At 41.4% G+C, this 70,160-nt stretch overlaps 10 protein-coding genes and 1 long non-coding RNA gene across 14 annotated transcripts; 6 read left to right on the top strand and 5 right to left on the bottom strand.

Annotated features, from left to right (window-relative positions):
* Positions 1 to 13,253: 13,253 nt before the first annotated feature.
* On the top strand, positions 13,254 to 16,012 carry LOC141805807 (uncharacterized). Of its 4 annotated transcripts, none has more exons than XM_074691009.1 (5): positions 13,254 to 13,544; positions 13,617 to 13,794; positions 14,322 to 14,377; positions 14,538 to 14,891; positions 15,130 to 16,012. In XM_074691009.1, the coding sequence occupies exons 1-5, from the start codon at positions 13,532 to 13,534 to the stop codon at positions 15,606 to 15,608; spliced, it is 1,080 nt and encodes a 359-aa protein (XP_074547110.1). In that variant the 5' UTR covers positions 13,254 to 13,531; the 3' UTR covers positions 15,609 to 16,012. The 4 variants fall into 4 exon arrangements, with proteins under 4 accessions (XP_074547110.1, XP_074547103.1, XP_074547117.1 ...); XM_074691002.1 differs by having other exon boundaries at positions 15,127 to 16,012; XM_074691016.1 differs by lacking the exon at positions 13,617 to 13,794 and having other exon boundaries at positions 15,127 to 16,012.
* A 4,927-nt stretch (positions 16,013 to 20,939) lies between these two features.
* On the top strand, positions 20,940 to 21,306 carry LOC141806563 (histone H2B type 1-O-like). The gene is given in 2 exon segments (XM_074692154.1): positions 20,940 to 21,097; positions 21,099 to 21,306. Coding segments are annotated over 2 exon segments (366 nt in total).
* Positions 21,307 to 27,802: 6,496 nt separating this feature from the next.
* On the top strand, positions 27,803 to 28,274 carry LOC141806301 (histone H3-like). Its single transcript, XM_074691745.1, has one exon. The coding sequence runs from the start codon at positions 27,803 to 27,805 to the stop codon at positions 28,211 to 28,213; it is 411 nt and encodes a 136-aa protein (XP_074547846.1). The 3' UTR covers positions 28,214 to 28,274.
* A 2,434-nt stretch (positions 28,275 to 30,708) lies between these two features.
* Positions 30,709 to 35,232, bottom strand: LOC141810553 (NLR family CARD domain-containing protein 3-like). The gene is given in 8 exon segments (XM_074698229.1): positions 30,709 to 31,256; positions 31,381 to 31,427; positions 31,773 to 31,946; positions 32,025 to 32,198; positions 32,306 to 34,215; positions 34,283 to 34,378; positions 34,771 to 34,843; positions 35,195 to 35,232. Coding segments are annotated over 8 exon segments (3,060 nt in total).
* A 10,728-nt stretch (positions 35,233 to 45,960) lies between these two features.
* LOC141806209 (histone H3) lies at positions 45,961 to 46,371 on the bottom strand. Its single transcript, XM_074691545.1, has one exon. The coding sequence runs from the start codon at positions 46,369 to 46,371 to the stop codon at positions 45,961 to 45,963; it is 411 nt and encodes a 136-aa protein (XP_074547646.1).
* Positions 46,372 to 46,670: 299 nt separating this feature from the next.
* Positions 46,671 to 47,082, top strand: LOC141806481 (histone H2A). The gene has a single exon (XM_074692047.1). It carries the CDS (start codon positions 46,677 to 46,679, stop codon positions 47,058 to 47,060), a length of 384 nt encoding a protein of 127 aa, XP_074548148.1. The 5' UTR covers positions 46,671 to 46,676; the 3' UTR covers positions 47,061 to 47,082.
* Positions 47,083 to 50,767: 3,685 nt separating this feature from the next.
* On the top strand, positions 50,768 to 51,605 carry LOC141806570 (histone H2B 1/2-like). The gene has a single exon (XM_074692165.1). The coding sequence runs from the start codon at positions 50,774 to 50,776 to the stop codon at positions 51,140 to 51,142; it is 369 nt and encodes a 122-aa protein (XP_074548266.1). The 5' UTR covers positions 50,768 to 50,773; the 3' UTR covers positions 51,143 to 51,605.
* A 710-nt stretch (positions 51,606 to 52,315) lies between these two features.
* LOC141806116 (histone H1-like) lies at positions 52,316 to 53,098 on the bottom strand. Its single transcript, XM_074691383.1, has one exon. It carries the CDS (start codon positions 53,060 to 53,062, stop codon positions 52,448 to 52,450), a length of 615 nt encoding a protein of 204 aa, XP_074547484.1. The 5' UTR covers positions 53,063 to 53,098; the 3' UTR covers positions 52,316 to 52,447.
* A 1,961-nt stretch (positions 53,099 to 55,059) lies between these two features.
* Positions 55,060 to 56,126, bottom strand: LOC141806889 (histone H4). The gene has a single exon (XM_074692593.1). The coding sequence runs from the start codon at positions 56,049 to 56,051 to the stop codon at positions 55,740 to 55,742; it is 312 nt and encodes a 103-aa protein (XP_074548694.1). The 5' UTR covers positions 56,052 to 56,126; the 3' UTR covers positions 55,060 to 55,739.
* A 3,243-nt stretch (positions 56,127 to 59,369) lies between these two features.
* LOC141810530 (histone H3-like) lies at positions 59,370 to 66,085 on the bottom strand. Its single transcript, XM_074698164.1, has 2 exons — positions 65,968 to 66,085; positions 59,370 to 59,638 (listed from the first exon to the last, which is right to left on the bottom strand). Exons 1-2 carry the CDS (start codon positions 66,083 to 66,085, stop codon positions 59,370 to 59,372), a joined length of 387 nt encoding a protein of 128 aa, XP_074554265.1.
* A 1,047-nt stretch (positions 66,086 to 67,132) lies between these two features.
* On the top strand, positions 67,133 to 69,035 carry LOC141807012 (uncharacterized). The gene is made up of 3 exons (XR_012599804.1): positions 67,133 to 67,247; positions 67,363 to 67,458; positions 68,900 to 69,035. It is a non-coding gene; the product is annotated as an uncharacterized LOC141807012 (long non-coding RNA).
* Positions 69,036 to 70,160: the final 1,125 nt, after the last annotated feature.

Below are 70,160 nucleotides of genomic sequence, written 5' to 3'. Positions count from 1 at the left end.
TGTAAGAGTTTGATAGTAAATGTGTAAGAGTTTGAAAGTAAATGTGTAAGAGTTTGATAGTTTATTTAAGAGTTTGAAAGTAAATGTGTAAGAGTTTGATAGTTTATTTAAGAGTTTGAAAGTAAATGTGTAAAAGTTTGATAGTTTATTTAAGAGTTTGAAAGTAAATGTGTAAGAGTTTGATAGTAAATGTGTAAGAGTTTGATAGTAAATGTGTAAGAGTTTGAAAGTAAATGTGTAAAAGTTTGATAGTTTATTTAAGAGTTTGAAAGTAAATGTGTAAGAGTTTGATAGTAAATGTGTAAGAGTTTGAAAGTAAATGTGTAAAAGTTTGATAGTTTATTTAAGAGTTTGATAGTAAATGTAAGAGAGTTTGAAAGTAAATGTGTAAGAGTTTGATAGTTTATTTTAGAGTTTGAAAGTAATTGTAAGATAGTTTGATGTAAGTGTAAGAGTTTGATAGTAAATGTAAGAGAGTTTGATAGTTAATGTGTAAGAGTTTGATAGTTTATTTTAGAGTTTGAAAGTAATTGTAAGATAGTTTGATGTAAGTGTAAGAGAGTTTGATAGTAAATGTAAGAGAGTTTGATAGTTAATGTGTAAGAGTTTGATAGTAAACGAAAGAGAGTTTGGAGTTTGATAGTTTGATAGTCAGTGTGTGAGAATTTGATAGTAAATGTAAAAGAAAGTATGATTTTTTTCACTTGGGACCTCCCATAATAATTTACTGAAGTGGAATATTACTTCACATGCAGAATTTATAGAATGTGTGAGATAGAGAAAAAAAAAAGGAAAAAAACCTGCTTGCTACTGTACTTATACCCTGCCCCTTTCTTCTCACAGAGGCACAGGGCACAAGGTGTAAAGGTCACCTGCTGATTTAATTTCCCTGAAATGTAATGTTCCTGTGTAGAATAGAAGCTGCAATTTGTGAAAAATATAATGCCTCTTTAAAGTAATCAATAGCAGGGGGCTGTAAGTGGAGCCACTTAATGGTTTTAGAGTCATATCTATAGACATGTGTTTTTCAGTAACGAGCGGTGAGGTCCATGACGAGGGAGGCAGGCACTCAGCTAAAGTTGAAACTTCTATATGTGTGTGTTATATATATGGTGCACTGCTCACATTTGCTAACACAAACTGTTACTGGCCAGCCCTGTCCCTTTAAAGCTGTGACAGTCTGTGCTGTGTGTGCGCGCGTGCGACATAGCAGAAGGAGAGACGGTCTGAGTGCACGCCGGTGTGTGTGGTGCGGGAGAACATTATTTTGGTCTTTGTTTCCTCAGTAAATGTGCGGTTGTTCACAAGGTGCACCTTTTTTTCCCTACTCTTTAGTCTTTTCCCTCTCTTTGGCCCCTGACTCCAAGACACCGGTTACCAGCAACGAGCCAAGTAAATAAACGTTAATCAGCTTTCCCACAGACAGACTGAAGTCCCGGAGTTAACAAGACGAAATGCCAATCAAAACCCGAAACATACGTTCACCTGCATTTCTACAGGATTAACATCACAGGAGAAAGAGCAAAATACGAACAAAAATGACCCGTAGCTCAACAGCACAAGAACACAGGCCAGGCATCTCCAGGATACTCTATTAAAAATCTGCACTAACAAACTATCGCGAGACCTCAAAGCGGGAGCGGTATTACAACCTGCGGAGGCAGAGAAGCGCTGTGGGCTGTGCCTCATCGATGCCCACGTTAATCAGCGTGAGACCTTAGTACGCATGCGCGAACCTGCAAAACGTTGTGATTTCAAGTAAACGGTCCCTCTCTCTCTTTCGGAGTCTCTACCTCCGACGCACATTACAAGCATGAAGCCAGCGTGAAACGCTGTCCGTCTCCTCTGTTAGCCTCTCTCTTACTGACAAATCAGCAATTTACTTTTTTACTTTTTAATTATGACAAATTGTATACGAAAAACTGAAAAAAAAATATTTTTATGAAAAAAATAAAATCTTGTTAGCCTCAGAGGTTGTTAGACCGCACACCATTGGTGCTTTTGAATTTCTTATCACTAGTTATACATTCAGAAACACCTAAAGTCTGAATCAGTGAATTGTACAGGCATTTATCTTTTTCAATGACTTTTTATCTTCTTCTTTTTTTTTTTTCTGTTGAGTTATTGATAGAGTAGCTGGTTTTGGCCACAATAACAATAAGCTGAGCCCAGATGTTGAGGTGTTTTTTTTTGTGTTTTTTTTTTTGGTAAATTTAGATTTAATTAAATTGAAAAGATGGATTTAAAAAAAAAAGAAGAAGAAGAAGAAGAAGAAAATAAAAAAAGCCTGATAGAATTGTTTTCTCTTTGATTTCTATTTGTTTTAGTTCATCAGTTATGGCTTAAGTTACGTTTTTAATGTCTGTTTTCCTGTTTGACTTAAGCCGCGTTTCCACCAAGCAGTCCGGTTCAGTTCAGCACGGTTTGTCACGGTATGGTACCGTTAAGCCTGATTTGTTTGCATTACCACAGCAAACTGTGCCATAGCAGTGCAAAGAGACACAGTGTGCCCTGCTAAGAAATCCATCAAAGAAGAAAAACGCTACACAGTAAACAAAGAGCAACAATGGATATCGTCCAGCAATTTGTCTTCTTTGTGATTTCCTTGTGTCTCTTTGTAACAAAGAACAATCAAGCTTTGTTTCAGAGAAGACTGTGCCACCAGGAGAAATGCAGCCACTGTTGCACCATAAGTGACGATTTTGACCGATCATTGGTTTGCAGTGGTGTAGCTCCACCTTCCAAATTAGGATCAGTTTAGTCTGGTGCCCACACAAGAGGGCACCAAAAAGTGGCTCATCTTGGTTACTTGGGAATCTGTCCCGGGATCAGTCAGTGGAAACGCTGTAAAACACATGCTGTGCTGAGACGAACTGAACTGAAGCACTTGGTGGAAACGGGGCCTTAGTTTCTTGAGATTTGTGTGTTGTGTGTTTGGGTTCTTTATTTTCAGTTTACTATGGAGTCATTTGGTTCTTGAATGTTGTGATATCACCAAAAGATGACATGGGCAGTGTCCCTAAATGTGGCTGACAGGTCAAAGTTTAAAAAATGAAGTGTCATGGGTTTGAGAGGCAGAAATGTGCTGTCCACATACGTTGACGCTGGGTCCTCAGAGGTTCAGCACAAACTAGAAAATCACTCAGAGAGAGCGCAAACCTCAGCCAAGCATTTTGAGACCAGGGCCCTGTTCTACAAAGCAGGATTACTGCCTAGCGAGGTAGCTTTGAGGATACGTTCCGGATACCCTGTTCTACGACACGGGATCACTCCTCAGCGAGGCGAGTCTCCATGGCAACATACGCTGAACGGCTAACCTGCTCCGGGGCAGGTTAGGTTCCAGATTGAACTCACGGACTATAAAAACCCCGCCCACTGACCAATGAGCCCTCACGATGAAATGGGTAGTCCGTTCTTAGAGGATCCCATGGACATCGGAGACCGCCCCACTCTCTTTTTCGGATGACCACCTTTATGAAAGTTACCGGTTTTCCAGGGAGGGGTTGGTAGTGCATGACACTTTCTACAGGTAGTTAAAGGGAATGAAGAACTCTCATTGCCGTAATAAGATCTTCAATGCCAAGACTTCTGTTCCATGACAATACGTCTTAAAATTGTGACAGGAATTCATGTAGGGCTCATGTGGGCTACATATCACACGAAAAATGTAATATCACACGATAGGAATGAACAAATGAATAAATTAATCTAAGAAATTATTTAGGTATGATGCATGTTACAGTAAAAGTGCATGGTGAATAGAGCTATTTCAGGATGATAATGGCACAACAGATTTTTTTTGCACTACACTTTCGCATTTAGACTGTCAGCAATTTTCTGCCAGCACTCCTTTCGTGCTTCAGCAGCGGCAACCGTGCTGCTTTTAACGTTAATTACATGTTTCTGTGTGAAGTATGCGGTCCTTCTCTCTCTGGCCTGCTCTGACGCTCCAGACTGCTCCATGTTGGCGATTGGTCAGATGCACTGGGCTCCGCCTTATATGTGTGCACGCGCTCATTGCCTAGCTGGATCCACTTATGAGGTTGATAACCAGCGTCGTAAAACCGTGTAGGGAGATCGCCAGCTACCGCGCTCAGTTCAGGGAGGTAGCTCCAAGGCTATCTCGCTAGGCTGAACTTGCTTCGTAGAACAGGGCCCAGAGATTTCAGGGGATCAATCAGTTCACCTTTTAACTATTATTATTATTATTATTATTATTATTATTATTTACATATCTCCCTGCTTCCTTGTGGATCAGGTCTACTGAAACCAAGGGCATATGAGTGGGTTGGACATTGGGGGGAGGGGGCATATATTAGAAACCTTGATAGTGTGAGCAGGATTGTGTCATAAAAAAACTTCACCACAAAACATTCACTAAATGAAATATAATGCAGTATGAAGCGAGGTCAGCTCACCCCAAGTAACTGACGTCCATCCATGGTTGACTAACCCCAACAAAGACAAACAGATAATCAACAGCACGACAGGGTCATTACAGTTTTTTACAGTTCTTAACACACGTGTCTCAAAACACCAATGGATTCCTTCAAACTATGTGACAGGGTCACCTTGCTGAAAAAAAAAATGAGTGGAAATTATAAGGAAAAAAAAAAGAACTGAGTAACGAAAAATAAGGCTTGGCTTGGTTCACTTTGGTATTGATGTAAGTCCCTGTACTTAAGTTATGTGTACGGAAGCGCATTGCATTCACTGGATAAAAAAAAAAAATAGACACCTTATCTCGTAATTACGAGATCCTGATCTCGTAATTATGAGAAAAGATCTCGTAATTACGAGAAAAGCAAAATGGAAGTTTCTTCTTCGTGGAATATAGTACAGAAGTACAGAAGCGTAAATCCTACTGCAGTGATAGAGCTGTCCCAGTGCTATGTTCTAACCACCTTCTTGGTTTGAGACAATGTGAAATATTTCTGAAAAACGAAAACCCAAAACAGAAAATCCATGATTTTCTGTCCAGGTTTTAAAAATGGAAAAATGAAAAATGATAAAAAATTGTGTCAAAATTGTTTGTGTGATATTTTGATATCAAATGTGAACTTCTCTATATAAAAATTAGACAAATAACTCACATTGAAGGTTTATACAGACATGTTCCTGTGCTTTTTTTTCCATTATAAGTAACATATCGCTGATGATCCACTCCATCTTATCCGCGCGAATCTGCGCACTTCCATGTGTTTCAATGAGACAGTCAGTGCACGGTCTGCTGCTGTCTGATCTGCTCTCAGATAAACCAAGAAACATCAGAGAAGATGATAAAGTTTTTTTTCTCTCCTTCTTTTTCACCTGTTCCATGAGCTATGAATCATTTCATGCGTAACGGCTTTGCCTTAATTTCTCTTCCGCAGCGCTCTCTCATCAGTAAAGAGGCTGCATTTAGGAAAAAGAGAATTTAAGTATACCAATAAGTAATCTTATAATGGCTCACTTCATGCGTAATGGCTTTGTGCCTTTATTTCTCATCCGCACAATCATCCGATTGTGTTATGAGAACTTCTCCAACATTGCGCAGCAGGTTTTTGGTTTATTCATGGTATTTAGCCCCTCTTCACGTCAGCCTTAAGACTCTTTCACCACCACAGAAGCACTTTGGTTAATCAGATGTGCTCTGATCAATTTCATGACTTTGATCAGGGCTCTAAATTCGTAGACCAGACGCAAACGCAGGCGTACCTGCCCTGCGCCGTCCTTCGCCGCACGGACAGGGTGTGACCGGCGCGACCTTTGCAAATTTCCTGCAGTGCCAAGAGCGGCGCATCCACGCCTCCCTAAATGCTAGAGGGGAGGAAAAGCCATGAGTAGGTTTAACACAGCCGAGCGCTGTGTTCACCAATCAAATGACCACCTCTCTTCGCCATTAAATGCAGCTGAGGGCCGATTGATCTGACTGACCCCCGCCACCGCGGAAATAGTGTGCTGGAAAGAGCCGGTTGCGGAGACGGTCAGAGCCGCTGTCCCTGCAACAGGGGAATGGACAGCGGGGCGCATTGGAGGACACCAAGTGCGTCACTGTGTGGGCCAGCTCCTCTCTGATGTTTCTTGGTTTATCCGAGAGCAGATCAGACAGCAGCAGACTGTGCACTGACTGTCTCATTGAAACACATGGGAGTGCGCAGATGCGCGCGGATAAGATGGAGTGGATCGTCAGCGATGTTACTTATAAAAAAAAAGCTCCGCAAGATGTCTGTATAAACCTTCAATGTGAGTTGTCTATTTTTTATATAGAGAAGTTCACATTTAATATCAAAATATCACACAAACAATTTTGACACAATCTTTTATTATTTTTCTTTTTTATATTTTGAATAACCAGGACAGAAAATCGTGATATTTTGTTTTCCCTTGGTGAAAAAAAAAAAAAAAAAAAGATTAGCCAATCAGATGAGGCCGCGGTCATGACACTGCTCATCTGTGATTGGCCAAGACTGTGTCAAGGGAAGCCACCCTGTCTTTGGCCTCAAACCAATCAAATCACAGTATCGTCATCCTCGAGCCACTGAATGAAATCAGGGAGGTTAGCACATTAGCAGTGTGCATGAAGCGGGCGGTTGTGCGTTTGAATGGGTGGTTGAATGAATGAATAAGATGTTTAAGCTAAATCAAGAGGACGATGGACGTGTGTGAATGAGTGAGTGAGGGTGGGAGAGTTAAGGGTGTGTGTCGGTGTTCAAAGTAAGCAAAATGAGCGCTCTCTGGGCACTCTAACAGGTCGTTCCGTTACATGAAAAAGCGATATAAAAACTGCAACATAGTCTTTTATGTACCACACTCCCTAAAATTAAAATAAATAAATAAATAAATAAAAAATCCCCACGCCACGCCACTGATAGCACTGCAATAGGATTTACGCTTCTGTACTTCCGTACTATATTCCACGAAGAAGAAACTTCCACTTTGCTTTTCTCGAAATTATGAGATCCTGATCTCGTAATTATGAGAAAAGATCTTGTAATTATGAGATCCTGATGTCGTAATTACGAGATCTTTTCTCGTAATTATGAGATCTTTTCTCGTAATTATGAGATCAGGATCTCGTAATTACGAGATAAGGTGTCTATTTTTTTTTTATCCACTGAATGCAATGCGCTTCCGTATGGTGCGATAAAAATAATATTGGAAAACAAAGGTGATAAAAGGGAGGATGTGGCGTGGGGGTAGAGGTGTGTGGAGGACAGGGAGAAAGGAGGTGCCGAGGAAACAGAGACAGTGGACTAACGTGGTGCTTAAGGGAAAAAGCACTAAATGAACAGTCATGAAAAGTCGTTGAAATTAATCCCGAAGAAAAGACGTTGAGCTGTGGTGATTGCTGTGGAGGCTGTTTCCTCTCCTCTGACCTTTCTGTGGATGAACACGCGGCAGAGGGGACAAAGGAGCCGTGTATTTTTTTTTTGTTCCCAGATGAAGTTTTTTCCTGTTTCACCAGTGTTTTAATTTTTATCGATTATTTTTTATGGACTATTTTTCCTTTATTTTGTGGATTTTTGAGAGCCCAAACCTTTGGGGCAGGAAGTGCGGGTAGGCGAAGGAGGACTTCTCTTTTGCTAAAAATAAAAAGGACTCTTTAACCTGGAGTATTCAGGGAAAATTTGGTTTTTGTTAGAGGGTTGTTTGGGGATAATTTCAGTTTCATGAAGTCTAAGTTTTGAACAATATTTTGAGTTTGTATTTTTTATTTTATTATTGAGACGTCCACTTTCATGGGCATTAAAGAACGCGTCCTGGTGAGAAAGAGTTTCATATATATATATATATATATATATATATATATATATATATATATATATATATATATATATATATATATATATATATATAGATAGATGTGTGTGTGTGTGTGTGTGTGTGTGTGTGAGTGTGTGTGTGTGTGTGTGTGTGTGTGTGTGTGTGTGTGTAATGATTTTATGGTTGTGGTATTTAGTTATTTAAAAAGATCGGGAGAGGTTACATGGTTTTTTTCAAAGTTTGACAAAACAAATCATAGAGTATATAATTACTATCATGCCCCACTAACAAGTCCCCCTTTTTTTGATGTAATGCGGTGGCCATAGGCTGAGCGTTACAACTGTACACACAAACCTGAAAACCTCACACACAAAGTGCTGAACCTGACACTCCCTTGTCAAGATGACTCTTTGCCATCAAATCTCTTCACTGTTCACAAAATGGGACTCATGTTCTCATTTGGTACACACAGCCACATTCTCCAATGACACACATACCACTCAATTGATACACACAGCTCAGCATTTGCTGCTCACTACCAAGCATTCACAGCACACTGAAGTGCAAAACTGAAAACCCAATTATTGAAATGCAACACACAATATAAATGGTAACGGCTTGTGAAACTTACCCCTTTTTTTTTCTTTTAGAAAATGTCTGTGTAGGCCCACTTCTTCAAACATTAAATATCACATAAGTCTGCAGCAAATCATTGTTTTAATTGACAGTGTTTCAGTGCACGGGCATTTCTAAAGAAAATGTTGGTAAAAACTACAGTCAGCACACTGTATTCTATTGATACAGTATCACTGTACAGTAGAGAACACAAGGCAAATAGATTTCCTGTGGTACCTGTTCTCTACTCTGAAGGTCCTGATGAGTCCAGCCACGATGAAACAGCTGAGGTTTGGCTGGACTCTCAGGCCCGTCTCTCTAATGCTCAGACCATGATTCAGAACATGGTCAACAATCGTGGCTCGGATCTGATTATAAATTATTGCCCTCCCCCTCCTCCCTGTCCTCCTACTTCTCGACCTCTCACTCCTCCATCTCCTCCTCTTTTTCTTCCTCTTCCTCCTCTCACTCTTACCCCTCTCCTTCTCTGCTTGTCATTGTCCATTGCTCAGTGCTCACAAAACAAAGCAGGGGCTCACTGCTCTTTTATGCTGCAGTTCTCCTGATTGAAAATTGCTCTCCTGATCTGGGTGTTAAAAGATTTGAATAATTGTGTGTTGATGCTTTGAGATTTCAAATGAGGTGTGTGTGCTATAACTGACCATTGCATGTACAGCTTTGACAACAAGGTGATGTGTAATTGACATCAGAGTGTAAAGAAGGGAGTGTTTAGCTGTGTCAAAATGAGCGATTGGTACATGAAGTGAGGGTTTTGCAAACTGTGTCAAATTATCCATTGTTGTGTGTGAAGAACTGTGAAAACCTGTAACACAGTAACTCAACCCAGGTTTTTCTCATTAAGAGCTGCGAAGGCGCACAAATAAGGAGAGGGCTCAGAGGCAGCTGACCAATCCCAACCATTAGGGCCACACAGACAGAGAAGCGCAAGCAACAGAGAGCCAGAGCAGGGGTTCTCCAACTTTTTTGGGCCAGGGACCCCTCACAGGTAACAAACATTTCAAGGACCCCCTCATCATTCTAACATAGATAAAGCACATGCTGACAATTTGCACTCCTAGATACCCTTGGAGCTATTTGTATTGGTAAAAACATCAATCTAAATACATCAGACTTGTTTCGTAGTGATTAAAAAAACACTTAGATTTGAATCATATCAGTACCACTTGTATACCTTGAAATAGACGATCATTTTATTTCTTGTAGACTCAACATGGTAGCATTTGTACTTTTCAAGTACACTGTAAAAAAAAAAAAAATCTGTAAAAAAAAAACAGTAAAGGCACTGGCAGCAAAGTTTCCAGACAAATACTGTAAAATCACAGTCAATTTACAGCATTTTAATGTGAAAATACTTTTTGTCCCAAGTACAACAGCAAATTTGTAATGCATAAAAACAAACTCTGTCCGTATAACTAAAGATAAATGTCTGCAGATTTACAGTATTAACATGTAATTTTAGATAACAATACAATTTTGAAAGATTTTTCCTAAATTATTACTGTCTGACACCTTCAATATAGTGACAATACAAAGAGTTCTGCAGAAAATACCGCTATTTTACAGGAAAATACTTTTTGTTGTGATGGTGTTTTGTAACTGTGAGTGAGGAGAGTACACAGAGGATATAAGACTGCTGAACATTAAAGTATTGCATAGGGGGGACATGCTGTCTGTGCAACACTGCATGGACCAGCTGTGTAATTCAAATAATATTGTTATTACAATATTTACCAACATAGCAAAGACCATCAACACATCTCATTTATTAAAAACAAAACACAATTCACAAATCACGGGGTACAGGGTCTGCACAATGGAGCACAGACAGCCAGTCCACTCCATGGGGCTCAGAGAGCTGGTTTGCTCCTTGGAGCACAGATGGTCGGTGGAGCACATGCTGTGCCCGGTGTATAGCAGGGTCTCATATCCACAGTGTGTCCTCCTAACTAAGGGTTACAAACACTGTCACAATAAAAATGACTTTACTGTGAAATAAAAGGAAACACAGTAAAATTAAGGAGACAAACTGGTGGAAGACAAGATGACCAGTGATGCAGTGTGTTCTGTTAGGAGGTTTATTGCTTACTTAAAATTGGTCTCTGATCAAAGAACAAATTATTCCTGTATTTTTACAGTGTTTTTCATGTAGTTCTATGTTACTGTGTTTGACTGTAATTTAACAGTGTTTGTCTGGAAACTTTACTGCCAGCTCCTGTACCGTTTTTTTTACACTTCGTTTTTTTTTTTTCAATCAGTGAATTGCGACCACGAGTGAGGAGGGTACAGGGTTCAGCTGGCATAATACCTAAAAAATCATCCAGGATTTCATCTTGCAGTTAATTTCTGCCATCTTACAGATGTGTATATTGTTTTTGAAAAACATTGAAAATACTTTGAAAATTAAGGGTCAATAACCGCAGAATTATTATTTTTTTCACTGCGTAAAATTACTGAAAATATCTGTAAACCTACTAGAATTTTGTTGTTTTACAAGAAAACAGGAAAACAAACTTTCCTCTAAACTTACATTTTTTAAACACTGTAGTAGATCTAAAAAGTTTCAAGAAAAAGAAAAGTACCAAGAGTGGCATTACCCTTTTTTTTTTAATAAATACAGACATTCAAAATGACCAGTCTCATTCAGACCTTCATTGAGTGCTTTAACAAAGAATAAGAACTAGTGATACTTGTTCAAATCATCTGCAGAAAGCTTGCAGATGTGGAGGCCACAGCGTCAGTAGTGGCTGTGGGTGACTGACTGGAGGCGTCCTCGGGGAGGTGGAAGGCTGCTGCAGCAGACCTCCAGCAGAGGGGAGCGCCACTGGACAATCACTCCTCATGGCGCCCCAGCGGGTTGGCCTGGAACCTGGGGATGGTCACATTTGATAAGTGGATGGAGCACAGCTACAGGTAGAAGGCCCCCACCACTCTGCTGGCCTGGAGCTGCTCCAGCTTCCTGTCCCAGGAAGGAGCTGCTGCAAACCAAAGAAATGTGCAGAGGACCTCCACAGATTTTTAGACGGCTCACCTCAGCCTCCTGGGCCACAGCAGCTATGGCAACAAGCTGGATGAGGAGGGCAGGGGAGTCGGTCCAGGTCCTGGCAAACCTCACCCCCCCTCCCCCATCCTCCTCAAAGAGATGTCAGGTGAATGTGGCTCTTTTGGAGTCTAAAGAGTCTTGAAAACAAACAAACAAAAAAAAAAACAATAAATAAACACTTTTAAGACTTTTTAATGTCAAACCAACATCAGCTTTTGTTGTTTATAAAGCCACAGAGCCTCAAAATCTCTACTGCTGTGTTTCTCTTAAAGGTTCACACCCAACTATTGATTATCCATGAGCATCATGATCTTCAGGCTGCTGGGAGGCATGCACTGACAGGACAGCTCAGACCTGATCAGCTATGGAGTGACATCTTATGCTGTGATGCTGCCTGCTGTGGAAACAGAAGGTCAGGAACAAGAGGCAGGTGTCAGATCATTGAGCATGGTCCCAGCAGGGTTCAGCTTCAGGCGTCTGATGACAGAAGGAGGAGGTGAATGGACTCACACTCACTAGTGAGTTTTATAAGATTTAAATCAAAGCCCGATGGACCCACACATAGTCATCATCACCTTCAGCATCATCAGGGACATGTCAAGGCTTGGCAAACTACTCTTTCTGTTTATCTATTTTTTTTCTTTCCTGTTACCTCCTGAATGCCTACACCTCCTTTTGGACACAGTGCTCCTTTCAATGATCCCCTTTATTTCAGTTGGTGCTTGTTCAGACTCAACAACATATCCCCAGAGGACAGAGGAAGTCTATCAGAGCTCTCCTCCTCTTCAGACCTGCTTTCTCCTCCAGCTGTGACTGAACTCTAATAGGTGTGAGTGGAATAATGTCTTCAAGCTGTTTGAATGTATTCTTGTCTTATTATACTCGATATGAGCCACATTCAACTTATCAGTCCAGAAAAAGGTCTTGTTAAAAGTTATTTAAAAGAAAAAAATGAGGCCTGAGTTGCTTGTATAAAGTAAAAATATTCTTCCAACGGAAAAAGGAAAATTGAATAATGTCTTAAGACAAGCAACTTTTTTTCGTCTTGCAGATTTTTTACTTGTTACAGGCAATTCAGACCTTGAAACTAGATATTTTTTTGACTTGTCGGGTTGATGTGGCTCATTTTAAGCCTACAAAGACATTTTCTACTGAAAACAAGACAAAAACACTTGATAAGATTTCTTTTTTTTCAGTAAAAGCCAAATGATCCAGTTTAAAAATGAAAGATTTGAAACACACTTGGAGAGGATATTTCATTTCATAATTTTATCCGTACGCTGTCATAACTCCTATGAAGGTGAAGTCTTTAACACTTGAAACCATTTGACAGTTTAATGGGACTGATTCTTGAACTGGTTCAATTGGTATAAAAGTCATATCAAATACTGTGACACCAACAGAAATGCAAACTACACATTGAAACAAAGATGGAAGATGTTGTTTGAACAAGTTTAAAGGTGATTTTTCAGACCAATTAAGTCACTTTGAAATGAGGATGAAGGGCGCCCTCTAGTGACAGAAAGTCCTCACTGCAGCTTCACACAGCTCTTCAAGTGTGTTGGTTGTGTTCAGCCTGGAGCTCACACTGTTTCAGCATCAATGTGCAGCTCAGCTGTGTGTCAAAGCAGGATTCTCCATCCCTGAGTGTTTTCATGATTCCACACAGACTGTGGGACTAGGGATGTATACCGTGGACCGGTGCTTTAATGGACCGGTCCGTAACTGGGTCGGTACCCGAATACCGTGAAGAGTCCGGAAAAACGGTACTTTTGTCGGTCCTTGAACGCCTCTACAACTGTTACTACCGCCGTCAACAGGTGATGACACAGCTGGCTCAAGCATGTCTGTGAGGGCTAAGCGCTCGAAGGTTTGGGCTAACTTTGGTCAAGTAAATAAAACTCGTCCCGATGCAATCTGTGTCAGAGAGAAGTTGCGTCCAAGGGGGGAATACAAGCAACGTCAGCAAAACAATGGGAGCGCGCGCATAGTATAAAGCTAAAGGAGTGCGGGCTGTTTGATTGCTATAGCAACACGAGTAAACTTAGCAGCCCAGCTAACACTAAAGACTGCAGCACCGTGGCGGCGGCACCCGGTTTTGTTTCTGCTATGTCAAGTCACGGTAAGTTTTTCGTCTTGTTTGTTGTCATCATTTCGATTTAAGCACCACCGATGTATTACGTTAATCCTGCAGGCAGCATAAACCAGACATCAGAAACCACAGCTCTGCTAACATCGCAGACGACCCCGTTCACAATCGCCAGGCAAAAGAAGATGACAGCAGAAAAAGTGCAGGAATGCCACAGAGTCGTCACAAAGTTTCTCGTGAAGGATCTCCAACCATTTGCTACTGTCGAATCCAAGTGGTTTAGGTAAATAGTTAATAGTAAGTCCACTTGAAGTTAGTGTAAGATAGACACACTTCCCTTACTGACAAAGTTGTCTTTCACCTTCCTCTGCGTCCAGGCCTCTTCAAAGTTAATATGTTGTTGTTCCTTAAAAATAACTGTTAGGGCCACATAAGGCAGGAGCAGTGCCTCCTCTACACTGTTCGCTCTGTTCTGTTTGACATATGAGTCTGTCGGTACATGCAGTCTGTTGGGCGGCATAAGAGGTTTTTGCCATCTTCTTAGCTTTGTTTTTGCCTCTGAGAAGCATTTGTAATGCATTATTGAAGGTTTATTATTACCTTGTGGTAATAAAAAAAAAAGGTTGAATCTCTTAAAATCTTGATAAGTCTTTATTGTTTACACAAAGTTGCATGTTGTAGTATCGATAAGAGTATCGATAAGTATCGATACCGATAAGGAGTATCGGTTTCTGTATCAGTATCGATAAAATCATAACGATATACATCCCTATGTGGGACTGACCTTTGACCTCATGTGTGTGTTTTCAGGGGGAAGATGGTCTCCAGGTTCCTGCTGCTCACGGCTCTGAGCTGCTGTGTCTGTGGTTAGTGTCCACCTTCACTTTATTGTCCACAAAGAGAAAAGAGGAGATCCACTTTGAGACTGAGTGAAAGACTTCAACACTTGATGAGAAAATGTGTGTAAAGACTCACATGTTGCAGTGTTTTCCTGCCCCTCTCTTTTCCTCTCTGTCTCCTCTACAGGATTAGAGCTCAACATGGGTCACAGCTCCTATCAGGCTGAGGAGAAGCAGAACCTCACCCTGGACTGGACCTTCACACCAAAACCTCACCCCTCTCTGAAAGGTCTCTATGTTTTCTGTGACATGATGAAAAAAAGGAAAGTCTCAGCCCTGTTTGATCTCCAGGATGGAGTTGAGATCCCACTGAGGGATGGGGAGCTTTCAGGACGATTCCAGTGTGACAAAGACCTCCTCAGAGAGGGACGGATCAGACTCCATGTGCCCTCACTCAGGACTGAAGACTCAGGACAGTACTGGTGTGGAGTGAAAACAGATTCTGGTTCCGGTGTTGACGGATGTCTCCTCACAGTGACTGGTGAGTAAAGTCAGTGAACGTTTGTGGAGACAAAGAAAAATCAAATCAGCTCAGGTTCAGAGATCAGCGGCTAACATTTGATAGGATGAATCCAGAGAGACAAAGACGTCCTCAGAGGACGAAGAACCTGAGAGAAAAGGGCTGCTCTGATTTCCTGTTGAGGATATTTTAGAGTTTATCTGCAGTCACTGACTTTTTCTTCATGACTGACTCTGATCTGTTGGTCTCTCTACAGCAGCCAGGAACCAGACTCAGTCTAAGACTGGACCAGCCAGGAACCAGACTCAGTCTAAGACTGGACCAGCCAGGAACCAGACTCAGTCTAAGACTGGACCAGCCAGGAACCAGATCCCCTCTACTACTGAACCAGCCAGGAACCAGACCCCCTCTACTACTGGACCAGCCAGGAACCAGACCCCCTCTACTACTGGACCAGCCAGGAACCAGACCCCCTCTACTACTGGACCAGCCAGGAACCAGACCCCCCGTAGCACTGAAGCTGAGAAACCAGGCTCAGGGGGTCCAGGAAGGATGGCTCTCTCTCGGCAACAGGGACTGATAGCAGCTGTGATGTTGTTGTTTGTTCTTAACTTTTTAGTGATCCTCGTCCTGACCTTAAAGTACTTTGCATTAAGGATGGAGACAGAGACCCTGAGATGTCTAAAGCTCAGCACAGAGCCTGGAGACTCCAGCTTTGTGTCCACAGTGAGTTTCTAAGTCAGTCTAAGAAGCTCTGTGTCAAAGTGATTTTCATACTTATTGCTCAGAAAAGAACAAAGACAAACACTGCTGCTGGATAACAACAATCAGAGCTGAAGCTGGCTCTGAGAGAAACACAGCTGTTCATATGAAGATTCCTCTGCTCTGAGCTTTAACTCTGTTTGCTCTGTTTAGATGCTCATCATTGATAGGAAGTCTTGCTTGTATTTGTGTTATCTAAGGATTATTGTGATGAAGGCTTCAGCTCAGCTCTGACTGTTCTGTATTTTATTGGTTTTATTGCTGTTATCATGAGAGAGATGTACTCAATAATGTACGCTGTACAGACCATCCTTAATCCCAATGTCACACTCATTTGAACCAAAGAAGTATTGTAAGCACTGATGTATGGAGGACTCATCGTGCCAAAATGAAATATAAAAATACATCATATTCAAAAGGATAATAAATTAAATATATAATAAAATAAATCAATGATTGTGTCAATATTTATTTAATACTAAAAATAAATCAATAAATAACTGAATAAAGAACTTTTATTTTACTTGATTAAAAGTGTTATGAAATACTTAACTTAATTAAATGTGTCATTCATTTTTTTAATCTTTTATTGGCCTAATGTGAAAAACAAATTTAATAAACCTTATTATTTCTTATATCAATCACTCATTTAATTAATTAACAAATTATTTATTTAATTAATCTATGGTCCCCTTCTGACAGCACATCATGAATTAATTTTATCTGTCACTCTCACCAATCTATCTCAGTGGGTGGGACCTACAATTGTCGAGTCACAGTTGCCAGACTCAGCAGTCCCCTGTCAAACAAACTAACAGCAGCTATCACTGAGGGTCTGCTTGAGCTCTACACTGAGTTAATAACATATCTTTTAGACCCAAGAGTGTTTGCTAACTTAGAAGAAGTTCTCCATTGCTTCTCCCGTACTGGGCTGCCAAATACACGTGGTCCAGAGCCCTGTTCCTCCAGGCTAACTCAGTTAGCTGAATGACTTCAGGATCATCATCACACAAGCTTTCTCTGCTTGGAAGCAGGTTAAGCTACATTAGTGTAGCAAAAGGTCACTTAAACCTACTCCAGGAAACGTTTATTTCACAAAACTGGACATCCGTCTCCAATCCCCCTCTGCATGCTGAGCTGCAGCTCCCTTCCAGTGACAGTTTGTTCAGGAGCCGTGATCTGTGCTGCTTTTCATATGAACGGTTGGGCCGGTGTTGTGCCAAGGTAGCTACCCATGCCAGGATTCCTACCCCCTCCACGGAGGAGAGCGCCTGTGCTGGGTGACGACTGTGGCCGATACAACAACAAGTTGTAATGCTTTTACTCCCGTAAACCACAGCAGATATAGCAACAAAATAATACAAAATAGATACTTAGGTAATTAACTTTGTTTTTTTACATTAGACAAATAAACATTTTAAATAATTAATGACACATTTAATTAATTATTAAAGTATTTCTCAACACTTTTATTTAATTAAATAAATAATCATATATCTATTTAATTATTTATTGACTTATTTTCAATATCAAATAATTATTGACACAGTTATTGATTTATTCAGTTATGTATTTAATTAGTTTTTGTTTTACTTAATGATGTATTTATATATTTCATTTTGGCACGTTTAGTCCTCCATACTGATGATGGGGGAAATGAAAACTTATTGACCCAGTGTTTATGATTAACCTCCACCCTGTGGTGGCAACAGTCTAACCTGCATCATCAAACCATTTACGTCAGTAGAAGAATCACTATTTCCTCAAACCGATGTGAAGTTTTACATCATCCAGGGCGCTGAACCACATCAGGTAAAACCTGTTCTGTGAGTTACATTAAAGCTCTTTAAAGAACCACCTCAGTCCACACAGATGATGTCCCCTCTGTGATGATGTGTCCACAAAGCGTTTCATACACACTGACCTGCAGCAGGACATCCATCACAACAGGAATGTCCTCACAAAATAAAACTTTGGTGGCTTGTGTGTGATAAGCCACCACAACCAACAAAAGAGCAAACATATCTAGAAAATGTGAATCAGACAGAAGTCTTGATAAGACATCACAAATACAATCACTAAATCATTATCCAATGGTCGACATTGTGAATATATGCCTATGATTACTTACAATTCTCATTTCACTTCACATCAAACAAAAAATAGACACTCCGACGATGGAGTAAAAGTTTGTACAGATTAATGAGCCAGTCAAGAGGTCAACAATCACCTCAGCAGAGCACTGCTCCATTGAACAACCCAATGCTGCCACACAGTGGTGGTTTGGAGCTCCTGCGTCAAACCTTCAACCTGGAATTGAAAGCGATAACCACAGCAGGAATTGTGCTTTAAGTACTGAATCGTTTTAGATTCTAATGATAAATTGTCTAAGAGGAAATAAGTTGATGAAAGACCCAAACAAATCCTGTGTTTGCTTGAGGAAGAGTTATTCAGAAACCATGTGATCCTCTATGAGGGTCTCAAACACACCTGCTTTAGCTTCCCAGACTGTCGACTTTGAACTGACACAAAACTCCAAGTAAGGACTTAGACCATGACTCACACACCATGAAAAAAACTGCTTCAGTCTTGACTGGAGGAGGGATTCCTGTTTAATCTAGGCTGTTCGAACAGCTTCATCATGTTTTGCTCATGTTTACATCATAGGATGACACTGCAGCTTACACATGATGTGGAGTCTACAGAAACATCTTTTATGTTGAACTTTTAATGACTCTTTGTTTTTGTTACTTCTTGCTACAGAAACAGAAAGTTTTCTCATAATTCACTCCCTCTGTGTCCTCCTCCTCCTCTGGGAGTGTCGTATTCTTGTAGCTGTCCGAGGTGCTGAACAACATCAGGTAAAAAAGGAGGATGATGTCCTTCCTCATGGAAAATGAGCTGTCAAGGCAATAAAACTTTGTTGGTCACTGTGGTAAGCATGAATTCAAGGTATTACAGTTATTTGAAGTTGTGTACAGTATGTTTACTGTCATGGGAAAATTCAATCATCTGTCAGCTCATCTTCTGTTTGCAAAAAAATCAATAAGCCTGATGGCTGTAGGTATGCTGAATCTTCTCTGTGGCAGTCTAACAGAGAGATAGGAGATATAAAGCAGAGAAGGATGAAGACTAACAGAGAGAGGAAGAGGAGAAGCAAAGCCTCTTCACCCCTCTCAGCTTTAGTCCTTCTCTCTATGTCAGTCTTCATCAGGGGGTGCACACAAGCCAAAATATTAGTTATTAATTAAGTCACACATCCTGATTCTTTTATTTCTCCTGAAGAGATTTTGATAAAACAGTAAATTTGGGGACAAAATATTAAGAGGATACTTTGGGGGCCGCAAGGTCCACCTGATAAATCCACCTTGACAAAGTGCCTTGAATTAGACGATAAGAGGCACACTCTTATGCTCTTTCTGGATGTCACTTACGGGGAGTTTGGGAAAAAAAAAATACGGGAAATTTCTTGAAATGTTCAGTTTTTAAGAGTTGACTTAAAATAAATCGAACTTCTGAAAAATACACACAGCAAAACAATTCATCATCTCAGAATACACCTCACTGCTCACATGACACACACATTTCCACCTGTTACATTTCCTCAAGAGTTGAGAAAGTTTTGTTCATGAGCATGGGATTTGTAAAGCAAAACACAATTTCTGTTCTCCTGAGATTTAATAAATAACTTATGTCCAGTGTTCCCGAGTCACCATTAACCAAGTCTAATCAATTAGTTTCTGGGTTACAATCAGATGTGTACTAGTTAAAGGCTAAATGAATAATAAATAATCTTATAATGAAACATTTTACTGGTGAAGTGATCCGTGTGCTTGTTGACAGGTCACAATAAAACAGAGCAGGTTTCCTTTGTGTGAAAGTGACACTTGTTTTTTGTTAACAGTGAATATTTTGAGGATGATGATTTTGTTTAATGTTGAATTTTTTGAGAATTTGAAGTTTTCAGCATCATTTTCTTTTACACTGGCTCTAGTAACACAGAACCTAAGGAGAACGTAGCCCGATGGTTTTCTAAAAGTTAGTTAGACCCAAATCAAGATCTAACGTTTGGAAAACGTTCCCTCTTGTTTGCACTGAAACCTAACAAAGCCTGATGTTCCCTGAACATTAAGGAAACGAATCATAATCTCCTCCTGTGGTTGCACTGCCACCTTCACCCAACATTGAATTTTTGTTTTTTGTTTGATCTGAGAACGATGAGTAACTGTAGTGCCAAAGTGTAATAATCCTGAGTGTGGTTTTAGAAACATGAGGATGGATAAACATTTTCCTCTAGATCATCATCAATCTAAAAATGATTATCTACACATTGCCATGGATGCCTCCAGAGTTTGGACTAATGTTGCTTTCAGTTATTGTTAATTTATAAATCATAAAAATAAATAATAATACCAAAAAAAAATTACTCAGATTTCTTTACAGTGCACATCTAATTTAGAATTTAAAACCAACAGTTTAATAAATTCGATTTTTTCTTGTCAACATTGAAACCAAACCAAAGTAGGAAAAAAACAATTAGTGCTAGAAATCTGATGTTTTTTGAAATACAAAGTCTGATTTTGATGCGGAAAAGAAAAAAAAAAACAGAGGTATAATTCATAGTCAAACTCTGATGGCACAGAAAAACTTAATATGATATTTTATAAAACTATTTAATAATAATTTGATAATTTTAATTTGATTGTAATAATTGTTTGAGTGCTTGTGTTTTTGAGCATGTGTGCTCAACACTGGGGAGAAGTAAACCATGATTATCAGTAAGCTTATCATTAGTAAGTGTTTGGAGCTGTATGTTGGAAAAATAACTCTTGATTAAGTTGGGTCAGACATAAATCTGACAAACTGCAGAAAGCCTTTGTCACAAAAAGAAAATTATCTCCAAACCCTCCCGTGCTTTCTAAAAGTCTGATGGAGCGGCTGAAAACTTGATTTCCTTTTTGCTTATCTTTTTTTAAACCGCAGATAGTGTATCTTATCATTCTCTGCGCTGTTTTTATGTGAGAATAGGGACATTCAATTAGTGCTCAAATGAGAAAAAACGACACAACTGGTGACTTGATCAGGACGCAGAAAGAAATTTTGAGCACAGCGCATGGATGAAGCGGGAATCGCTCAGGGACTTAGGACAAAGCCTGACCCTCCCCGTGCATCCAGGCCCTTTCCAAACACAGGTCCCGGCCAATCCTCTGTGTGCTCCAGCACAGCTTTGTCTGCATGGAGGAGTTATAACAGTGGCACCCCAGTTGAGGGACTCCACACTATCCTGATATTTCTCAACCTGTGAACATGCCTGACCAAGTGAAAGCACCCAAAAAGGGCTCCAAAAAAGCCGTGTCGAAAGCCACCAAGAGTGGCAAGAAGAGGAGGAGGAGCAGGAAGGAGAGCTACGCCATCTACGTCTACAAGGTCCTGAAGCAGGTCCACCCCGACACCGGGATCTCCTCTAGCTATGGGCATCATGAACTCGTTCGTCAGCGACATCTTCGAGCGCATCGCCGGTGAGGCCTCTCGTCTGGCTCACTACAACAAGTGCTCCACCATCACGTCGCGGGAGATCCAGACCGCCGTCCGCCTGCTGCTGCCCGGTGAGCTGGCCAAGCACGCCGTGTCCGAGGGGACCAAGGCTGTGACCAAGTACACCAGCTCAAAGTAATAAACTCTATTATCGGCACGAACCAACGGTTCTATTTCGTATAGGCTTCGCCCTTTAAGGCTATTGCCAGTGGGCTTGCCCTCGCGCGTCAGCGCAGCACTGAAAAAACTTAGTCCACGCCCACACACGTGATGGGCCTCCCGCGCTACCTGCCCATAAATAGCCGCGGGTTCATACAATCTGCTCCCTCTTTTCTTCAGCCGTTATGAGCAGCAAGAGGAGAACTTCAGTTCCAGCACGCATGGCGTCTTCAGAGTCGGTCCGGCTCTGCCCGGAATGCCAGACCGGCTACATCATGAGCAAAGACATGCATTCTCGCTGCGAGTCCTGCCTTGGCCCGGAGCACGCCGGGCAAGTGCTGATTTTGCCGGATAGACATCCTTATTGCAAGCACCCGGAGGAGAAGCGGCGCCGTGTGGATTTTCTCACCAACGCCGCTGAAGATGACTTCGTCGTCGCCGACCCTTGCAGTTTGGAGGAAGCCATCAACCTCCTCCGCCGGGTTCGGATGAAGCCGCCCTCGAGGAGCTGGAGGAGACTGATTTTGAAGACGAGCACGTGGGAGGTCGCTCAGGCTTTGCTGGGGTCCCCCTGTCCTCGACCACCTCTCTGCCGGTGATAGGAGCACTCGTCCAGGAGCTTCCCGGCATCATCGAGAGGGCGGCGGCTTATAAAGGGCTCTCCGTGCCGGCAGTACCCATGCCGGCTGAACCAGATGAGATGGCGGGCTGTTTTGCAGCTGCACACACAGCCCGTCGCGAGCCCACCTGGCCATGCTTCCCCGCTATCATTCCATATCAGACCGGGGCTGTGGCTGAGCCAGGGCAGCTTCAAACACCGGTGGCAACGTATGCCCCCATCACCAGGGCCGAGGGACTCACAGGCGAAGGCTTCCCGCCCGTCCCTCCTCTGGACCTGGGCCTGGCGGCTGTCTTCGGGGTTCGACCGAACCTGATTGGTGGCTGCTGAGAGGGAAGGCTGCAGGCTCTTCCCTCTCCGCGGGACCAGATGACAGGCCGCTTCGCGGACAGGTCCCACCAGTGTGCCAGCCAGGCATCAGCAGCAGCCAACAACATCACCCTGCTGGCGTATTCCATCACGCAGATGGCAGCGGAGCCCGAGAAGCTGGCGGAGAGAGCTGAGGAGCTCAGCAAGGCAGCGAGCGCGATCATCCCGCTCTGCGCCTCTGTAGCGGTGGCTTCAGCCCGTGTCATGGCCTGGCAGCACCAGATCCACCGGAACATGTGGCTCGGCCTGTCCACCTCGATTCCCGAGCCAGTGAAGAAGGAGTTGCTGGAAGGCCCCATCTCCTCTGACGCGCTGTTCGGACAACAACTGCATTCTCTTGTTGAGCACATGCAGAAGACGTCAGAGGAAGAGGAGAAGATCCAGAGGCATGGAGCAGCAGGTCGCTGGCGGGACCGCCGGGACCAGCTTCAGAGACCTCTAAGATGTCCGCAGTTTTCTACGGCTTCAGTCTCCCGGCCTCCTGCCCCACCTCCTCCTCCAGATCTGTCGTTTGCCACGGCACAGCCAGCTCGTCAGCGTGGTGCCAAACATCGACGGGTGGCATGCTCCTGGCCCAATCCCCCTGCGGAGCCGCCACGTTAGCAGAGCAGGCGACAATGACTCCTTGCGGGGGTTGTGTGCAGCAAAGAAGGGAAAAGAGATGGTGTGGACACGCCACCAAAACCAACGGCTCTTTTCAGAGCCACCCACGATTCTCACATATTGAGCTGTTTCCCTTCCCTCCCTCTGGTCCGGCCCGCTGATGCGGCAGCGGACGGTGATCACACAGCCCCCACACAGAGCAAGCCTGCTGCCGTGAACTCTCCAGTTGACGAGAAGCACGACCGCGAGTCATCAAAGCAGCACACCGCTCCTTCACACACGGAGCGCTCCCTGTTTGCCTCTGCTGATACCGATTTTAATATTCATGAGCCCGCGGACAGAGACTCTCTGTTCCGTGCGTACAGGTTGGCTTCTCCTATTTCCCTCTCTTCTCAGTCAGTGGAAAAAAAGCCTGATCAGCCCTTTCAATAAGAGACCCCCATGTGCTGCAGCCCAGATTTCTCTGACGCAGGCAGCGGCGGCGAGGGTTTTAAGCTGGCTCACCTCTCTCTCGGAGGAGAAGCCACAGCAACATGCTCGCCGCTCTCAGAGCGCTGCTCAGAGTGGAGGCGCGTATGTTCGCTGGACAGGTAGATGGACAGGCTGATCGCCAGGGGTTATACTCTGCAGTTTGCTTCGTCTCCCCCACCGTTCAGCAGATTCTGGAGACACACCTGTCCTCACAGGATCAGTGTGTGTTTCTACAGAAGGAGGTGCAGGAGCTTCTGCTGAAAAATGTCATCTCCAGAGTCCAACAGGGAGAGGAGAATCAGGGTTTTTACTCCCGTTATTTCCTGGTTCCCAAGAAAACGGGAGGGATGAGACCCATTCTGGACCTGTCACTGTTCAACACAGTGATAATGCAGCGTCCGTTTCACATGCTGACGATAAAACTAGTACTGGAATGCGTCCAGGAGAACAATGGACCTGAAGGGCGCATACTTTCACGTCTTTATTATTCTGAAACCCAGGAAATTCCTGCGTTTCTCATTTCAGGGGATCCAATACCAGTACAATGGTCTCTCCTTCGGTTATTCTCTCGCTCCCCGCACGTTCTCCAAGTGTGTGGAGGCAGCTCTGCAGCCACTACACAGGAGAGGGATGAGAGTTCCCTTTTACCTGGACGACCTGTTTTTACTGGCTCGATCCAGGGAGGAGGCGGCAGCTCAGACTCAGGTGTTGGTTTTTCACCTGTCGAAGCTGCTTCGCTATCAATTTGGAAAAGAGCTCGCTTTTTCCGTCTCAGCAGATTATTTATCTGGGAGTGGAGCTGAACTCAGCCACAATGAGCGCGCGGCTATATCAGGAGAGGTTGCAGACTCTGACAGCCCTCCTCAGACGAGTTGTCCCCAGCAGGGTGGTGACAGCATTTTTATTATGCGGCTGCTCGGCATGATGTCAGCGGCTCATGTGGTAGTACCGTTGGGATTACTTCACATGAGACGGCTTCAGAGATGGTTCATCCGTCTGCGCATCGACCCGGTGCGTCAGCGGAGACGCATGGTGTTAGTTTCCCCCTCAGTGTCTCCCGTTTTGGATCACTGGAACGACCCGAGTCCTGAAGTCGGGGTTACCGTTAGGGAAGGCATCATGTCACGTTTCTGTGTTCACGGATGCTTCTCTCTCGGGGTGGGGGGCACGTGTCTCTCTCAGGTTGTGGGGGGACAGTGGTCAGCTCTCATGTCTCTCCACATAAATGCGTTGAAGCTTCTGACAGTGTGGAAAGTGGTTCAGCATTTCGCTCCTGTTCTACAGAAGCAGCATGTTCTGATCCACACAGACAACCAAGTAACAGCGGCTTATATAAACCTGAGTTTATTGGAAGCTTTGATGCTGGGTTTTTCGGATGAGGACCCAGTGAGGCATTGACTACGTCCTGCTTCGCCTTTAACCCACTAGCGATAGCCTTAAAGGGCGAAGCCTATACGAAATAGAACGTTAGTTACGTATTGTAACTCCAGATTCTATGAGTATAGGCGCAGCCCTTTAAGCTATTGGCCTCACTGGTTCCCCTTATCAGCTGAAGAAAAAGGCTGTTATCGGGAGCAGATTGTATGAACCCGGGGCCATTTATAGGCAGGTAGCGCGGGAGGCCCATCACGTGGGTGGGCGTGGACTACGTTTTTTCAGTGCTGCACTGACGCGCGAGGGTAAACCCCTAGGCTTTACACCGATCATATCGGCTATATCGGATCGGCCGATATTTGGCATTTTTTGTAATGATCAGGATCGGCCATCATGGCATTATTCACCGATCAATCAATGACGTCATGGCCATGTTGAAATTTTTTTAATCCGTCTCATTTACTCCAAACTAGTTTCACAGTATCCACATGCTTTTTTGTTTGTATCCGAGAGCAAATGATTCATGATTAAAAAAACTTCATTTTCATCCTCGTGCCTCTTCCTGTTTTGAGTACTGTGACGGACAATAAAGTTTACTTTGAATCTTCAGCAACATCTGGGTGACACAAACAAAGATGTCGGAAGTGTGGAAGTTTTTCAAAGTGACAGAAACAGACATAGCACAAGCTATCTGTGGTATATGCAATGCTACAGTACCTCGCGGGGGAACATCGGCAAAAAACTTCAACACGACAAATTTAATCAGGCACTTGGAAAAGAAACATCCGGAGGAGCATGTCGAGTTCAAGAAACGCAGCGCAGAGAAAGAAAAAGAAAAGCAAACTCCAAAACGGATGCTAAAGCAAAACATTTTGGACAGTGCTGCTCGTCTGTATAGTCGGGACAGTGAGAAGGAAAGGGGTGGCACAAGGAGGCTGCTGGAGTTTATTGTGCTGCCTGACCTGCCGTTTAATGTTGTGGAGAACCCTGCATTTCAACGGCTGCTAACTTAATTTGATCCACGCTACCGCCTCCCAGGGCACACGTATTGCGGTGAGACAGGTCTGAGTGAGCTACACAGAGATGTCCATTCACGTGTAGAGAGCATTCTGATGGAAGGCAATTCTTCTATCAGTTTCACTACAGACATTTGGTCCTCAGACGCAGTGGCGGCTGGTGGTGTTTTATCCAGGGGGGGGCTATGACTCCAAAACAGACATATACTAATAAGCAAGCAAACGTGCTAGGGTGCACCTGTGTATTTACAGTCTATTATTTTAGATAGGATGTGCCTGTTTTTGTCAACTTCTTCATTGTGTTTACGGATCCCTATCTTTAGCCTTCATCAAGCTGACATGAAATGTTTATTTTTCCAAACATAACTAGTCCCAGGGCATTTTCCATGTGAATCCCAGTTTATTCATGCCTCTTTGCCTTTTCTGAAAAGTGCTTTAAATCAGTAATACCTGTCTTTATCCATGCTGGGTCAGATCCTGACGTTTGGAAAAGGAGGCAGAGAAAACAGAATAAAGCGTTAGCCTCCCTACATGCCGTTAGCCAAGCCTTGCTGCTAAAACCAGGTCCTGGAAAAAGAGCGGGTGTATTGCCTCCCTCTATCTTTGGACTGCTGAATGATCGTGATGTTAGGCTGATCAGGTCCCCGCTCTTTCACATGCACCTTCTCCTGATACGATCTCCTCTCAAAAGGTAACGATATCAGCGACTTAACTGTGTTATTTAGGCTTTCTCTCTCCATCTTTCGGCTCCGTTTGATCGTCTCCTACTCCCGCGACTCGTCCTGTCAATCAACCGCACTTTATAGTAGACGGCTGTGACGTCGGCTCCATAGCGGGAGGGTGGTGGTATGCAAATCCAGCTGCATTCAGCTTTGGGCGCAGGAAAGGTGCGCCCTGACATGGTCCTATCTCTTGTATTGAAGAGGAGCCACTGCGCATGTACAACTTATAACGACGGTCTATGGCCAAAGATTTCTGCGCCCCGGGGTGGAAACACGTCACCAATCAGACAACGCAGATGAATGAAACAACTTTACTCATCATAAAATATATAATATTCATTGTGCAAATTTAAATTTATAATTTCTATACGTATAGTTCAGAACGTTATATTTTATTATTCTTTTTCTTTTTCTTTTTTAATGTCTCATGCTTCAAGGTAATGTTGACGGTAATGACGGTGGGGCGGCGCCCTTGCGCCCTCTATTGGCCAGCCGCCACTGCTCAGACGTCAGCCCAAACTTTATGTTAATCACTAAGTTGTGTATCAGTGTTCTGAGGCAGCATTACTAATACTGCCCTAGTGCCCTTTATTTGCAAAAGTGGGACTGTTAATTAATGTTTTGAGGCAGCAATACTGCCTTTTATTTACACAAGTGTGTAACTGTTAATTTCGTGGATGTATATGAATGTTTTGAGGCTGCTTCGTTCTATTTGCACTAGAGTTACAGTCTGTGACTGTAAATTTAATTGATATGCTGCAGAATGTTTGAGGCAGCATTACTGTCCTTAATTTGCAGTATTTACTTGGTACAGGAAATTAATTAATTACAATAAAGCAATTTAATTAGTATAAGTTGTGCTAATTATTTTTGTCTTGGGTTATATTTTTGATTGTCTAGACTGAACTTAACATAACTTGTCAGTCCTTTAATGCCCTCCAGAGGTCATTGATGTTTAACCCATGTATCTCAGTCAGATTGGGGCATGGCAAGATTGATACTCAGGAAACAGCACATAAGTATATATGTACATAAACAAGTAGTTTAAATATTGCTCCTCACGTGATCGGATCGGTGATCGGTTATAGGTTTATTCAAACTCACTGATCGGTGATCGGCCCAAAAATTGTGATCGTGTAAAGCCTAAAACCCACTAGCGATAGCTTTAAAGGGCTGCGCCTGTACTCATAGAATCTGGATTTACAATACGTGACTAACGTTTCACAGCAGCTCCTCTGCTTTAAGAGCAGCAAGGCTCCTCTCTGCTCCACATTTTTCTCCAAGTCAGAGAAAGAAGACAGCATGGCAAGAACCAAGCAGACCGCTCGGAAATCCACCGGAGGCAAAGCCCCCAGGAAGCAGCTGGCCACCAAGGCTGCCCGGAAGAGCGCCCCGGCAACCGGCGGCGTCAAGAAGCCTCACCGTTACAGGCCCGGGACCGTGGCTCTCCGGGAGATCCGCCGCCACCAGAAATCCACCGAGCTGCTCATCCGCAAGCTGCCCTTCCAGCGCCTGATCCGAGAAATTGCTCAGGACTTCAAGACCGACCTGCGCTTCCAGAGCTCTGCTGTCATGGTTCTGCAGGAGGCCAGCGAGGCTTACCTGGTGGGGCTGTTCGAGGACACCAACCTGTGCGCCATCCACGCCAAGAGAGTCACCATCATGCCCAAAGACATCCAGCTGGCCCGCCGCATCCGTGGAGAGAGAGCTTAGACTGACTGCAGCTCAATAACAACAACACAAAGGCTCTTTTAAGAGCCACCACACCGAACAAAAGAGCTGAATTCCTCTTCAATTTTTGCTGGATATAAAGCATCACCGATCCATAGTGGATATCCCTACAATCCGATTATACTTCCCGACATTAAACCATTTACAATTATACTCGTTGTTCAGATCATCCAGAATGCCAATGTCACACTCGTTCAAATCAATTAAGTGTTATGAGCACTGATGATGGAGGACATGTCACTGATTGTCAAATTGTGTATGAAAAACAGAGGCTTACTGTTCTACAGTCTCCCAGTGAGCCAATGCTCTTAGCAGCTCCACACAGTTCTGTTTCTGGGCTGAAGCATAATGCTGCTGCATTGTGGTGGCATCAGTTCAAACATCAAACCATTTAAATTCATACAAGCATCACTTTTCCTCAAACCAACGTGATGTTTTCTGTCTGAGACGATATCTAGATTGATGCAAAGACTAACCTTAAGGTGTCTGGGGGAAGAGTTGCTCCTCACATTTTCAGATTATTTTCAAATGCCCAATACCTGCCTTCCAGCTCACACTGACTGAATCAGATAAGTTTTCAATCCAGGACTTAGTCAAAGCGTCGACTAATGCTGCTTCAGTTTGCTGTTTGCTGGAGGAGGAATCCCTGTTATTTCTGTTCAGTCACAGCTCCACAGCTTCATCATGTTTGTGTTTCTCTCTTTGCTTTCTGTTCATTTTTTTTTTTTTTGTCATACACTGACACAGTAAGTCACACATAGTGAAGAGTGCACAGTAAGAGCTCAGGTTTAATGTTTCTTTGATTTTGTTATTTACCTTCATCACTCCCTCTGTGTCCTCCTCCTCTGGGAGTGCAGTGCTGCCTTTGCTGTCCAAGGTGCTGAATGGCATCAGGTAAAACTCCTGTGAGTTCAATTAAAGCTCTTTGAAGAGACACCTCCATCCACTACAGAGATTATTTCTGTGATGATGTGTTCACAAAGTGTTCATTCACACTAACCTGCAGCAGGACACCCATCATAACAGGAATGTCCTCACAAAATAAAACTTTGGTTGCTTATGTTTATTATGCACATAGTCCTCTATTGATGAGTTTTATCCTTTACACACTTTATACAATATACTTTCATATTACAAATGTATAAACAAAATCAGTCGGAATGAAGACGTTATATATTAAGTCACATAAAAGTGTATTTAATTGATCCTTCAGTTTATGATGCTACTCCCTTAACTGATGGACTGTAATGCAGCCATGGAAAATCCTGAAACCATTTCTGCTGGAATGTCAATGTTTTGTGTGCAAGAGTTTGTGTTTCTATAAATTGTGGGTGTGGTTGGTACGGTTCTGTGCAGTCACTGAGGTCTGAGCTCCCTGTTGTACTTTTGTCCCCTGTCCTTGTGCAGCTGCTGGTAGAGGGCTGCTCATCATGACCTGCTGTGCCCCTTCCCTCTCTACTTAGACCTTCCACCACTGTCCCTGAGTCTGTGCATTCTGCTTCCTAAAATAGAAACATAATTTTCCAAACTCACAACTACCCACAACATACAATTGTTAGTCTAAATAAGAGTTTTCCTTACTTCATAAAACTACACAAAAGTAAAAAAACTTACCTGAGACTCTGTGTCTCTGCTTGATTGGCTCTGTCTCTCTGTGCCCAGCTCTATACTTTGACTTTGCTGTGCCTAATGAAACCATTATAAAACATCTCCATAAGCATCTCATTCCTCTATATGAATACTTTTCAAAAAACCTCAATATCATTAGTATCTTTTTACTTACTTGGCGTTTTGGTGCACTGAAAAATGACCGAATGTCATTACATTTTCTTTTTTCTGCCATTTCAAATGCCTGGCTGCATGCACACACAAACACACACACAAACACACACACACACACACACACACACACACACACACACACACACACACACACACACACACACACACACACACACAGACACTGACACACACACATAGATCAAGGAGAGAACAACTACCAACTATGGATAATCAGCCTAGTTTTAATTTTCCTTTAGTTCATAAAAAATGTGTTGGCATGAATGTGGAAGCGACTCGTCCACAGGACTATGAACTCAATATTCATTATTTTATATCCAAATAAATGGAAAAATGTTGATTTTAATTGTAGGACAATAAGGGGTGTAAATTAACAGTCAGAATATAATTTGAAACATCTAAGTCAAAGTCACAACTACTTTATCTTTAAATGAATGAATCTAGAATAGAACATAGAACTCAAATAAATAATGGCCTACGTTAATGAATTCATAAATCCAGACAATATTGCTCTAGAGGCATCTTAGATAGTTTAATAATGTGTCATAAATGAGAGGACGAGGATGTCAGCATGTCACCTGTCTGTCTTATCACAGCCAACAACTTTATGGAAGGGGGGGACATGACCCCTGCGTCCCCCCGGGATTTGCGCCTATGGCTAAACGTAATCACTGTATCTATCCCTCCCACACAGAACACACACTCACTGAGGAAGCTGGTAACCACAGTCTAAACCCAGGATACAGAGGTTCAGTGAATGTGTTGTTGTTGAAGGTGTGGAGGTGGATCAGTGAGTCAGAGGAGACTCTGTAGAAGGACAGAGAGCCAGCTGGACAGTACACATACACTGCTACTCTGCCAGAGTCAGAGGACGGGGAGAGAGGGAGGAATGTTTCTTTGCAGCCATGACGGACAGAGTAACGTTTATCAGAGCAGCTCAGACTCCAAGACTGATCATTATATCCAAACATACAGTCATAACTGTCTCCTTTCTTTCTGATTCCTCTGTAACTCACCGATATATTAACCCATCCTTTCCACTCCACCTCCCAGTAACAGCGACCAGTCAGACCATCTCTACACAGCAGTTGATGACAGTGATCAAATCTGTCTGGATGATCAGGATATGACTGATCCTCTCCCACACGTGTCACCTTCCTGTTGTTGTCAGACAGTCTGAGCTCTCTGTGAGCCCTGTTTGAGTCCAGAGTCAGTTCACAGAAATCTGATGGAGAGGAAAAGACACAACACAGTAGCAGTTTATCATCAGACACACCTGAAGGCTTCATTCTTTGTTAGCTGACAGTCTGCTGTTTGCTCATCAGGAGTCAAACTGATTCCACACTTACACTTCTTCAGACCAGGTTTTAACCACCGCTGTCCACCATGGTCCACCCTGGAAGAAGAAACACAGTCAGAGTGATTTTCTGTCCAACATGAGTCCTAACTGCTGCTCAACATGAAGCAGTGATCCTCAGTTTGTCCCTGTGACAGAGAAACAAGCTCAAAACCCAACTATGCCCATCACTCTGTCACTTTTTTTCTGACAGTGGTGAGCTCCTTGGAGAAAAAGAAGAATTGGGATTTCTATATTATTACTTTAGATATAGAAAATTAATCATAGGGTTGTTTCTGCATTGATGGTCTTCTGCTGCTCTGTGTGTTTCCTGCTTCACATCCAATCATTACTCTAAAAATTATCCAACATATTCAGTGTTTGCACCTTGTTGTCTGGTTTTACCTCAGTGTGTCCAGTCTGCAGAGGGGATCCTCAAGTCGTGCAGAAAGCTGCTCCACTCCTGAGTCTCCTGGATGATTGTAGCTCAGGTCCAGCTCTCTCAGGTGTGAGGGGTTGGAGCTCAGAGCTGAGGCCAGTGAAGCACAGCCTCTCTGTGTGATCAGACATCCTGACAGTCTGAGGTTAGAAAAAGAATCAGGCAATAAGAAGAAATTGATTGATTATCACTATATATTTGACACACAAAGATCTGACCTGAGAGTTTCGAGTTTGCAGTGTGGACTCTTCAGTCCGGCAGACAAAGTAGCCACTCCTGAATCCTGCAGGTCATTGTGGCTCAGGTCCAGGTCTCTGAGCCTGGAGGACTGTGAACTGAGGACTGAGGACAGAGCTTCACAGCTTCTCCCTGACAGGTTACATCCACTCAGCCTGAAGACGATCATGGAAAGAGAACAAACAGATAGTTTCAGGGTCATGAACAGAATAATCTCTGTTTCAAATGTCTCACTCATTCACTCATTCACTCATTCACTCACACAGCTTTGTTTGCAGCTCTGATCACTGGCAGCAACCTCAGAAGAGCCTCCTCTGAAGCAGAGTATTTCTTCAGGTCACACTCGTCCAGATCTTTGTCTGAGGACAGTAAGATGAAGGCCAGAGCTGACCACTGAGCAGGAGACAGTCGATCTGTGGACAGACGTCCTGATCTCAGGGTCTGTTGGATCTGCTCCTCTATAGAACGATCATTCAGTTCATTCAGACAGTGGAACAGGTTGATGCTTTTCTCTGCAGACACATCTTCACTGATCTTCTTCTTGATGTATTCAACTGTTTTCTGACTGGTCTGTGAGTCACTTCCTGTCTGTGTCAGCAGACCTCTCAGGAAACTCTGATTGGTCTGCAGAGAGAGACCCAGGAGGAAGCGCAAGAACAGGTCCAGGTGTCCGTTTGGACTCTGTAGGGCCTTGTCCACAGCACTCTGATGGAGGTGTTCCAGTTCAGATTGGTCTCTGAAGGTCTCAGGGATCAGGGATGTTGATTGTTCTTCTTCCATTAGGTTGAGTCCAGACTTGGTGAAGGTCAGATGGACGTGAAGAGCAGCCAGAAACTCCTGAACGCTCAGATGGATGAAGCAGAACACCTTATCCTGGTACAGTCCTCTCTCCTCTCTAAAGATCTGTGTGAACACTCCTGAGTACCAAGAGGCTGCTCTGATGTCCATGCCACACTCTGTCAGGTCTGATTCATAGAAGATCAGGTTTCCTTTCTGCAGCTGCTCAAAAGCCAGTTTTCCCAGAGACTCCATCATCTCCCTGTTCTCTGGACTCCAGAGAGGATCAGTCTCAGCTCCTCCATCATACTTGATGCTCTTCACTTTGGACTGAACCACCAGGAAGTAGATGTACATCTGAGTCAGGGTCCTGGGCAGCTGTCCCCCCTCTCTGGTCTTCAGCAGATCCTCCAGAACTGTAGCAGTGATCCAGCAGAAGACCGGGATGTGGCACATGATGTGGAGGCTTCTGGATGTGTTGATGTGGGAAATGATTGTACTGGCCTGCTCCCCATCTCTGAATCTCCTCCTGAAGTACTCCTCCTTCTGAGGGTCACTGAACCCTCTGACCTCTGTCACCACGTCAACACACTCAGGAGGGATCTGATTGGCTGCTGCAGGTCGTTTGGTTATCCAGAGGCGAGCAGAGGGAAGCAGGTTCCCCCTGATGAGGTTTGTCAGCAGCACATCCACTGAGGTGGACTCTGTACCATCAGTCAGGACCTGGTTGTTGAGGAAGTCCAGAGGAAGTCGACACTCATCCAGACCGTCATAGATGAACAGGACCTGGAACTCTTCAAACCTGCAGAGTCCTGCTTCTTTGGTTTGAGGGAAGAAGTGATGAACCAGTTCCACCAAGCTGAACTTTCTTTCTTTCAGCACATTCAGCTCTCTGAAAGGGAATGGAAATGTGAACTGGATGTCCTGGTTGGTTTTGTCTTCAGCCCAGTCCAGAATGAACTTCTGTGTTAAGACTGTTTTCCCGATGCCAGCCACTCCCTTTGTCAGCACTCTTCTGATTGGTTCCTGTCTTCCAGGTGGGCCTTTAAAGAGCTCTACTTGTCTTATGCTTGTTTCTGCTCTGTCTGGTGTACCGGATGCTGCTTCAATCTGTCTGACCTCATGTTCCTCATTGACCTGTCCAGTCCCTCCCTCTGTGATGTAGAGCTCTGTGTAGATCTGGTTCAAAAGGGTTGGGTTTCCTGCTTTAGCGATCCCCTCAAACACACACTGAAACCTCTCCTTCAGCCCAGACTTCAGCTTACATCTGCACTCGGCAGCAGTTCCTGAATGAAGAAAACAAAATGTAATGAAGTATGTGAAGCTACAATTAGTCTGATGAGTTTAGACTTTCAGACATCAGGATGGATTTGATTTGTTTCCTCTCTGAAATCTCTTCAGTTCATCAGTTGCGAACAGTTTGTCACAGCTCATAGATGTGACACAAATGTGTTCATCATACTAGAGCATCAAAGCATTCTGAGTAATCTGGACTCAGAACTCTCTGGATCTTTTTCAGCTCACTCTTTACAAAGCTGATGATGTTTTCCTGGAGCAGCTGGAACGGAAGAAAATGTCAGGTTGAACATGAGGAAGGTAAGATCAGATCATGTGTGACAGACAGAAAGCGTGCTGGTCTGCAGAGTGCACAAAGCTTCTTCAGGTCTTAGTCTGTGGATGGTCCCGTGTTCTACAAATCAAGTTCTATGAAATGAACCGTGCTGCCAAAGTCTGAGTTTGTGTGAGATCAACATCCAGCATGACCTCTGACCTCTGGGTGTGGGCTGCTTAGAAATGGGCAGCTTCATCCAATCGACCAAACACAGATTGTGAAGAGAATTCAGGCAGAGATGATGTTTGCAGTGTTACCAGGAAACTATTCAGAAAGCTCCAAACAGATAAGTGTGTGCTCTGAGGCTCAGTAGGAGCTGTGTTTGTACATTTACCTACCATCAATATGAAGTCCAGCTGTGTTTGATGCTGTTGGGAAGACTGACCAATAGGAGCCTCTGTTCCCTGAACTCTGTGGAACAAACACAAGATCATGCAGTGTGTATAAAAGAATGACACACAGTGTTTGACACATGATCGACTCTATCTGCTGGATCCTCCTACAAACACAGGACACACATGAAGAGACATGCTGAGTCCAGTCCTGTCTGCCTCTCGTCCTGTTTACTGCTGTTGGATCCTGATAGAAACACAAAGACTGAAACATGTTCACCTTCACAGAGAAAACACAGACCACAGCTAGGACCAAATGTTTCACACACAACGGGAAGTTCACTTTGAGGGTCTCACTTTCATCAACACAAATCTCTGCAGATCTGAAATCAGAAGGTCTCCACGTAGAGTTGTCACTCTTTAAGGAGACACAGCTGGGTCCAGGTCCAGGAGAGTCTGGTCTCTCATGTTTGACTCTGACTGAACCACAAACACTGATCAATAAACATGACGACTGAAAATCTTCCAGGTTTAAGTGCTACTGAAAGTTACCACAAACTTTCTTAAGTTTTAAAGTTTTAATTCTGATAAAAAACTTTGTGATGTACAACTTAGAGGCGCACACACACACACACACACACACACACACACACACACACACACACACACACACACACACACACACACACACACACACACACACACACACACACAATGAATAATGATGGTGCAGTGATGCTAGTGTATGGACAGTTAGAGATATTCGACTTGAAACCGAAACTACATCAACCATGAGCGGAAGAGGCAAGGGAGGAAAAAGTGTTTAATATCATTATTTCCTCTCTCCTCTTTCTACTATTTTCTTCTATGGCACCTTCACGTCCTGCTCCTTATGCTTCCAGATTTGGAAATTTATGGGTGAGACTGAAATATGTTGGTGATGGAGAAGTTCCCACCAGAGACTATGTCGCTGAAGAACTTTTATTCAAAACAACATGGATCAGTGCACAAGATATTTATTCTTTCATCGTTCTGCCGAACAAAAGAGACTTTGAGCTCATTTTCTGTGAAGAGGCTCCTCTTCGGCGCTTCCTGGAAATAGTTTCCACCAAAAGGAATGATCCTCTGTGGAAGAAGTGGGAGATAGAGTCAGCTCTAGAGTTGGATATCACACATATCGTGGTCAAATTCTGGACTGGCAAAATCCCCGACCCTGACATAGAGATCTACCTGAAAAGGTATTGTGAAATCCTTCAGCCCCCCTCCAAACCCGTTGATAAATATGGGATTTGGTACGGAGTAAGGAAGTACAAAGTGAAGTTCCACAAAGACAGTAGTGGACATCCTGTGCAGATCCCCAACTCCATTTCACTGGGTCCCTACAACGGCCGAGTGATCTACAGCGGCCAAGTGGCCAAGTGTTTCATCTGCCAGTCCTCAGACCATCAAGTCAAAGACTGTCCTACTGTGAAGTGTTGGCGCTGTGGTCAGCTGGGCCACAAGGCCAAATCCTGCTGGGGAGAAAGCGAGTGTTCCCTCTGTGGACAGAGAGGACACACTTTCTTTTCCTGTCCCCTGTCATACGCAAACAAAGCTAGGAGAGCCAACAGTTCAAGAGTCCCAAACACGACTCCTGTCCCCTCACAGCCTCCACCTCCAAATCCCCAGCCTCCTCCAACCCCCCAGCCTGCTCCTGAGGAAGAAGCTGCTCCTCCCCTGTCCGTCCAGCCCTCGGAAGACCTGCAGCCACATCTGGATCCCGAGCAGTTTCCAGATCAGCCTCCAGACCAGGTCCCCCCTCTCCAGCAGCAAGACAGCCAGCGGGGTGCAGAGGAGCTCCCAGCCACTGAGCTGCTGGCGGAGGATGAGGTTTCTGAGCCACTTGGAGTCCCCACTCCTCCTCCAGCTCCCCCTGAAGAAAACATCAGGCACGAGGAAAGAGAAGCTGATGGAGCTGGTGTGGTGGTCGTTAACATCGGAGATGGAGACAGTGAGGCTGAGGATATCAGTGATAGCGGTGAAGAGGTTTCTGACAGCGACGGAGAATCCCCGGAGCACTACGAGAGCGCCAGCGAGAGCGAAACTTCCTGTTGTTCTCCTGCCCATGGAGGACCACAGACCAGCTCCCCTCTGACCTCCCTGGGAGAACTGGAGGTGTTGAGCCTCCCGTCGTCCTCCAGCTCAGCTTCGTCCTCTCCCCCGGATCCTGTCCCAGTTAGAAGAAAGAAGCGCCCGGCCTCTGCTGCAGATCATGGGAGAGAGAAACGATCTGATCAAAAGTTAAGTCCTAAATAACTTCCCCTTGTTTCTTCTTCTCTATGTGTCTCATCCATGTCGGCTCTTGGAATCTGAGAGGAATACAATCCTCTCAGTTTCGGAATGAAAAGCTGAACTATCTGTAAAACACGGACTTTGATGTGCTGTGCTTACAAGAGCTCCGACTTAAAAGTAACACCGATGTAGTTGATGTGTGTAGTCGTTGGTCTAAAGGGACCAGTATAATATCCATAGGAGAAAGTAGTGCTGATGGTGTTGGTATCTTCTTTAAAGATCATAATATCAATATAACCAAACGTAGAGATATTATCCCTGGCAGACTTTTAATGATTGACTGCTTCTATAGGAATCAAAAATTCCGCATCATTAATGTTTACACTGCGCCTGACAGAGCAAGCAAGATGCAGTTATTTAAAAAACTAAGAGAAATCATTTATGTTGGGTTTACTATTATCTTATGTGGAGATTTCAACACTATTACAGAGAAAAATGATAGAATTGCCTCCACTCCTTTTACCATGTCAAGGGAAGGTAAATTATTGTCTGATATTTGTAATGATGCTTCTCTGAATGATATTTATAGAGTCTTAAAACCACAAGAAATCAGCTTCACCCGTTTTGATGGGAAAACAAAAACTAGAATTGACCGGATTTATTTATCTACACAGATGAAAGCATTGAAATATGAAACTCTTCTCAACAATCACTCAGATCATCTCATAGTGAAAGCTTCTGTCATGTGCTGTGATAAAGATGTGAAGGGATTTTGGAAACTTAATATTAATTGTTTAAAAAATGTCGAACTAGTTAATGAATTAAAGGACGAGATAAGAAAAGTTTTAGATTTAAAAGTGTTTGTAAAGTCTGATGTTGAACTGTGGGGGCTGTTGAAAAACAGGGTGATGAACTTCTTTAAATTTAAATGCCGTGAATTAAATAGAATAAGAAACATTGAGTATAATGATAAAGTGAAAAGGTATGTTGAATTAAAGTGTAATAAACATAGAAGTGAAATAGAAGAAAATGAAATGAATGAACTGAAAAGTCAGATTGATGAGATTAATAACGAATTATTATTTAATATACAGAAGGTAAGCGGCAATGACCACAGAGGAAATGTGTCTTTTTCTATCTCTGCCGGTCAGAAGAGGAGGAAAAGTAACTTTATAAAATGTGTTAAAGATCTCACAGGTAGATTATGTTTTGATGAAGAGGAGAAAAGACGTGCTGTAGTAGAAAGCTGCTCTCTTATGTACGGGTGTTTAGCTTCTGACGCTGACGTCATCAGCTCCTTTGTTGATGTCATCAAACCGTATGACCCCTCCTTCTTCTCCTCACTGTTAGGTGACGTTCGGAAAGATGAAGTCATCACAGCAATTAACCAGTTAAATCTGGGTAAATGTCCGGGTCCCGACGGCCTGTCCCCTGAGTTTTATAAACTGGTCGGTGATGATGTCATTGACCTCTTAGTTTCAGTCTTTAACTCTGGTTTTAAGGATGGTTTCCTGGGTGATACCTTTTATCATGGTGTTATGTCCTTATTATATAAAAAAGGTGATGATTGTGATATAGATAACTACAGACCAATTACAATAATGAACAGTGATTATAAAATATTAGCTAAAATAATAATGAATAGACTAAATGATGTCTTAGATATTATAATAGAACAAGAACAAACATGTGCAATCAAAGGCCGTCTAATGTGGGACAACCTCAGCTGTCTAAGAGAAATTATTTATGGTAGTAAAACTGATTTTTATGTGCTGGGGTTAGACCAGAAAAAAGCCTTTGATTATTTATCACATGAATATTTATGGTCTGTTTTGAGAGCATACGGTTTTCCCTGTGAGTTTGTTAAAATGATTCAATTGTTGTATAAAAAATGTACTGTACAGGTAAATATAAACGGTGTTTTAACTGAACCTTTTCAAGTACTTCGTGGAGTGAAGCAGGGCTGTCCTCTCAGCGCTGCGCTCTATGTGATCGCAATAAGTCCTCTCATTAAAAGAATAAACAGTGACGATGGCATCAAAGGTGCTCTGATTGGAGACTCTTTCAGAGTGGCTGCTTTGGCCTACGCTGATGATGTCACTGTCGTCATCAGAAACCAGACAGAGATGGACATTTTAAATTCTCACCTTGCTCTTTATGAAGAGGCATCAGGTGCAAAATTAAATCAAAATAAATCTGAAGCAGTGTGGATAGGTAAGACTCAGAACCAAACACATATAAATACACAGGTAAAAGATGAAATTAAAGTGCTTGGTGTTTGGTTAAATGGTAAGGACTGCTGTCAACTTAACTGGTCTAAAAAGATAAATGAAATTAAAGAAGAGGTTCAGAAATGGGAAAATAAAAACACCTTTTATAATTCCCGTATTAATATCATAAAAACTCACATTATATCAAAGCTTCTCTTTTTATCTACCGTTTTCCCTCCAACATCAAAAACTATTATAACTCTGAACAAATTATGTGTGAAACACGTTTGGGGCACTAATAGAGAAGTCACCAAAAGAAATATCTTGTTCAAAAGCAAAACAAACGGAGGCCTGGGGGCTCCTGACCTCAGCACGGTCCTCATGATCCCCTTCATTAAAAATGTTTTTAACGCTCTCAGCAGGGGAGCCAGCTGGGCAGTAACCAATAAAACCCTCTGGACCAAACTGAAAGGAGGAGCGAGGTCACGTGTCCCTTACTACAAACTCCTGTTTGGTGACTTCACTACATCTTACAACCGTTTACAAATAAACTGGACAACTACTTCATCTAAACAAATCTATAACGCTGTTAACGAGCATAAAAATGGAGGACTGGTGCCCTACAAACATACAAGAGAAACTGAGTTTCCACAAATAATCAAAAATGTCAACGATAAAGTGTTAACTGAAAAACTGAAAGATGTAGTGTGGCTGATCAGTGTCAACAGGCTTCCTGTTAGAGCAGTGGTTCAGTGGAGTTGTTTTGTAACAACAAAAAAGTGTCCGATGCCCTCATGTAACGAGGATGAAACTATTCAACACCTGCTCCTGGACTGTTTCAGAACCAAAGATATCAGACAAAAAATGACCGGGATTGGATTCAACATCAGCATCAACCAACAGTCAGTCATGTATGGACTCTTTCAGGAAACACTTACAGACAACACCCGAAGACTGTTCTGGCTCATCATGTCCATCACAAACACTCACATCTGGAAAACCCGTGCTAAAACTGTCATTCACCAATCTGTCATCACAAGTGATGCAGTTTTTAAGAACATTAAAACTGATCTGAGGAAGAGGAAATCTATAGATTTGAAGAGGGGAAGTCCCTTACCCTGGGACATCCTAAACCTTTGACTTTGTATCTCTCTCTTGTGCTTCACTTATTGTTATTATTTTTTTTTTATATATATTTTTTTTTTTTTTTTTTTTTTATTCCTTGTACTGATGCAATTTTCAATGTTTCTCTTTTGTATCTCGCCTTTGAGTGTTAAATAAAGATTATTTAAAAAAAAAAAAAAAAAAAGACAGTTAGAGATCCTGGTCTCACCTCTGAGCTTTGGTCTGGCACTCATGGTCTCTACACAGATGGAGGGGTTTGGAGGGAGGGGTTCCCTCCCCTCTGTTGTCCTGACTCATAGCAGAGCCTCCACCTTCACACAAACACAATAATATCATCACTCATGACAACAAGCTGTACAGCACAGGACACACACACACTGCTGTCTGACACAGAGTCTTCCCAGATTCCAACACCAGATGGAGCCATATTTTTTTGTTCCTTTTTTTCACAGATTTTACTTCTTGAGGACTCCATAGCTGGTCTGGATCAGAGAAAGTAGAAAATACCTACCAGGTGAAACAAGATTTATTCCCTCCCTTGCATGCAGAAACAAACAAACAAACAAACAAAGAGAGAAACTGCAACTGGTCCTCCTTCATCGTCTCATTGTTATCATCATCAACCTGAGGACTCTGCCTCCTTTTCTTAAATTTGACATATTAAGTTTAAAATGAGGGATGTCCCAATATTACATTTTCACTTCCGATACGATACTGATACTGCAGCATTGAGTATTGGTCGAATATTAATCGGATACGATATCAGCATTAAACATACATACTTTGATTACTTATTTTGTAGTATGTCTGTCATGTTAGAAAAGGCTTGATTAAGTGATATTATTCAAAGAAAGAACAGAAGTCAGCAACAGTAGGTATGAGGAAAATCTGACCCGTTTATTATTAACCAATGGGTAACAGAAACTGCTTATATCGGAGTGCTTATATCAGAGATTGCTGATATCGGACCGATATCCAATATCAATATCGGACTGGGACACCTCTATTCAAAATATACCAACATAAGTTAATAAATTGCTGAAGGATGCTTGAAGAAAGCACAGAGATGCCATAGAACATAATTTATTACATTAGACTTCAGGAAACTTTGGGACACCCTGTTGGCTGCCACTAATATGACAACGAAGAGGAGGCACATCATAACAAAGAATGAATTCAGCAGAGCTAACAATCTAAATAATTTTTCATGGGTTGAATAGGATTTTTATTTGGAATTTATCAGTGTAGGGTGGAGCTTCTAGAGTCTACAATTTCATGAGGAAATCCTGCCCATCAAGTGTAGTGGGCTTCAAGAAACTATAGGACAAAGACTTACAGAAAGGAAAAAGCAATAAAATCTGGGCAATATAGTTGTGACCTGGTCCAAGTTATCAGGAGAAGCACAAACTTGTTTAATTAGTTATAAATTTATAAATATATTACAAAATTCCTTAGAAGAAACTGGGTGCCAAGCAAGATATCTTTATATATATATATATAGGATAGATAAAAATCTACAAGGACATTAGCTCATCATGTGACGCACCATCATGGTGATATATATATATATATATATATATATATATATATATATATATATATATATATATATATATATATATAAACACTTTTTGGACAGTCCAGTCATAAAAAGATGGGATGATGTTACATACAATAAATTTGTGAGTTTGAAGGACTTTGCTTTTCAATGAGCCATAGAAGTAAATACCTTATCACAGTCAGAGACAAGGCAAGTAGTGAAAAAGTTTTACTAACTATGTTCTTAAATACAAAACTATTAGTTTATCTGTGATCAGCATAGCACAGTGATTCCTAACCTGTGGTGAAGTAAAAATATATGGTGTAAAGTTTAATCATCCCCTTTTTTAAAGTAGTTTCAGTAGTCTAATGTACCACGGCCTACATACATTTTTAATGGGCACCATTTGTTTTATGTAACCTAAGGTGGATGTTCATACAGTAAGGAGATATGTTGATTTTAGATTGAGCTCTCACTGTGTTTTTAAAACTCAGTATTCAAAATCAAGACTTATTGCAGCTTAAACTCAATAGTAAGGTTTGAATTGTTCAGAGAGCTCTTCCTGGAGTGATTTTACAACTTCTTTGAGCGGTTTATCCCTAACTTGTGAAAAGAGTCAAAATGTTTCCATTGTTCAGAGAAGATGATCATAAAACAATAAAACCAACTGCCTTATAAAGGCATGTTGTATTACATCAGTAAAAAAAACATTTTGTAATTTTTTTAAATTTACCTTGTGATCATACTCATGGGAATTTATAAGGACAGTTCAGGTTTACCTGGTAAAATAGCATACAAGTATCATGTAAATATGTGACAAGTCACACTAATCACAGAGACAACATGTGGTTTGACCTCATCCTGTGTCCTGTACACAGTTTAATTAAAGTACTACATATCTTCTTGTTTCTTCATTCATCTGATCCACCATTTCAGCCACAAAAAACAGCACTTCTCTCTCACTACCATCTGAACTGTTCTCAGGTCAGTTTAACAGATGATCAGACATGTTAAACAGTGTGTGTTACTTTACTTTACCAGGGGTGGAAATGATCTGCTGGAAGTGGAGCAGTGAAGGTGAAATGAAGCAGCAGTTTCAAACAGGAAACAAGCAGAGAGAGAAAAAATATGGAAGTGACAGCAGGAGGTTTCCAGCACTCTGATCTTTCACATGTAGTCCAAACTCTCTGAGTTCATCTTCACTCTGAAGTGTTTTTGAAGGAGAACGGGGCAGCTCTAGACTTTGGACTGAAGCAGCAGAACAACTGCAGTAAAACATAAACAGTCCTCACTGACTTTAACCCAATGAAAAAAAAAATCAGAGAAATATGCTGAAAGAGTTCAGTGTATGAGACCTTAAAAAAAAAAAGGTCAAAATTGTATCCTCTATCAGTTTGATTTTTACAATCAGCAAGTCAAATACAGTATGTGTTCAGACTGTAGGCAGTCTCTCACACAGATACACTCAGTGTGTGTTCCAGCAGAGTTTGTGAAGACTGTGGACAGATACTCTCTTCAAGTTTAAGAGTGGGAGTAGAAGTAGCTCTGTGACCAAACTCCAGCAGAAGTAAAAGTTCCTTTAATTACTTTTGACTTAAGTTTGACAATGCTTTGTACATTTAAAGTTCATGTGGTCTAAAGAAACTATTTTTCTGTATTTCAATACTGAATGTCTTGAGTTTGAGAAAACAATAAACAAAAATACATTTCTTATTTATGGTAAAATCAAATGTATTTTGTCTTGTTTTATGTGTGTCTCTTAAACAAATAAGACCGTCACAATAAGAGTAACATATAAATTCCAGTACAAGATAGACTAAGCTTTCTTTACAATGAAAAAAACAAAAAAACTTGTGATTATTGGTATCGGTATCGGCCAAAAGGGGTTTCGATATATCGGCAAAAATCCAATATCGTGCATCCCTAATATATATATATATATATATATATATATATATATATATATATATATATATATATATATATATATATATATATATATATATACGTTTTTTTCCAGCACTCTGATCTTTCACATGCAGTCCAGACTCGCTGAGTTCATCTTCACACTGTCTGACTTTAACCCAATAAAAAAAAATAACAGAGAAATATGCTGAAAGAGCTCAGTGTATGAGACCTTTGCAAAAACAAAAGTCAAAATTAGAAGTAGAAGTAGCTCTGTGACTGTACTCCAGCAGAAGTAAAAGTTCCTTTATTTACTATTGACTTAAGTATGACGTATTGAGCACTTCTTTGTAAAGTGGGTAATGAGGCGGGGTTAAACTTCTAAAAAATGATCTCAGCTCTCTGTGTGGTGCTAAAATGAAAGGGGGCTATTCATCCCAATCCAATTAATGAAACGTTATCTGTGTAAAAAGAATGATGACATCCTCACTAAAACATTTACTCAGCCTTGACCAGGTGAACACAAGGTGCATCATGACAGTCATCAAACACGACAAAGAGCTCACTCTACTAGGCCAACCTGTTGCAGCACACACTGAATACAGAGGCTCTTACAGGAGAAACATAATCATTCAGCAAATGATACACACCTTTTCTCTTTAGCTCATAGCTTCACCTAGAAAATAGCATCTTATTAATCCTGTTTCCACTGAAATATGTCACACTGTATCTTCTTCACCACAGTGCAATCTGTCCAAGTTTCTTCAACCACATATTTATAATGAAGGGAATAAACATTTTCCAGAGTGAAGCGCTCACCATAGAAGAGCCAAAGAGCTCTGCTGCAGGAGGTGTAACACAGCCCAAAGCATTTCTGACCTGCTGCTTTCTTTTTTTCTAATACACATTTAAGTGTATTAACATTTCCCATAGGAAAATATGTTAATTACAGATTTGTTAAGGAGAAAATTCATCAACAAAGGATTCATTTAAGTGTATTAGTGCTCAAGAGACATAAAACCCCCACATTTTTAAACGGTTTATAGAAATACTAACATAGAAAAGAGGAGAGAAAAATCTGATGAGTCATTTATAACTGTGCTGGGGTATGAGTAATTCAAGAATATAGTTGTTTAACAGATCCAGTGGGTGGCCTGCTGCAGGTCAATGTGTGGAAACACTTTGTGATCATATCTGCCGTGGGGTGAAATGAGGTGGCTCTTTGAAGAGCTTTGATATGACTGACAAAACAGTTTTACATGTTGTTGTTCAGCACCTCAGACAGCGACAGCAACGTTACACTCCCAGAGGAAGAGGACACAGAGGGAGTGAAGAGAAAACTTTCTGTGAACGAAGGGAAATAACAAAAACCAACGGGTAAAGAATCACCGGTTTCCGCTGTTAATGTCAACTCAACACCATGCATAAGTTACTGTGTGACCGATGTAAACAAAGAGAGACACACAAACATTTTGAAGCTGTTTTAACAGCTAAGATAAAACAGGATTTCCTTCTCCAGTCAAAGCTGAAGCAAACATTTCATGGTGTATCTGACTCCTTGCTTGAAATTTTACAACAGTTCATAGTCTACAGTCAGTAAAAGCAACAGCAGGTGTGTGAGCCACATAGGAAGGATGGTCTCCTTCTTAAGTTACCACAGGATTTTTCTTTTTCTGTGGCTTAGAAAGTATTTACTGCTTCTTGGACAAAACCTCATTAGAACATAAAAGAATTCAGTTATTGGAGAAAAAATTCTGCTGTAGTCATAGTTTTCAATTTGAAATTGAAGACTCATTGCAGGAGTTACAAAGCACCACTGTGTGGCAGCATTGGGCTGTTTCGTGGAGCGGTGCTTAGGACGTGTGGAGGAGAGCTCTTTTCTGCCTCCTTAACCTGTATTAACTGTTTCTTCAGCGTTGGAGTTAATACCTTTGATTTAAAATTTAGTGATAATGGGTTAGAGTTCATTATTAGTTGACCATAGTAGTTCACGATGCTGAATTTGTTCAATGATTTTTTTGTTGCATTTTGAATGTCTTTGTGACAATTCCGTTTGATTTATATTTTCAGCAGGATTGGGCTCTTTTGTTGGTGTGGTGGCTCTTAAAAGAGCCTTTGTGTTGTTGTTATTGAGCTGCAGACAGTCTAAGCTCTCTCTCCACGGATGCGGCGGGCCAGCTGGATGTCTTTGGGCATGATGGTGACTCTCTTGGCGTGGATGGCGCACAGGTTGGTGTCCTCGAACAGCCCCACCAGGTAAGCCTCGCTGGCCTCCTGCAGAGCCATGACAGCAGAGCTCTGGAAGCGCAGGTCGGTCTTGAAGTCCTGAGCGATTTCTCGGACCAGGCGCTGGAAGGGCAGCTTGCGGATGAGCAGCTCGGTGGATTTCTGGTAGCGGCGGATCTCCCGGAGAGCCACGGTCCCGGGCCTGTAACGGTGAGGCTTCTTGACGCCGCCGGTGGCCGGGGCGCTCTTCCGGGCAGCCTTGGTGGCCAGCTGCTTCCTGGGAGCTTTGCCTCCGGTGGATTTACGAGCGGTCTGCTTGGTTCTTGCCATGCTATCTCCTTTCTCTGATTTGGAGAAATATATGAAGCAGAGCGGAGCCTTGCTGCTCTTAAAGCAGAGGAGCGGCTGTGAAACGGTGACGCTGCTTGAGAGCTCCGGCTGCTGATTGGTGAGAGGCCGCTCCTGGAGCTCAGCCCCGCAGAGGAGGGGGACAGAGCCCCCGCCTCAGGCTCTGCTCCAAGCCTCTTTACTGCTTGGTGCGCCGGGGAAATGCGCGCGCTCTCAGCCTATATCAGGGGGACTTTGAGACGAAGGGGACATTACTTCTCTGAGTCCAGACTCACGAAAGACTAAGCATGAGTGGAAGAGGCAAAACCGGCGGCAAAGCCAGAGCTAAGGCTAAGACCCGTTCATCCCGTGCCGGGCTCCAGTTCCCCGTGGGTCGTGTCCACAGGCTGCTGCGTAAAGGAAACTATGCTCAGCGTGTTGGAGCCGGTGCCCCCGTCTACCTGGCGGCTGTGCTGGAGTACCTGACCGCTGAGATCCTGGAGTTGGCCGGAAACGCCGCTCGTGACAACAAGAAGACCCGTATCATCCCCCGTCACCTGCAGCTGGCTGTGCGCAACGACGAGGAGCTCAACAAGCTGCTGGGCGGAGTGACCATCGCTCAGGGCGGCGTGCTGCCCAACATCCAGGCTGTCCTGCTGCCCAAGAAGACCGAGAAGGCCGCCAAGAAGTAAAGTCTCATACCTGACTGCAAACAACCCAAAGGCTCTTTTAAGAGCCACCCACCTCCACCAGAGAGACAATTTCCTACCCAGAGTACCAGAGAGTCAGGGCTACACTGAAGAATGCAGTCAGACAAACTCATAAGTAATCCATTGAGATTAATAGACCTACACTGATCACTGATCTGCGGCTAATTCGGTTTCATACATTTTGAATTGATCTAATAATGTTCCTAAAAAGAAAACATACAAATTTCAAAGGTACCCACTAAATTCCATTGTAAATTTATTTGGGATGTTTTGGACCTATGGAAAAGAATCTATGCAGCTCATAGAAATAAGAAAGGGGAAAAAAAGATGGTTGGTGCCGGGCAAAAAAAAGAAAAAGAAAAAAAGTACATACTAACTACATGGCATAGCAAATAAAAAACACACTTTCTTCAAAGAAATAGCACAGAAGCACTCGGGTCATTTTGGACCCATGTTTTGCAATGAAAGGGAAGTGGTTCAAAAAGTATTTTTATTCAAAAATTAAGAACAGAAAAACGAAAAGAAGTAAGAATTATGTTTGAAAATAAACAAATAAATAAAAACTTCACAGAGAAATTCCTCAAACACATATTAAAAAAGAAATGAGTAATTGCAAAGATATTGCACATAAAGTTCAGTTCAGTCACTTTGGACCCATGAGGTTCATCAAAGGGCTACTTAAAGACTAACTAGTAAACAAATAATCTTATAATGATGCATTTTACTGCTGAAGTCATCCCTGTGCTTCTTCAGGTCACAAAATAAACAGAGAGCAGGTTTTCTTCAGGTGAAAGTTTTTTTAAGCAGGTTAAAAACACAGACAAAGCTCTGTTACTGTTGTTAATGTTTGGGTTATTACAGTGCACATGTTCAGACACACAAACAGCTGTTAGAGCTGACTGACAGATGATCCAGAGGTGATCAGCTGACGCCATCATCACTAAAAGATGTTGCTTCATATGACCCTTTTTTTAAACACTGAATCTTTTACCCTTCCTCTTGTGTTAGGGTCGCCGCCGACCCGTTTTAGTTTTTAAATGCATAAAAGAATCACTTAAATTATTTTTATTGCATCAGGGCTTTTTGACTTTGTCAGGAACCTTGATTTCAACAAAATTCAACAAAAAACATTTTTTTTCACTACATTATAAAATGCTCTGGTTGAAATGATATCCTTTGTAGTGTTAGGGTCGGTTTTGACCCGGTTATAAAAATGAGATTACAAAGCAATTTTTAGAGCCAAAATAGAAATCCTAAGTGTACTGTCAGCTAACACACTTAGAGCCACCTCCTCTCCCAATCATGTGAGCTTCAGGCAATGCTCATTTGTCCAGTATTGATGCAAGAAAAAAACAAAATCAACAAAGATGGCATGTCCACCATGTCAGGTCACTTCACTCATTTGACTTGCAGAGGGCACGTCCCCAATTTGCAGCATACAAAAATGAAAAGAAGGGTCATGGTGCGTGAAACTCTAGATTCTATTTTTGTAGAAAATGAGGAAGAAGACATAGATCAGCATAGCGATGCAGAGGAGCAAGTTTCTGAGGAAGAGGAGCATATAGAGTAGCAGCCAGAAGACAGACACATCTGAGTCTGATGAGGAGGTCACTTGTGCTGAGGCTGCTCCTGTTGAACTTTGCAAGACAAAAAATGTAGGATCTTTTGGAGTTTGGTACCTCAACATGCAAAGTAATAAATGATTTCTAATGGTTTTATTGGTTTTTATTTGTTTCAACTTCTAAATTAATATTTTGTGTTATGATGTGTTCCGTGTTTCAACATGTTCATATGAAAGTCCTATTGCTGACATTTTTTGTTGTTTTTTCAACATCTATGTTGTTATGGGTTGAAAATGAGCCATAACACCATAGATGTAACATCTATGGTGTTATGGCTCATTTTCAACCCATGACAATAGTTAATTATTTTAAAATGAAAAAATAAATAAGGCAAATTGATTACAGAGATGTGTTCTATACCCCTTAGTAATATTCAGGGAACACAACATCCTTTCATTCATTTCTATGATTCTCTTGAGGTTAATTTTTCTTTTTCTTTTTTTTTTTCAATTGAAATCAGGAGGTATACTTGTAAAAAATGAGCCCAGAGGCCCACAACAAAAATATTAAACACAACATGTTCATGGATATGGAAGCCTAACAAGGTAACCGAGAGATGAGGAAAGAACTGATGATAAGTTTTTGTTTTGTATTTTAAAGCTGATTTAAGACACGGGTGGAAACCCACCTGTTAACACCGGAGATGGTAACAGAAAACTAACACAGGAGGAAGGTTAAGATGATTTTTAATGCTGTATTTTTTGGAGTTTGAAGTTTCATAAAACTTTTAAAAACTGAATATTTTGAGACATGATTTTCTTTTACACTGACTCTAGTAACACAGAACCTAAGGAGGACGTCAGCCTGTGGTTATCTAAAGGTAAGAACCAAATCAGGATCTAACCTTTAGAGAAGTTCCTCTTGTTTACACTGAAACCTAACAAAGCCTGATGTTCCCTAAACATTAAGGAACCTTAAAGTTTTTGTTTGATCTGAGAACAATGAGTAACTGTAGTGCCATAGTGTAATAATCCTGAGTGTGGCTTTGGAAACTAGAGGATGGATAAACATTTTCTTCTTCATCATCATTCATCTGAAAATGATTATCAACACATTACCATGGATGCTTCCAGAGTTTGGACCAATGTTGCTTTTAGTTTTTATTTTATTTCTATATAGCTTTAATATTCAGTTTGAAATGCGCTCTGTCATATGAAACTACAATATGAAAACTTTCAATATTTGTTGTAATCTCAGTGTCCCTTAAACACTGTGTCATACTGTTGTAGAAAATCCACTAAAGACAGGCTTTAATATAAAGTTCATACCTGGGGGAAAACTGAAAAAAAAAAAAAAAAAAAAAAAAACAGATAATCAGTTTTATAACAGAACACATCTGATTCAGGATTTAAAACCAACTGCTTAATCAATTCGAAGTTTTTCAACATTGAAACCGAATCAAAGTAAGACAAAATAATAGGTGCTAGAAATATGAAGTGTTTTTAAAAAAAATGTACAAAGTCTGATTTTGATGCTGAAAAATAAAGCAGTGTTAGAAATTCACATTCAAACTCTGATGACACAGAAATAATTCCATAATTTGGGATGTTTGAGTGCTTGTGTTTTTGAGAATGTGTGCTCAACGCTGGGGAAAAGTATACCCTGGTTATTAGTAAGAATTTGGAGCTGTATGTTCGAGTGATAAATCTCAAATAAATCAGACCAGATAATAATCTGACAAACTGCACAAAGCTTTTATCACAGGAGGAAAATGATCTCCAAAGCCTTCTGTGCTTTCTAAAAGTCTGATGCAGCTGCTGAAAACTTGCTTTTCCTTTTTTCAAACTCTTCTTATCATTCTCTGTCCTGCTTTTACTCAGAATCAGGACACGAAGACAAATCACTTTGTCAGGACGCACAAAGAAATTTGGCGCACGGCGCATTTATGAAGCGGGAACCGCGCAAAAATTTGAGACAAAGCCGAAACCTCCCCCCTCAGCTCGGACCCCAGTCCAAACCCCAGTCCCAGCCAATCCTCAATGAGCTGCAGCACGGCTTTATCTGCATGGAGGAGCCTTTAAAGAAGCGCCCCCGGCGGAAGCTTCTCGCAGTCCGAGTGAGCAGCTAGCAAATATGCCTGAGACAGTGAAAGCGCCCAAGAAGGGCTCCAAGAAAGCCGTGTCGAAAGCCACCAAGAGCGGCAAGAAGAGGAGGAGGACCAGGAAGGAGAGCTATGCCATCTACGTCTACAAGGTCCTGAAGCAGGTCCACCCCGACACCGGGATCTCGTCCAAAGCTATGGGCATCATGAACTCGTTCGTCAGCGACATCTTCGAGCGCATCGCCGGTGAGGCCTCTCGTCTGGCTCACTACAACAAGCGCTCCACCATCACGTCGCGGGAGATCCAGACCGCCGTCCGCCTGCTGCTGCCCGGTGAGCTGGCCAAGCACGCTGTGTCCGAGGGCACCAAGGCTGTGACCAAGTACACCAGCTCCAAGTAAACAGCTCTGCTGACAACACCACCCAACGGCTCTTTTAAGAGCCACCCACTCACCTCTGAGGAGATCCTTTCGCCACTGAATTCATTAAATATGAGTCAACTTTTCAGACATGTGCCCGTAGTATTGATCGATTGACGATGCTTTTAATTTCCTACGACCTTTTATGAGTAAACGCTCAGTGAGTTCATCCGGATTTGTGTGGATTTGGCGCCTACATCCGGGTTCGTATCAGTTCATTATGACAACTACTCATTATGGTGATATCCCATAGATGAAGGCCACGTCAGCATAGCACAGTTTGCTCCTCAGGGCTGAACTCTGCTCTATTACACCTTCAATGAGGATCTAATCCGAGCAGCGTGCTCAAAGCCAAGCTGAGTTAACTATTGTCACATATATCTGATGTAGATCAGTCTTCACTGCTCACATTTCTTTCATTCCTGAAAACATCAAAGTTCAAATAAAGGTGTAGAACATATGCAGTCTTTTTCTGCGTGAACCAGATTAATCCCTCTAATTTTAATTTTATTCAAATGATCAGCCCGTCATCAAAGTCTGCTCCAGCCTGATAACGAGCCATTCATCTGAATCAGGTGTGCTGGAGTAGGGTAACATCTAAAACATGCAGGGCAGGGGGGCCCAGGACCGGATTTGAGAAACACTGCACTAAATAATCACTTTTTTTTTTTTTTACATTTACACTATCCTACCTGATAATAGATTCATCAAGTTGATAGTTTTAAAATAAATAAATAATAAGGAAAAGGAAAATCGATGTTGATATTCATTTGTATTATTAATACTGAATCCAAGCCCAAACATCCACTCAGCCCACACAGAAATCAAATGTTAAGAAAGGAGCTGGATTGGGCGGGAAAAGCGCGGACATGGCAACCTTTCTGAGTTGTAATAAAATCATGATTGTGATTCACATAGCCCCTGGAAAATGATCTCAGTCATGACCTAGTTCAGATTAAAACTTGTTGCTTCTGTGTTCTAAAGTAATCAGTGGCCGCTGACATCAAGGGTCTGATGATGACATTTCCAGTATCAGTCACTCTCTATCTGCAGTACGATCTCTTTGGACATTATTGCTTATTTATAATCCACACCCATTGAGACTCACTTCTTCAACAGACTAATGCAAAACACAAACAAAAAGGGTTAGGGTTGGGAGCTGCATTGAGCGAGAAAAAAGCGGACATGGCAACCTGTGCTGAGCAGGAATACTCATTTAGTGTGAGAGGTGTGTGGCTCTTAAAAGAGCCGTTTTGTTTCTTAATTAGATGCTAAGATGATAACAGCTCACTTCTTCTTGGCTGCTGTCTTCTTTGCTTTGGGCTTGGCCACCTTCTTAGCGGGGGCTTTCTTGGCTGCAGGGGCCTTCTTCACGGCCTTCTTGGGGCTCTTAGCGGGCTTGGTCTTCTTGGGACTCTTAGCGGCCTTCTTGGGGCTCTTTGTTGCAGCTTTCTTGGCCGCTGCGGGTTTCTTGGCCTTCTTCGGGGTCGCTGCCTTCTTAGCGGCCTTGGGCTTCTTGGCCGCTGCTGCTTTCTTGGCTGCTGGCTTCTTGGCTTTAGGAGCGGCTTTCTTTGCGGGCTTCTTGACCTTCTTCTCTGCCACCTTCTTGTTCATCTTAAAGGATCCGGAGGCCCCAGTTCCCTTGGTCTGGACCAGAGTTCCCTTTGCCACAAGGCTCTTGACAGCGGTCTTGACGCGGGCCTTGTTCTTGTCCACATCGTATCCTCCGGCAGCCAGAGCCTTCTTGAGAGCAGCCAGCGACACGCCGCTCCGCTCCTTGGAGGCAGCCACGGCTTTGAGGATGAGCTCGCCCACGCTGGGGCCGCTCTTGGCCGGCTTGCTGCTCTTCTTCTTGGCCGCTTTCGCCGGAGCAGCGGCGGGAGCTGGAGCTACTTCTGCCATAGTTTACTCAGTTCAGTGAACGCAACAGGAGACCTGAAGAGGATTCTCTGGGTGTAGAGTTGATAAATCCTGAGCGGGAGGCTGTCCTTAAAGCACACATGAGAACCGTAGAGACTCAAGCAAGCAGCAGCTCGTCCACTCAGTCTGAAAGTCGGACAACTTGTGTTTTCTCTTTCCCTAAAAATGCTCCAAACGAAGTGTTGTTGGAGAGATCGAGGCTGATTGTAAAAGTAGGAGATACTGGAGCTTTTCCTCTTCACACTGAACTCATGTTTGTCTCTCAGGTTGTTGAGCTTTTGTTCAGGGAGACTCCAAACATCACAGATTGATCATGGTGATAGCAGCTGCTCATCGACTTGTCCTTCTCTTTTCTTTAATAAATCCATGTAAAACGCATCACAACTCAAATACCTCCGCCTTTTCTGTAATTTACAAGTGTATGTAGAGACACAACAGCAGAAAGGTCATCTACTGGTCGTTGTTTGTTTAGAATATCACGTTTTGAGGAAGCAGCAAACACACAGATGTAGGATGAGGACTGTACAGTTTCTCACTGTGATTGACGGTGACTCTTTGGACACTCAGGGTAAGAAATAATTGATTCAATGTATAATGTATGTTTGTGTTCACTTCTTTAACTGGACCTTTGTTAAGGCAGAACATCATGGACAAAGTAAGTGACGTTTCTAATGATTTTCTTTCTTTAAAGTGGACATATCATGCTTGTTTCTCCTTTTCACTATGCCAGACTAGGATGCCTGTAAAGCATTTCTGTCCTCAGTACAATTCATTTAGGTCCTCCATTGCCCCACAATAGCAAAAAATACAATATGTCATTTTTTTTTTTTTAATTCAGGGGGTGTAAGGTCTTGTTTTCAAATTTATTAGATTATATGTACGTATTAAATCAGGGATACGCATGGTGTGTCCCCTTTCAACTCTGAACTGGTCCAGAAATGGTCTCACAAATTTTGGCAAAACTTATTCCATATTTCAAGCATTCAATAAAAAGAGTTATCAACTTTATGATTTATTTTTAATTTCACCCCACAATTGTCTCTTTCAGCACTTGAACAAAAATATTATCAATTTCATATTTGAAGTTGTTTATAACTACTTTGTTTCAATGGTTTTCAGGTATCCTGGTCTGAATTTCTTTCACTTGTGGATCAAACAAATAAAAGACTAAAAACAGAAAACTGTGTCTTTTGTCCATATCTGAACTTTATAAAGGTTTATATTAGCATTCAATAAAATGGCCACAGTTTTATATATATATATATATATATATATATATATATATATATATATATATATATATATATATATATATATATATATATATATATATATACTATGTCATTCAATTTGTCTGATCATCGTAGGTTACGTTATGTGATCTATGTTAACAAATGGGACATTGAGAAACAAACTAATTTTCATTTATTTGTTTTTAATTCAAAAAGGAAAAAAACAATATTTTGTATTTAAATTTGTATTTAAATTTAAAACTGAATATCAAAGGGACACAGATATCTTAGCGGCAATGTTTTGTCACAACACTTGTATAAGCTTTAAGTTTGCTGCCTCGCTACTAAATGTATCCATCCTGAACTTCAGACTTTTTCATCTGACACCTTTGTAAATGATCTATACATAACAATAAAGCAGAACAGTCCTCAGGCTTTTATTCAAGAAGAGCTGAACTGCTATCCCTGAACAACAATACACATGCTGCAAGACGATTGATGCTTAGCTTTTGTAGCAGGTACAAAGGTAAAATATGGCCCCAAGACAAATAAAAAAAAAGTGCAACACATAAGTTTAGAAATAATTTCCTAAATATTATACAATAAATATATTAATAGAACATATACACCAAGGACTAATTACTGACCCTGGTGTTGTGTCATGCTAAGAAGATGCAGCTCTCACAGCAGCTTTCTCCAGAACAGCTGACTCCCAGTGTGTGAGAGCTGGACCCACACTTTCTTCCTTTGGTTGCTCAGCTCTTACTCAGTCACTCAGCCTTGCTCCTGGTACTTTCGTTTTTATTGAAGGCATGACAGCAGTGCTTGTGAGGATACAGTATTGTACCCAGTCGAGTAGCAACGAAGGGGACACTAGGGGTCTTGTCTCCACTCAGGGAGAGAAGACACCTGTGAGGACAGCATGTAATGTTGCTTAATGCAAATTAAAGAGACACCTGCAAACAAGCACCTGAACCAGCAGGTGTCTATTCCTGTGCATAGTGTGAAGACATCTAATTTTACCACAAAAGTAGCAATTGCAGCACAAATTTCCTGGGGAAAGTAGGGGACTTCTTTGAGAAACACTGAATGAAAAAGGGTTAATCAAATCACCAATCGTATCTACCAGGACATGTAAAACCATGAGGCTCCAAACTGTACCATTTTAGGTGCAGAGCTCAGGAGCTGTAAGAACCCGCTCTTCTTTAAGACTAGAGATAAAAAAAAAACACAACACTTCTAGTAGTGCAGAACTGTTCATTGCTGTGAACATCACTTCTGCTTGTACTCCAGTCTACTTGTCTATGCAAACCCTCATTGAACAATCAGAGACAATACTTAAAAATGAAGAATTCTGCTCTTCATGGAATAAAGTGTGTGGCCCTGAAAAGGGCCTTTGGCTTTCTAAGTTGAGAGGTGTCGATTGTTCAACCTCCGAATCCGTACAGAGTGCGTCCCTGTCTCTTCAGAGCGTAAACCACGTCCATGGCGGTCACGGTCTTTCTCTTGGCGTGCTCGGTGTAGGTGACGGCGTCACGGATCACGTTCTCCAGGAAGACCTTCAGCACCCCGCGGGTCTCCTCGTAGATCAGACCGGAGATCCGCTTGACTCCGCCACGGCGAGCCAGACGGCGGATAGCGGGCTTGGTGATGCCCTGGATGTTATCACGGAGGACTTTACGGTGACGCTTAGCGCCTCCTTTACCGAGTCCTTTTCCTCCCTTTCCTCTTCCACTCATTTTCAATAGTCAGATGTGACACACGATGTGAAGCCGAGACAGACTGCTCGCAGCTTTGAACACTGCATGAGGACGTGCCAGAGCTCCGAGGCAGCGCCGTTCTTCTTCCTCCTCTCCTTTCTTTCGTTCATGTGGATTTCGATGTTTCTGGTAGATCAGCGCCCTCTGCTGAATCAGTTTCTCTTCTGCTGCTTTTGCCCTGATCAAGATGAGCAGAGACGACCACACTACAAGTCGTCCGCATTTACAACCGACCCATGAGTCGACTTTAAAACGTACAAACACCAAGATGGTGAAAACAGAGTAGAATCGCAGCCTCATACACACATCTGTTAGAAAGATCTGCGAGTGAGAGGAAGTGTGATTTAGAGACAGCAGGGTGGTACGAGTATCTAACAAAATAAGACCATCAAAAAACACTTAATGTTAAAGTGTTTTTTGTTTTTTTTGTTTTTTTTTTTGCGTGGGTTTGATGATTATGATCTGCCGCTCAAAGTGTATTAAAACACAATTATACACACTCAATGATGGATAGCAAACAGTAGAGAAACAATCATTGGATTTGCCATTCTTTATCTCTACCCACCTCAATAACGTGTTACAGCACAACTTCCTCATCAAGAATTTTCTTTTTCTATTTGTTCGATTAATGAAACAGGAAACTCTTGGTGGAACTGGTGGGTGGCTCTGAGAAGATCTTCAGAATTATATATATATTTTGTTTAATGTAGCCAATGGTGGATGCTCATATAATGTGGAGATATGTTGATTTTAGGTTGTTTGTGTCACTGGAGCATTCAAAACCAGGAATTATTTCAGCTCAAGCTCAATATTGAGGTTTGAATTGTTCAGAGAGCTCTTCCTGGTGCGATTTTTAAAACTTCTTTGAGCAGTTAATCACTAACTTTTCCTCTTGTGAAGACGGTTAAACTGTTTCCATTGTACAGAGGACTGAATTATCATAAAAACCACAAAACAATAGAACCAACTGCCTTATATTACGTCAGACAAAAGACATTTTTTAACATTTAAAATTAACTTTGTGATCACACTCATGGGGATTCATGAGGACAGTTCAGGTTTACATGGTAAAATAGCATACAAGTAACTTGTAAATATGTGACAAGACAAGTTTATTAAATCGCAAGCAAAAGCACAATCGCAATATTGTCCACCTAATCGCCAATTGCACCTTTTCCCAGAATCGTGCAGCACTAATCTACAGCCAGGTGATATGGTGATGGCAGACAAGGGCTTCATAATGAGAGATATCTTGCCAGAAGGAGTTTTATTAAATATCTCCTCTTTTCTTGTCAATGGACAGTTCACTCAACAGGAAGTTAATCACAACAAGCGGATCTCAAGTGCCAGAATTCATGTTGAGCGCTCCATCCACAGAATTCATGTTGACCCTTTAGTCAGTAAGCTTCCTGGCCTTTTATTTTTACACCTTTCTGCTCAACTTCTAGGCCTGATCTCAATGTGGATTCTGGGAGCAGACAGAAGGGTGTGAACAGGACCTTTTGGGGCGTTTCTCTCAAGCATAAATGTGTAGCTCAAACTATGTTTGAGGTCTTTCTTCACTTTGACCGCTCTCGTGTTGACTGACTTTTTTCTTTGCAAAGGAAAATAAAACCTTGCTGGCCGGCAGAAGTCTCTATTTCATTCTTCACCAGAAACAGGAAAATTTCCACAACAACCCGGAAATGGGTGAGACGTCACAAATGCCATAGGACTTAACAACTGGATCATCAATCACGACAAAGAGCTTAATCTAGTAGGACAACCTGTTACAGCACACACTGAATACAGAGGCTCTTACAGGAGAAACATAATCATTCAGCAAATGATACACACCTTTTCTCTTTAGCTCATAGCCTCACCTAGAAAAAATAGCATCTTATTAGTCCTGTTCCCACTGAAATATTTCACACTGTATCTTCTTCACCACGGCGCAACCTGTCCAAGTCTCTTCAACCACATATTTATGAAGCGCTCTGCTGCAGGAGGTGTAACACAGCCCAAAGCGTTTCTGACCTGCTGCTTTTTTTTTTTTTTTTCTTCCAATACACATTTAAGTGTATCAACATTTCCCATAGGAAAATATATTAACTACAGATTTTTTAAGGAGAAAATTTATCATGAACAAATACATTTAAGTGTATTAGTGCTCAAGAGACATAAAACCCCCACATGTTTAAACCATTTAAAGAAATATTAACGTGCTGGGGTATGAGTAATTCAAGAATATAGTATATAATGATATAGTATATGATATATAGAAATGTTGTTTAACTGTTCCAGTGGGTGGCCTGATGCAGGTCAATGTGTGGAAACACTTAGTGAAAACATCCTCACAGAGTAGTAATCATCTCTGCCGTGGGGTGAATGAGGTGGTTCTTTGAAGAGCTTTAATACAATTGACAGCAGGTTTTCAGGTTTTATCTGTTGTTGTTCAGCACCTCGGTCAGCAACAGCAACTCCACACTCCCAGAGGAAGAGGACACAGAGGGAGTGAAGAGAAAACTTTCTGTGAACAAAGGGAAATAACAAAAACAAACAGGTAACAAAACACTGGTTTCTGCTGTTAATGTCAACTCAACACCATGCATAAGTTACTGTGTGATGTAAATGAATGAGAGATACACAAATATCATGAAGCTGTTTTAACAGCTAAGATAAACAGGAATCCCTTCTCCAGTCAAAACTGAAGCAAACATTTCATGGTGTATCTGACTCCTTGCTTGATGTTTTTCAACAGTTCAAAGTCTACAGTCAGTGAAAGCAACAGCAGGTGTGTGAGCCACATAGGAAGGATGGTCTCTTTGTTAAGCCAACATAGGATTTGTTTCTGTGGCTTAGAAAGTATTTACTGCTCCTTGGACAAAACTTCGTTAGAACATAAAAGAATTCAGTTATTGAAGAAAAAAATCTGCTGTATTCATCGTTTTCAATTTGAAATTGAAGACTCATTGCAGGAGTTACAAACTACCACTGTGTGGGAGCATTGGGCTGTTTCGTGGAGCGGTGCTTAGGACGTGTGGAGGAGAGCTCTTTTCTGCCTCCTTAACCTGTATTAACTGTTTCTTCAGCGTTGGAGTTAATACCTTTGATTTAAAATTTAGTGAAAATAAAATATAAGTAGGCCTGAATCATAGTTGTTCACGATGCCTACATTTTTTAAATGTTTTTTGTTGCATTTAGAATGTCTTTTAGAGACTTCTGTTTGATTTATATTTTCAGCAGGATTGGGCTCTTTTGTTGGTGTGGTGGCTCTTAAAAGAGCCTTTGTGTTGTTGTTATTGAGCTGCAGACAGTCTAAGCTCTCTCTCCACGGATGCGGCGGGCCAGCTGGATGTCTTTGGGCATGATGGTGACTCTCTTGGCGTGGATGGCGCACAGGTTGGTGTCCTCGAACAGCCCCACCAGGTAAGCCTCGCTGGCCTCCTGCAGAGCCATGACAGCAGAGCTCTGGAAGCGCAGGTCGGTCTTGAAGTCCTGAGCGATTTCTCGTACCAGGCGCTGGAAGGGCAGCTTGCGAATGAGCAGCTCGGTGGATTTCTGGTAGCGGCGGATCTCCCAAGTGCCTCGATCATTTCAGCCATCTTCGACCGTATGCTCTTGTAAGCCAAAAACAAAGTTTTTGTGTGTGTGAGAGGGAGAAGTTTCGACAAGTGCACTGTAAACCCGAATGTTCAAAATAATTAAATAGATTGAGTAGTGTAAACTCAAAGTTTTACAGAAAGTCCTACTAACTTAGATATGTTGAGTTTGTATAACACGTTCTTGATTTTTGAGTAAATTTAACTTAGACTTTTTGATTGACTTCAACTAGTTTTGTACTAAGTAAGCTTAACTTAAAATATAAATTTAGAATTACTTAATATAATAAAGTAATAAAAATTATTGTGGCCACTTATTTCTATTGTTTCAACATTACTTCATGTGTTTGATGTCAGTAAGGTTAGTAAGTGGTCAGGGATGACATGAAGCATGCAGCCTGTTTAGGTGAGCACTGTCAGGATTAGGCGACTATATAGTTACACACTCTGCAAATAATGTTCAAGAAAGACATCATATGACGAATAATTTGAGTAGATTGGATTGTAGAGCTCAGATTAGAATTTAAGTGAAACTACCAATGGGTTGAGCAGTAAAGTTTTCTTAGATCTACAGTATTATATGCAATATTTTATAGTAAATCTTATTATACATGTATATATATATATATATATATATATATATATATATATATATATATATATATATATATATATATATATATATATATATATACTTATTATACATCCTCAAAAACTGTGACATCTCAAGGAGCTTCATAACATAAAAAATCAACCACAAATCATAAATAAATGGAAAACAATAAAATCAACTGAGACAATGACAATATGGGCATATTTTTGAAACACTAAAAGGAGGACGTTTTATCGCTTTATCTATGTTATTTATGTATTCCTGACGTTCCTCTGCAAGAATGTGAAGCAATTGCAGATGCATCCAATAAATTAATTCCGTTTCTGGGATAGCTGCTGCACACTCCGAAGCAGGAGGTGGCGTTAATGCTCTCACTGGTTACCTTCCGCTGTTTTAATCAACACGCAGAGAAGAGAACTGTGAAGGCGGGATTCGCAGGTCACTACCAACTGCACAACGGTGGGTCTACGCGACAGTCAGCTCATAGGACACGAGGTAAGCGTTTAATTATATTAACAAATGTAAAATATAATTAAATATTCGGCCGTTCGCCACGTCTCCGTGCTGCTACGAGAGTAGCCGCTAACGAGCGGCTGCCAGCAGCGCCGCTGAACTCCTCCGGTGTGTACGCCACGTGCGTTCACGCCGGAGGGGACTGACACGACCTCGTGCAGCTCTCTGCATGATAAGTCTGTGTACAGCTGCGAGCAGTTCTTCCGCGATTTAAAGACGGATTCTGGGCGACTTAGTCACATTTTGGAGTCATATTGTGGCGCCATCGTCCCTGCAGGCGGGTACTCGTGTGGTCGCTTTGAACGTGTGATTAGAACTTTTCAAGTGGTGTATCTGGCTGACAATTAGCGTCTTATAGGTGTGTGTGACGACTCCCGTGACTAACTGTTTTAATATTCAGCTCAGAGTAACAATCTATATCCGTGAGGGATTTTTGGTATATATGTGTGTACTTTTATTCCACGTAAACAGGACACAGAGACCTCCCTAATGGAGGCTATGCTGCTACAGGGCTAGGATACAGTTGGAATTATGTCAGATAGTACATTATTATTATTATTATTGTTGTTGTTGTTATTGCATGAATTTTAAGCAGCATGATACCATGCCTGCTTAAGTTACATCATGATCAAATATCACACAGCTTATATTTGTGTGTATCAGCTGACATTATTGCGACTGCATCACTTTATCACCCATCAGCCACAGAATTCTGATGCTGATGACCCTGCAGGGTCATGTTTTTTGTGAGCTAGTTGTAATTAACTTTTGTATTGAGTTGTTAGTGTGAAGATTTCTGGTTTGAAGGCTTTAGAGGAGGGTCTAAACTGTGTTTTTCTTTTCTTTACCTTTCAGGTTGCTGGTTCCAATATGATCTGGCAATGTAAGCTGTGCACATCTTCATTCTCTTCCAGAGCACAGTTATTCAAACACTACAGACTGCATCATAGCCACTTTTCCAGAGTTAGCCCTCTTCCATGCCTCTTTACTGATTGCATGTGTACATTTCAGACACTTAATGCACTGAGTACTCATTTGTCAAGATATCATAGGGCACACCTTAGCAGTAGTACAGTGCAGAATCAGGTGCTTGTGTTATTTAAATGCCCTTTATGCACATTTCAGCCACCCTTATCTGAATCTGTTCTTTTCAGTCATCTCAGAAAGCATTTAAAAAATCATGAAACAGTGGCATGCTCATATAAGGACTGTAGCTACACCACTAATGTGTACTCCTCATTCAATTCCCATAAAAGTAGAGCACACCAAGCTAGTCTTGTGTCAGACTTTAAAAGTGACATCGTCATTGAGGATCCCCAGAATCCTCATGCCAGTACGTCTGGGGTCACAAGTGATGTGGATGAAGAATGTTCAGATCAGAACACAGAAGTGGAGAATGATGATGATCAGAGTGACACTAACAGTCTAAGAAATCAACTTAAAATGAATGTATCTTCCTTATTCCTAAAGATGCAGGCCATCCTCCATGTCTCAAACACAGCTATTCAAGAAATAGTCGACCATTTGAATCAGATCTTCTCCTTATCTCAGCCATTGATCAGGGAGGCAGTAAGTGACATATTGCAGAGAAATGGTCACAACATAGCAGAATCCACGCTGGATGAAGTTGTTACAGCTGTCATGGAGTCCAATATTTTGGCTTTGTCTACTTCGAAAGGTGCAGATTTGTGTTCATCCAAGCGCAGAAAAAACTTTATTGAGCGCAACTATCCTTGTGTGATGCCAATAGAGTATCAGTTGGAGCAGCCTGGACATACCTTCATGTATGTTCCTATCCTTGCGATGATTCAAGAGCTGTTTAAAAACACAGACATTCTTAACAAGATTGCTGAACCAAATACTGCATCTGGTCAATATCTGTCATGCTCTGACGGCTCTCATTTCATTAGAAATGACTTACTGTCAACAGGGGATCTCACCTTACCACTTCAGCTATATATTGATGAACTTGAAATTGCCAATCCGCTTGGCACATCGCGTAAAATACACAAGCTTTGCACCGTGTACTGGGTCCTTGCTAATGTGCCACCAAAATACCGATCGGCATTACATGCTATACAGCTAGCAGTACTGGTCAAAGTGACAGACCTTCATAAGTATGGATATGCTGCTGTGCTTGCTCCATTGCTGCATGATATCCATACTCTGGAACAAGATGGCGTCTTCATTGAAAGAGTGGGTCAGAATGTCAAAGGAACCATTTTTTGTGTTTCTGCTGACAATCTGGCTGCTCATGGATTAGGTGGCTTTGTAGAGTCATTTAGAGCTGACTATGTTTGTAGATTCTGTTTGGCAACAAGTGAACAGTTTCAAGCAACTGAAGTCAGGGAGGGAGAGTTTTCTCAGAGAACCAAAGACAGCCATGATCGGCATGTTCAAACTGTTCAGGAGAGTGACACTGTGAGCAGCCACTTTGGTGTTAAAGGTGGCTGTGTCTTGCTTGAGTCCTTAAATCACTTCCATCCAATCACAGGGTTTCCTCCAGATATACTCCATGATCTTCTTGAAGGAATAGTTCCCATAGAGCTTTCTCTGTGCATTAAGGAGATGATCCGATTGAAGTACTTCACTCTGGGATATTTGAACCAAAAGATTTCATCATTCCCATATCAGCACACTGATAAAGTGGATAGACCTCAGCCAATTCCCAAAACATTTCTTTCTCGAGGAACAATAGGAGGAAATGGACATGAAAATGCCACTCTGCTCCGGCTGCTTCCATTCCTTGTGGGCAGTGTAGTACCAGAGGGTGATGCTGCATGGGCAGTTTTGATGGAGCTGAAAGAGGTTGTAGAGTTAGCATTGTGCCCATCATTTACTGATGAAACCTTGGACTATTTTGAGAGCAAAATCAGTGATCATAGACAGATACTGCAAGAGGTCTTCCCTGAGGTTAGGCTCCGTCCGAAACATCACTATGTGGAGCATTATCCTGCCCTAGTGAAATGCTTTGGGCCCCTGCTGCATGTTTGGACCATGAGGTTTGAGGCCAAGCACCGCTTTTTTAAAAGAGTGGTGCATGACACTCAAAACTTCAAAAATATTTTGAAGACAATGGCAATCAGACATCAACACATGATAGCATATCATCTAGCTGCACCATCATTTTTCAAGCCAAAAACACAGGCCTCCAGGGTTGATCCTGTTCTGGTTTCATCTTTGCCAGAAGTAGCTCAGGCACACATTAGAGGACAAACAACTAGTGACACAATCTACCAGACATCAAAGGTGACCATTGATGGCACAGACTATGTCTGTGGAATGTTTCTGTCTGTCGGAGTCAGTGGTGGACTGTCTAGATTTAGTAAAATAGAACAGATCTACCTTGTGAATAGTGATGCTACTTTTCTGTGTAGTGATTATGAATCCTGGTATGTAGAACATCTTCGGTCCTATGAGCTGTCAGCCACATGGACAAGTCTGTCCATCCACCTGCAGTCTGGTCTCAATGATACAGTTCCACTCCCAGCATACAAGTTAAATGGCTCGCTGCTGCTGACTCCCAAACGGTTCATTCAAGTTAAACAGACCTAAGTTGAACAATGGTGAATTTTTTTTTTTTTTTTTTTTTAATTAATCAATGAATGTTTTTTTCACTCTGTGTCATTGATAAGTTAAAAATATGTATGTTGATGGTAACCCTTCTTAATCCTCAATTTCTCTTTTCATTAGCAGAATGGCAGCAGCATCCCCACAACCCATGATCCTTCGTGTTGTCGAGACTGATCGAGCTAGAAAATTAAAACTCAGTTCACGGCCAGCCTCTCTTGATGCACTGATTAACATTATAAAAGAACAGTTGGAACTAGACCTCGACTTCACTTTGCTATATGAAGATCCGGACTTTGATGGGAAACTTACTTCCCTTGTTGACATTGAGGAATTGCCACAAAAAGCTGTTGTGCACATCTCCTTATCGCATGACTCCAGCTCTGTTGCATCTACTGACACAATTACAGATGTGTCGTCTCCAGAAAGACTAAGTAGATGGCCTCCAGGTCCTTTTCCAGTTCCCACATTTGCATTTGACATCGAGCTTAAACTTAGAGAAGGAAATGCTGAATTTGAGAAGACCAACAGGCACCTCAAGATGACAAGAGACCTAAAGCACGACATTTTAGAAAAGCTTGCATCTACGATGTATAGTTTCAAAGCTTACCCAAGTGATAAAGAGATAGCAATGGCTGCTGAGGCTCTTGTGGTTAAACATCCCTGCTTGAAGGAAGCAGGATCTGATACTGGCTGGAATGGCTGGAAGAACAGCATCAAATTTAAAATGGGGAATTACAGGAACAAGATGAGACGGGCTGGATGTCAGGAGGTCATCGTTAATGCCGGAAAAAGAAGTGGGAGCAATCCTGACAGTGAACCTTCACATTCCAACATTAAAAGACCCAAGCGAGCAGAAGTCAACTTCCTACCCAACTTCCCACAAGGAGAGGATCGCTTAAGTCTTGAGCAGCTGAGGCAGCAAATTGTTGAAGAAGTCAAGAAGACTGAGAGGAACCTGCCAGTCATTAAAAAGATGATGCAGACTACATTTGCCTTGCGTCGACAGACCATAGTGACATCCTGCCCACCTGTGAACGAGCTTATGGACCTCTGGCCTGCTCTTAAAATTGAGTCTGAGGTAATATGGACTGTCTCTTTTCCTGTGTTAAAGGGAGTGTTTACTTTGAATTGAAAATTCATTCATTGTTATCTAGTTGCACTCATTGATGGGAGAGTGATGTTCGTCTCTTTCTTTCTTTTTTTTTTTTTTTGTAAGAAAACATTGGTGTTAGTATGCTTTTACCTCCCTAACAATTTTATCAAATAATGCCCATGATTAAATGCTAGTAAAATTCACAAGAAAGCTAAGACAAAATGCTCCTATATTGCCCAAGCAAGTAAACCATGGACCTTAAGGTGATATTCTGGGATGAAACAAGTTGGTCCTATGTGGGGGTATAGGGCAAAAATTACCCCTACAACAGTGTTTCTGTGCAGCAGAGACCCAGAATGCCGTCACCAAGCTCCCCTCCCTGCTCTGCTCCTGCTCCATCCTCTGCACTCACATGGGGCCAGGATTTAGTAAACTAAAAAACGCATACCAACAGATGCCCACTGTAAAAATGTGATTTTAGTTTACTAAATCCTGGCCACATCTGAGTGCAGAGGAAATCACCACAAGAGCAGAGCAGGGAGGGGGGCTCGGTGATGGCACTCTGGGATTCTGCTGCACAGAAAGACTGCTGTAGGGGTAATTTCTGCCCTATACCTCCACATAGGACCAACTTGTTCATCCCGGAGTATCACTTTAAAGCTCAGATATGCCATGATGTTTTGAGAAACATCACTGACAGCATATTTTTGGCATTATTGTTTAATATACTGTTAATTTAACATTTCAATTGTTTAATGTACTGTTAGCAAAAAGTAGTATACTTGGTGTTCATTTTATTAAACATGCTTAAATATAATTGTAGAAAGTATACTATGAAACATGTACCTGTAGTACACTACTATTATACTAATTTAATACTAAGACAAGATTGGAACATTTTAAGTTTTTAAAAGTACACTTAAAGTATTTATAGTCATTTTTATGTTTAAATAAATACACTTTAAAGTATGCAAGTGCTCTTATATACTTCTGGTATCCTAATAATATACCTCTAGTCAACAGTTTAGTTTATTGAACTATAATTAAAGTTTACCATAAAGATATATTTATGCTATTTTACTAGCTTAATTGTTTTACTGTAAGTATAGAGGCAGATAAAACAAAAAAAAGTGTAATATCACCATCAAAACCCTGACAGACTAGAGAAGAGATACAACAGTGCTGTATGCTTGAAATATACATTTTGTTTAATTTTTGTTTCAAAAGACCAACTTTGTTGTGTTTTAGCTGTGGTACTTATTAAATCAGACATGCTAGTATGTACAAATACACAGATCAATGTACTTTCACAGATGAGATTAAATAAAATGTTAATCTGTCTAGCCTGATATGATCAAAACAAAAAATTGTTCTTGTTAACACTGGAGATAACACCATTGCCAAACCTGGAATGGGACTAGAATTTAAATAAGTCAAGTCAAATGTTTCTCTGTTTATGTTTTTAGTGTACATAAAGATAATGGAGTGAGCACTCATACTGTTCACTATAAACTTTTAGACTCCAGCACTATATGATCTTCAACATACAAGTTTACAACAGAAACAAAAGATTCTCCAAGTTGAATAGACTAATTGATATTGCTGTGTTGTCTTTCTGCTGTTTTTGAATAAAGGTTTATGCAGAGTTCCAGCGGATTACCAACCAGAACCTGCCCAACACGTTCTATGCTGAGCTTGACCGCCATCTTCCTCGACTGATGACCTTATTCAGGCAGAGGGCATCTAAAACAGGGAAGACAGCAGATGCTTTGGCTGAAATTTTAAAAATCCATGATGAACAGGTGAATAAATCATAATACAACTCATATGTTGAACATCTGAAAAATCGCACAGATTTTACATTTAGCTTAGTTCAGTAAGCCTAGTAGTTGATACAACTCTATTTTTTTCTTGTAGGAATTCCATGACATCCACACCAGGCGTACCACTGTTCTGCATTGCCTACCCGTGTATCTGCGTGAGGATGTCACTGGATTTTTCAGAACCTGCACGGTGAGTCTTATAAAATAATCAACAGTACCATTGTGTATTAGTTGAACAGCTCATTACATATTTTTTTAAATCCTGTAAACATCTATCCTTTTTATGTATATCATTCTATTTTCTATTTTTGTAACTGCTGTTGAAATTCTAATTTCCCTTCAGGAGTTTTCCAAAGGGCTTAATTCTCTAATCTAATCTAAAATGAATGTGCTTGACTGTTAGAACTGCCATAATATTTCCAGTGGAAAAGTCTGTCTTAACTGTGTAACTATTTTAAAATAATTTAAGGACAAACACTATTATTTGTCCTTAGCCATCAATTGAAAATTCCAATAATGAAAACAAGAGCACAAGCTACTTGAAATGAAAATGTCTCACTAGGCCATATTACCTCTTAAAAATAACAGTACCCCAAAAGTAAAAAAAAATTACTTGCATCTCCAGAAAATTATTTGTTTTAATGTTGCCATATGAAAGGAAGAGAATAGGTTGTGCATCTCTTGAAAACAAAAAGTTAAAATTTTTCTGTGTAAAGTAAAAAAGGATATATTGTAAATAACCTTTTAAATATTGATGCATCAAATTATAAATAAATAATTTGCAAAATATTTTGGTGTAAAAATTCAAATATAATTTCTTGTAAATAACTTAAATATTTACACATAAAAAATATAAATAGTTGCACATCTTTCAAATAAAACTATTTTAAATTTTTTGTGTGAAGTCAAAAATAATAAATAACTTAAATTACACATGAAAATTATAAATTGATAACTTACACATCATTTAAATAAAATTATTTAATTTTTTCTGTTTAAAGTTCATACATAATTTTCTGTAAATTACTTTAAATATTTACGCCTGGAAATTTTTAAAAACAAGTAAATGACTTGCATGTCATCCAAACATTTTTTTTTCTAATATTTATATGTGAAAAGTCAAAAATAATCTCATTTATTATCTGGGAAAAAATATCAATTTGAGAAAAATTACTACGGTTAGTGGGTTTTGATGTCCTTTCTAATTATTTTTCGATCAGTTTTCCAGCCCTAGTAAAAAAGAAATCCCTATTCATGGCCTAAAGCATTGTATTGGTCTATCAGATTTTTTTTGTAATTTGACCGATTCCTGTGTTCACAACACAAATCTTATGGGTTTTTTTTCAGACTTTACCATGAGACACAAGTCTCCCTTTTCAAAATATATTTGATCTCAATCAGAGGTGTTCTCAACACAATTTGAAAATATAAACAGCTTACAAATGTAACTCCATATTAGCTTTGTGCTGCACCAGCAGTATTTCATTGATGAGGAGGGAACATTTGTCAACAATAAAAAAAAAACCTTGATTTGAAAAACTAAAAAAAAAAAAAAAAATGAAATTGAACCCTTGTAAGAGTTGAAACCATGGATTAGTTTGAGATTAGTATCTCTTCATTCTTTCATTCAGGACGAGCCAGAGCTTGGAGAAGTTGCAGTGGCTCTCATTACTGTCACCAGTGACCATGACAGAAGTCCAGTTCACTACCAGCCCGAGAAAATCTGTGTGGTCATTGAAAGCGACACCGTGGTCAGCTGTCCCAGATTTGGTGATGCCTTCCTGGTAATGTTTGGACTGATCTATGCATTACACCTCAGCTATCCCAAAGCACTGACCAACACTTTTGAATTTGTTCAGAAGATTTTACTTGGTCTTGAGGGTGGTAAACTGTCTCCAAGGTTGCAGTCTCTCAAAAATGATTTGATGATACATGTGTAGAACTTCATGAAAAAAGAAAGATGTGGAGTGAGGTGTTACTGAAGACACTCAAGTTCAAAGTTATTTCCTTTTGTCAAAATAATGCAAGCAAATGTTCCGACACTACTCTGCAGGTGTTCATCCAATAGGTCTAATCTACATGATGTGCTGTTGTTGCGGATAAAATATAACATTTACAGTTTAAAATTGTTGTTAAAATTGTTCTTAAAACTTTTATAAAAATATTGTTAATGTACTGAAGTTGCTGCTCTGTGGCTCTACTCAAGTGCTCTCTGTTGCCCTACTTACCTAGAAAGCCAAAAGAACACATTGGCTTGGTATTTGATTAGTGCAGTAAAAAAGAGCTGGAAAATGTTTAATGGAAATTTGGCTTTTATTCATTTAAAGTCAGTGGTACTCAATGTATTTGAGCAAGTTGCCTCAAAATGTTTAAGATTTGAATCATAACAAGAACAAATAAATGTTGAGTTTTGTCAACACTAATTAACGTGTATTGTGTACTTATTTTCTCAAGTTCTTTTAACTTACTTTTCAAAGTTCTGGTAACGTATTCCAATGCATTGAAAACTGAAAACTTTAAGTCATATTAACTGAACGTGATTGAGTTGATGTAGCTGAAAATTTCGAGTAATATATATTAAAAAATATTGAGTTGACATAATGAACATTTTTAATTTTGTTGTAATCAAATGATACTAGTAGCAAGTAATCAAAAGATTTGAGTTTTGGTAAACTTTTGACTTTTAAGTTTATCAACTTAAAAATTTTGAGGCAATCGATTGCCTCAAATTTTTTAAGTTCTGGTAACTTATTGGGGTTTACAGTGTGGAAGTGAATAGCTTGCCATTACGCACAGAGATGACTGGGAAAGAATGATTTATCTTGGACAAATGTCCAAATGTGACTCGGTTAGTTGCAGACTGAAAATAACATTAAGAAGACTATCAACTAC

The sequence above is a fragment of the Halichoeres trimaculatus genome, unplaced genomic scaffold (genome assembly GCF_033239565.1).
Source record: "Halichoeres trimaculatus isolate MK-OKI-2021-1 unplaced genomic scaffold, fHalTri1.1 fHalTri1_scaffold_2, whole genome shotgun sequence".
NCBI lineage: Eukaryota > Metazoa > Chordata > Actinopteri > Labriformes > Labridae > Halichoeres > Halichoeres trimaculatus.
Note: the sequence above shows the minus strand (reverse complement) of the source record. Positions and strands in the feature narration are given on the sequence as shown.

Excerpts from the sequence above, each read along its gene's own strand:
- LOC141806116 (XM_074691383.1), bottom strand. The coding sequence starts at position 53,062 with ATGGCAGAAGTAGCTCCAGCTCCCGCCGCTGCTCCGGCGAAAGCGGCC.
- LOC141806570 (XM_074692165.1), top strand. The coding sequence starts at position 50,774 with ATGCCTGAGACAGTGAAAGCGCCCAAGAAGGGCTCCAAGAAAGCCGTG.
- LOC141806481 (XM_074692047.1), top strand. The coding sequence starts at position 46,677 with ATGAGTGGAAGAGGCAAAACCGGCGGCAAAGCCAGAGCTAAGGCTAAG.
- LOC141806301 (XM_074691745.1), top strand. The coding sequence starts at position 27,803 with ATGGCAAGAACCAAGCAGACCGCTCGGAAATCCACCGGAGGCAAAGCC.
- LOC141805807 (XM_074691002.1), top strand. Across the intron at positions 14,378-14,537 it reads TCTGAGCTGCTGTGTCTGTG|GATTAGAGCTCAACATGGGT; the intron begins GTTAGTGTCCAC and ends TCTCCTCTACAG. Across the intron at positions 14,892-15,126 it reads ATGTCTCCTCACAGTGACTG|CAGCCAGGAACCAGACTCAG; the intron begins GTGAGTAAAGTC and ends GTCTCTCTACAG.
- LOC141806889 (XM_074692593.1), bottom strand. The coding sequence starts at position 56,051 with ATGAGTGGAAGAGGAAAGGGAGGAAAAGGACTCGGTAAAGGAGGCGCT.
- LOC141810530 (XM_074698164.1), bottom strand. The coding sequence starts at position 66,085 with ATGAACAAGTTGGTCCTATGTGGAGGTATAGGGCAGAAATTACCCCTA. Across the intron at positions 59,639-65,967 it reads CTCCCTGCTCTGCTCTTGTG|GCACTTGGGAGATCCGCCGC; the intron begins GTGATTTCCTCT and ends GAAATGATCGAG.
- LOC141806209 (XM_074691545.1), bottom strand. The coding sequence starts at position 46,371 with ATGGCAAGAACCAAGCAGACCGCTCGTAAATCCACCGGAGGCAAAGCT.